Consider the following 70,401-nt stretch of genomic DNA (forward strand, 5'->3'; position numbering starts at 1 on the left):
GGTGAAGCCAGGTCGGAAGCTCGGACCGGGGGCCGCGGCGAGGAGGGATCCCGGTCCGAAGGATCCTGAGCCTCCGCGACCCCCATGAGTGCGCGCGCGCCCCTCCTCTCGCGGCTCCCGGGCCTCGCCCGGCTTCTGCGGCCGCTCGGCCCCGCGCCGCCACTCCGCACCCCGCGCCCGGCCGGCCCGCCGCGCGCCGCTGTCTCCCCCCAGCGGCCGTGGCGTGTCGCCGCGGGAGCCGGGCGGCGGGCGGGCGGCGGGGGCGGCACGGCGCAGGCAAGCCCGCGGCTCCGCCCCGCGCCCCCCCTCCACGGCCGGCAGGGCCGCCCCCTCCGCGCCGCGCTCGGCTCAGACGGAGCAGCCGCCTCTGCAATGTCAGCAGCCGCAGCGGCGGCGACGCGAGCGGCAGCGGCTGGGGCCCCGCGGTAGCCGCCAGAGCGGCACGGCCCGGCGGGCGCGCACGGCGCGAGCCCGCGGCCACCTCGCTGCCTCCGGGGCGCTGCGGGCGGTTCTGCGCGCCCCGGCGCTGCGCTGGGACTCGAGGCCAGCCCGGCTGCGGCCGCGCACAAAGGACCGCGGACACCGGGCTCCGGGGGCTGCGCCCAGGGACCGGCCGGGAGACGACCAGCCGCCCCGCGCCCGCCGCACGCCCGCCTTCGCCCGGCGGCCGGAGCCCGAGCCGGAGCGGGCCCCGTCATATGACAGCGGCGACACAGCGGCCGGCGAGCGCGCGTGCTGCCCACTCGGCTGCGCCACGGCCGCCGGCGCCGGGGGTGGCCCGCGCCGCGCCCCGCTGAGTGCTCGGCCGTCGCCGCCGCCGCCCCGCGTCCCCCGCGCCCCGGCTCTCGGGCACCGGGGGCAGGAGCCGAGGGGAGCACCCCGCCGGCGCCGAGCCTAAAATGGCCACGCTGCTCCGCAAAATCGGGCTCATCCGCCTGCACAACCGGGACACCGAGGACCCCAAGCACCACCACAACCACCGCGGCGGCGGCGGCCAGCAGAGCGCGTCGCTGCGCGGCAAGGGCGGCGCCAAGAGCGGCGGCCACAAGCAGCAGCAGCAGCAGCAGCAGCAGCAGCACCCCCCCGGGGGCGCGGGCGACGCGAGCCCCGGGCCCGGCAAGGGCAAGGGCAAGCGCGCGGCGGAGCCGACCCCGCGCGACAAGCCGCCGCAGCCGGCCGCGGGGGCGGCGGGGGCGGCGGGCGCCGGGGGCCCCCGGGAGCGGGCGGCGGGCGCCAGGGCGGGGCCGGGCCCGGCGGCGGCGGCGGTGGCCGCGGGCGGCAGCCTGGTCCCCGCGGCGCGCCAGCAGCACTGCACGCAGGTGCGCAGCCGGCGGCTCATGAAGGAGCTGCAGGACATCGCGCGCCTCAGCGACCGCTTCATCTCCGTGGAGCTGGTGGACGAGAGCCTCTTCGACTGGAACGTGAAGCTGCACCAGGTGGACAAGGACTCCGTGCTGTGGCAGGACATGAAGGAGACCAACACCGAGTTCATCCTGCTCAACCTCACCTTCCCCGACAACTTCCCCTTCTCGCCGCCCTTCATGCGGGTGCTCAGCCCGCGCCTGGAGAACGGCTACGTGCTGGACGGCGGCGCCATCTGCATGGAGCTGCTCACGCCGCGCGGCTGGTCCAGCGCCTACACCGTGGAGGCCGTCATGCGCCAGTTCGCCGCCAGCCTGGTCAAGGGCCAGGTAAGGCGCGCGGGCGCGCGGGGAGGGCAGGGGGCGCGGGGCGCCGCGCGGCCGCGGCGGGAACCAGGGACCCGCCTCCGACGGGGCGACGCGCCGGGCGCCTCGGGCCCGCGCCCCGCAGCGCCGTCCTCCGGCCGCTACGGTCCCACCCGGTCCCGGGTCTCCGCGGCTTGTCGCCCGCGCTCCCTGCCTCGGCGACCGTGAGCTCACTGTCCGGCTTTTCCCCGGACCCTCCGCTGCCTTCCTCCCCGGTTCCTCGCGCGCCTGAGCCCGCGCCGTCTTCCCTCGCGCCCCATCCCGCCACCCTCTGTGCTTATGGCTTTCTCCACTGCCCACCCACCTCTGGCTCGGCCCCTTTGCCCTCCACCACATCCTCTGATTTCCCGCCCCCTCTCTCCCTTTCTTCCCTCCCCGCCCCCTTCGTCTCCCTCTCCGTTCCCGTCCCGTCCCCATCGTCCGCTTCTCCCCACTTCGGACCCCACCATCGCTTGGGGGTGGCACTTTACATGGACTCAGGATCTGAATGCTCAAGCGAGTTTATCACTCGCCCCCCTCCCCGCGCCTGCACACACACGCGCACACACACACGCACACACACACGCACACACAGGAAGGTCTACTCCCCAACATCTCCGGTGGGTGCTGTGCAGCTGGGGTGCTCTGTGGAGGCCTGGCCAGCTGCTGAATCTGCTCCCTCCTCTCCTGGCTCTTTCTGAGCAGCATCTAGGGCAAAGGTGAAAACTGTGCTCTTGAGAAATTTCGCGGGGAGAAGCTGAGGTGAGGAGGTGTGGTTTGCGTGGTTCCTTAAGTGACAAGGCCAGACTCTCAAGGAAACGCTTGGCACCTTCCAGAACCATCACCTCCGTTCCCTTCTTTCTCAGATCTGTTTCTTCCCTGGGTTTCCTCGTGACTCCAGGAGTTTAATCCTTTATCAGGGCTTAAGATGTTTTTAACTAAGTGGTGAAATCTGGGCTGGGGGGCAGGGAGCTGGATGCCAGAGTCTTCTGTGCCAGATGGCAGCTTTACCAAAAGAAATCCAGGGAACCCCAGCGCAAGGAATGAATGGGTCTTCTGAAATGTGTTCCCCCCTGGCTGCAGACAGGGGCATGACCGTTTTGTCTTTCCACACTTCTGTGTCCTTGATCATGCTTGAGCTGGTTGATATTTTCTCAAAATCAATAGCAAACAGTTAATAAAATCATACTTTCATATGGGCAACTGTAGATTTATGGAGAATCATTGTTTTATTTAGCAGACCCTGAATGACCTCTCGATTAGATCATTCTGCAGCCTGCATATCAGAAGCATGAGTCCCCTGTCACCTGCCTGTGTCCCTTTTACTGCAGGGTCTCTCACACCGATCAAATCATGCTGGTTCTTCCAAGTTCACTGGAGGTGGAACCCCTGGGATCCCACTCAGATAGCATCCTAATGCCAGTGCAGGGTGCCAAGTAACTATCCTGCCAGCCTATCTTTTCTGGGATTTACATTCATTTCTTGAGTTAGGAAAGGGATGGATATGACAGCCCTGGAAAGACATCTTTAACTGAGAGAGAGCTTTTTAATGGTTTATTGTGAGAACGTTCGTTCTGAATTCTTTCCGTTCAGTACTGGATCTGATGTAAGGTGCCTGAAATTAAATATGAGCCACAGGAATGGGGGGGTCGCTTTATTTTTTGAACAGAATTTATACAAATGATGTGGGAAAATATTCTGAAAAAAAAAAATGACTTTGTTACCTGTTTCTTAAATCATTGCTAAACAGAATTCTTTGGAACAGTGTCTTACCTTCATTCATTCTCCACAGTGAGATGACTTTGGGGACCAGGGGAAGAGGAATGTCGTTTTGCCTTATAGAGCCACGGAATCATGACATTTTAGGTTAGGAGGAGATCCTAGAGGTCCCTTGGGTCACAGCCTGCATTTTGAAAGATATAGGAAAGTAAAGATTCCAAATGGGAAATGAGGAAGTTTCTCAAAAAGAGATACATCTTTGTAAATCACACGATTTCCCTGTGTAAATTAGTGCTACGCATGCAGGCCTGTGCACTTCTCTTAAAATAAGCAGGTCCTTGGGTCCGTGGTCCTTTCCTGCATGACTGAAATTGAGTCTTGCACGCCAGTTGCAAGTTAGAGACTTCAGGGTTGAAAATAATTATCAATATTTTTATTTATTATTTTCAAAATATCACTCAGTTGAACTCAGGGCCCTCCACCAAGCATGTTGTATTATCAGCTGGACTGTAAAAGATGTAACTGAAGGCAGGAACGCAGCAACTTATGAAAACATCAGTTCAGTTCCTTTGCATTTTCTGCGCTGACTTCAACACCCAGAAGACACAGGTGTGGGATACACACAACCTCTTCAGAATGCAGTGTGAGAATCAGAGAAGTGAAATCATTACGCTTCAAGACTCTGTGCTCAAAAGGATTCTAAGAGTGTTTCCGGGACCTGAGCAGTTCCTTTTATGAAGTCCCTGCCTACAGACTGTGCAGTGCACATACTGTAGTTACCAAATTATTTCCGTAGTTAAAGGTAATGGGGTTTGGGAAAGGAATCAAAGTACCTGATTAGGTATTCAAAGAGAACCGGGACTGCTACCAAACCAATAATTAGTTTAAGAGAAAGAGTCATTCTCCTGTAGCTCAGTTCCTCCATCTGTTGGCTTTTCTTTTTTAGGATTCATTTCTCTTAAGCAACAAAGTTAAAGGCTTGTTTTCCTCTTGCATAACTGCTCAGCTTAACTCTGAATTGAGGATATACTAAGTTTGTTTTGTTTCTATGCCTTCAGAGAAATCGCCAAATAATTTTAAAGGTTCCATTGGTAATATTGACAAAAGATTTGCTTAGCAGTTTTGTGCAGAAAATAAAAAGTTCGGGGTTATCATGCAATGTGCTAAGTTCAGTCATTTCATGAGACCCTCCCCTGCCTGGTTGGCTGTGCTGCCGTATGGACTGTGGTTGTTTTAAATGAAATTCCATTCGTTGCCTGTATGATGTATTCTATGTGCAGATAGCGACGCATCTGCCCTGCCTGTTACTGTCTATTACTAGTCCTTCTTTTCACTAAACGGAGACATTTTAGGTAATTCTTTTGGTTTTCTGCAACTGAGTGAACAATTCCCATACTTTTAAAATGAATTGGTGAAAATGCTAAAACTTCAGACCATTACTTACATCCTTCATCGTTTACCAAACCAAAAGAAGATCTATAGCTCGAGGGGAGGATTTCCGACATTTGGATCTGTAAAATGTTGGTGTGGAAAGTTAGGTCGGTTGCAGGGTGAGCCCAGGGTTTGCACCTAGTAGGCAGCCCCACGTGTGAACTCCATTTGTGGAGATTTCCGAGAACAGGGTCTAGAAGCCTGGGCTCAGGAGCATCAACGTTGGGAGGGCCCAGCTCCTAGGAAGTGCAGGGGAGTTCACTGGCATATACATCGGGTTCGGAGCCTGGGATCATGGAATGACAGCACAGAGACCCTCTGCTTGCAGTTATTCAAGCAGAAGGGTCCCCAAAAGCCGTTCAAGGGGGCTCTAACTCAGAGCTCCGTTTTCGCATCACTGTACCTCCTGAGTGTCCCCTTTTCAATTAGTTAGACGCTGCCAGGGGCAGGGAACCAGATGGCTCTTGAAAGACTGTTCCTCACTCCTCCTCTGCTTTCTCGGAGCCAAGCACACGACGCAGGCCAGCAGGCAGACGCTCTGCTGCTGGCGGCGCCCTGCTCCAAGTCCAGTCCCCGCCAGCTAAGTGAGCCCCCAGGCTGCTTCGCCTGACTCGGTGCTCGTCTCTCGATGGTCTCTGTACAGGTGAGGGAACTGTAGCTCCACGGTCAGGCGAAATCGATACGTCTCGTTCTAATTCTAGCAGTGAGTGGCAAGGCTCTGGAACCCGAGCCACCGTCAGGAAGCCGGTCAGGCAGGGCAGGGCCAACCCGGGGGGCTACCTCAGCTGCTGGCTGTGCCCGGGCAGTCGTCCGCTCACTGGGACCCGCGCAAGAACCGTGCGTGTCTGCAGAGAGCTGACACCCGGCCGGGCGTCGGCAGAACGGTGAGAGCAGGCGACCTGAAGCATCTCAGATCTTAGCTTTTGAGCTCCAGACTGGTCAGCAGTTCCAGGACCGTCTGTTTGCCTCCTGGATCAGTCTCTGGGATCTCTAAATAAAGGAAGCTGGCAGGGTCAGAATGTGCTAGAAAAGGAACGGGCTCTGCATGCCAGCCATTTGACGATACGCCGCATCTCCTGAGCTCGACCTTAGGACTTAAAACCTCGGCATCATGCGTGCCTCCGAGAACCGTGCTCACGCACACGTGCACACATATACGAGGGCCGCCTTCTTCAGAACTTCTTCCAGAGGTCGAGGCCTAGGAACAGCGTTTTACTTCCGACTGGAACATCTGCAGGTGTCATCAGAAAAGGTGATGAAGGTCACCAGCCCCCTGGGTCCCAAAGTGGGTTGGCTTCCAAGCTGTTACAACTGACCCACGTTTTGTGTGAGACCCCTAGGGCTGCTGGGTGGCTTAAACAGCAGAAATGCGCCGTCTCACGGTTCGGTTCGGGAAGGCAGACGTCGGAAATCAGGTGTCAGCAGGGTGGGGCCCCGGTGAGGCCGCGCAGGGGAATCTGTCCGTGGGTGGCGCTCGGTGGCCGAGAGAAGGCTGTTGTCTTCTGTGTCTTCACGGGCTTGTCCCTCCGTGCGTGTCTGTGTTCTCATTTCATGAGTACACCCGTCGTATTGGATTAGGGCCTACCCTAGCGATGTCAGCTTACCATGATCACCTCTGTAAAGACCCTGCCTCCCAATACAGTCCCACTCCGAGGCGCGGGGAACAAGGACTCCCAATGCAGGGACGGGGCGGTGGGGTCACAGTGCGGCCCGGGGCAAGCCCAAACAGGAAGTCTGTGACTGATTCAACCTCGTGTCTCCAGAGGCTTTTGCTGGTTCGCAAAGTGCGGTGAACACAGGACCACACTGCGGGAGGCCCGGAGGACCAGCCTGGAGCAGAGTTGGCAGCCCCTGGGGAGGGGAGCGGATTGGGGGCAGGTGGGGCGTCAACACCGATAACCCGGCTGGGAGAGGGGAGGGTGAAGCCAGGAGTTCGCCGAGGAGAATGCATTGGCGCGGAGGTCTTATGAGTCACTCTGTCATCTTGTCCTGTGCCAAGTGTAGGTGACAGAGATAATTGCCCACCCAGGATGACTCTGCGGCTTGAACTGTTTGAAGAAAAAATAGCTTGTTCTGATATCAAGTAGGACGGGCAGGAGGACACAGGCAGGACTCTGTATCCTAAAAATAGTCCCATGCCAAGTTGGCGGGCTCCCATAGCTCGCTCCCCGGCGAGGGCTCACAGCCCGCGGCTGACGGCACAGTTAATAATAGTAGCGACTTACTTTACCCTGAGTCGTGGACTTTGAGAATCTGAATTTGCGAGACGAGAATGTCACTGTATTTCTGTTTATTTTTCTGATTTAGATGAAGGGATGTGAGAGGTTTGGTCTCTTATTAAGGGCCAGCATAGTTTTGGGGGCGCTTATGTTAGTGGAAAATGCCAATAAGTAACAATAATTCAAAGTTTGTTTTAAAGCATGAGGCCCAGAGCGGAGAGTTCTGCCCGTTTTCTTCCTTAGGAACAGGTGGGTATGAATCCATGGTTAGAAGTAAGGTAGTGCCATTTGGGGGACAGCTCAGGAACCAGCAAAATAGCTTTCATGTGTGTTTTGTTTTATTTTGTTCTGCTTTTAAAGCAGCTACTAAAAAATAAAATAATAATAATAATTTTTTAAAAAGCAGCTACTAATAGTGGGTTGCTGGAGCCACATTTCAGATCTGGTGGAAGTGAGATCTTTGCTGGGTTGACCAGGCAGCAGGGAGAGACAGGGCGGGGTGCAGAAGGTGTAAGTCCTTCGCCCTCTGGCAGTGGTCCTCAGCCGCCCGGTCAGTCAGACGCCCTGGGAGGGCTGAAATCATTCCCGTGCCTAGCCCGACCCTCAGGGAGTCAAACGTCCCGGGTCTAGGATCAGGCCCAGGTAGAGGCTTGGAAAACTCCTGTGTGAGTCTAACATGTGGGGGTGGAACGAGCCACCACGGACCGACATGTCCCCTTTCCATGTCCCCGTGCCCACCAGCGGCCACAATAGGACCTTCAGGTGGCGAGGACGGGACCGACCTCGCACCTTCCCTCCTGCTGCCTTGGCGGACGCACCGTCCCGGGTGAACCCTGGCAGAGCCCCCCGGAAGCCCTACTTTCGCAGACAGGCCATCCCAAAGCCGCGCCCTTCTTCCCTGACCAGGGGCGAGTGTGGCCTCGGAAGGACGTGTGCCCAGGAGAGCTCAGTGACCCTGAGACACAACGGGGAGGGCTCAGGAGCTCGGCCTACCCGGAGATAACTGGCAGTAACTCACCGGTGCCTGTGGCACAGGTATTGAGTGCCTACTGACTACTCTGTACTAGACATTTACTGGACACACGGTGGCACCTAAGACTCCCATGGAGTGCCACCGCGGAGAAGTAACCAGAGGGGACGACAGGAAACCCATTCATGTTCATCTTCGGCATCCCAGGCCGCTTGCAGTCAGACCCGGCGTGGACACGTGCCCGTTCATTGAGTGTCCGTGGACCTGACCACTGGCAGTGGCTCATGTGTGCCCTGGGGACTTGGGAGACGTGCGGTCCTGGGGTTAGCAGGGTTCAGACCTGCGTAATGTTTGCAGAGGGAGCCTTCAGGGTGGCCTGAGTTTCTGAATGTCACTGCGTCGCCAAGAAATGGGAAGATCGGGCATTCCCAAAACACACAGGGGAGTCGCTGTAATGGCAGAAGCGTTTCCGGTGACCTCCAGGCTCTCCCAGCTGCTGAGTCAGCAGACTACAGTAAGGGTGAGATGTTCGCCCATTCCGCCTCATCACGCGTCACTCGTCCTTTCGTTCCTTCCTCCCTTCCTTCGGCACCCGTGTACCAAGGGTCTGGCATGCCGTGGCTCCGCAGCCGCGCTGCCCGGGGCACTCCCGTGACACCCCTTCACCATCCCGAGTGTCCTCTCTGGCCCTCCTCCTGGCTGGCTTCTTGCCACTTTGGTGAGGCCGGGAGGGGGTGGGGGGGAGTACGTGGTGTAGGAGGACCCAGGACCCCAGATGGAGAACACAGAGGAGGAAGCCAATTTGGGACCCACCAGGTGGCAAAGGATTGGAAGTAGAGGGCAGGGCATGGCTGTGGGAGCCGAGGGAAGTCACCCGACGTGCCCCGTCCCCACCCGGCGGGACTGACATGGCCAGGGAGCAGGATGAACGAAGACTCCTCCTCTCGTGGTTTCCCGCCTGCCTTCTCTTCTCCACCCGCCGTCCTGCCTCATTAGAAGCTCGTCGTCTCCTGCCTGGACCCGGGCAATGCCCCGTGCGGTTTCTCTGTCTCCTTCCGTCCTCTCTGCCGTCGTCCTAACTCCTCCGAGACACAGACCTGGCCCTCTCACATCCTTTATCCTGACCCTTACGGAGTACCCCAGGAGCCCCCGCGCGCTACCCATGCACAGCGGCCCTCCCCCGCCCGCCGTGGCCCCCGTGGAGGTCTGTCCTCCTCCAGCCTCCCCAGCCCTGGCTGGTCCTTCCTGTCCGTGCTCAGCTCACAACCAGCCCCTCCCTAACGTTCACGCGGTGAGGCCCAGCCATCCTTGAAGCCCCATCTCCTCTACGAAAGGCCCTCTTCTGAACAACCTCGCATTTTCCAGAAGACACGCCTGGTCTTATCCTGCTAGACACCATTGACCTATGCCAACTCTATTGCCCCCCCATGGCACCACGCCCCACACACCGTGTGCGCCGAGTGAGTTGTTGGCCATGCAACGTGCAGATCTGAGCAGACACCCCATTCCCTTCCCTTTGTCCCTGCTGGCAGCAGAAGGCTGCCGCTCTGGGGCCGGTACTTAATGCAGACGGGCTGCCATGCAAAATGTTTTCTGTTGGCCATTGGAGTCAGTCCTTGCAATGGCCTGTGAGTCAAGTGCTGTCATTATTGCCAGTTCACGGAGGAGAAAACAGGCTCGCTGAGGTTGAATCTGTGCCCCAGGCCGATGGCTTAGTGAAAAGCAAAGCTCAGTCCTCATCAGGCCATCCAGAGCTCGGGCCACCATGTTTCCATGAGCTTCCATGGGCAAGGCGGAAGCCACCCCGCCAAAGAGCCTGTGCGTTCGGCTGCTCCTCGTAGGTCCCTGTGCACCTTCCAGATGTCTTTGCAGTGATACTTTGCTAGGTTTGGATCCACAAGGAAGGGATAACATACCCATTGAATCTACTGAATTATCTATGGGCCCAAATAAGCTCATGGTACACATTGTGTGACCTAGAAGAACGTTTTACATCTTTCAGAACCGTAGGAGAAAAATAATTATTGTTGTTTTATTTCTTGTCTCCAGGAAAGGGAGAGGCATTTCAAAATTTCTGAAAAACTCAAGAAAGAAATGCTTTTTGAATATAATGGCTACATTGGTGAACCTACTCAGATTGAAGAAATTACTATTGTAAAAATAATTTCTGTAAGATAAATACTAATTCTCTGTCACAATATTTGGCAGGCAGTCTGGAGATTTTTTTTTTTTTAAATTAAAAGTTCTTTGATGAGAGAAATGAGGAAACAGTATTTTAGAAGGGATTGGGTTACACTTTAAGTTGTAATGTACCCAACTCACTTGGGAATCAAAGGAAGAATTTACAGAAAAATAGTAAGGCAGTGCTTTCTGGCTTTTTTATTTTGAAAAGCAGACGTTTCCAAAAATCAGAATATGGAGCTATAGAATTGACTCTATATTGGTTCTGATAAAAAGCAGCCATTCTTATTTTATAAATTTGGACATGTTGTGCACTTAGTTATTAAAACAGTCATTTTTGCCTCACTGACACATAGGAGTTAGCATAAATTTTGAGTGTCAGGCTGGATGCCCATTTTTGCTTCCCAGGAGACACCAGTCAGAAATTGGATGTAATGGTACAAAATAAGTATTAATTGCTGCAAGGATTAATCTGTGTTGAGGTATTTCAGGATAATGACATACCCTACTTCACTCTGCTTCCCAGCCAGGGAAAAGTAGAAATAACATGGAGGAAACTTGGAATTGAATGTATTACAAGTTTAAGTTCATCGTAACTAGTTGAATATTATAAGCCTTTAAAATGTAACTTTCAAAAGTCATCTAAGTACTAGAATCATATTGCTTTCACCTCCCTCTGTGGACGGGGGCTGTTTCTCAGGGAAGCTGGCTCTTCAGCAGCTTGCTCCCACGCAGAGAGCACCCCCCTGGGGTCCGGGAGCCCCCAGAGTCCCACCTGGGGAGGGCAGAGCGACTGCGTTAGGGTCCTGGGGAAGTGCCCTCGCCAGCCCGAAACCAGCACAGAGGAGCCCCCCAGAATGGGCCCAGCGGCCCCACCCCTTCCAGAACCGCTCATTTCTTCTTGGATCACTCGCACAACGTATACTATGAAACTTCATCATCTCAGCTCCCGGGAGACCGTTTCTCTAAAGGTAGGATCCAGCCATGAAGTTGTATGAAGCTTAAAGAAAATCATCGTAAATTAAACGGATCTAATAAAAAGAGAGTTTGAAATCCGCTGGATGGAATTAGGGTGATTTTTTTTCAAGTAATTTTGTTGAAAAGGGGATCCTGGCCTCGGTGTTCTCGTGGTCCGGAGAGATAAAGGTCATTGTTGGTTGTTCCCCCACATGCGTCCGAGAGGAACCGGAGAACTCAGAGCCCCTTCTTGCCACCTGGAGGACCGCATCAGGGGGGGCCCGTGGACCCCTCCTCGGAATAATTTCATTTTAAACGCACAGAATAAAATTCGCAGAATTTCAAAGGAAATCAATTATGTCGAAACACATGTATCACCTTTTTAAAAGTGTTGGACTAAAATAGGAAATTAAGAAGTGCATCTTTATTCACGTATTTAGTGTTGAGATCCGAAGACGGATCTGACAGCTCCTCTAATTGGACGTAGTAAAAGGCCTTTCAAGTTGTCGGCACCAACTAGAATGTGATTTTTTTTTTAAATCTGTTTTTCTGTTGGTGACAAAGTCAAGGCATTGCTCACAAGGCTGTAGTTTGTTACCTTCAGTCATAATTCAGTGAAGTGCTGGCTTGTAGTGAGGAGGTAGTGAAAACAAACTCATGTTTTCCATCCAAATTTACGTGGCCCCAGGTGAAGAACTCCAGAGAGCAAGTGGCTCTCAGTGTCCGCGGTTGTCTTGGGAAAGCTCTGAAAGGTTATACAGCTTCCGGCCAGAACCCTGGGCTTGGGGTTGAAGGTCCAGCGTATATGTCATTTCCACCACCACCCTGCTGGGTGGACTGGGGATAAAGCCATGGACAGCAAGGCCAGCACAGGGCTCCCACACCATCTCTCCTCTCCAGCCTGCTTTGCTGCTGGGCAGCTAGCCACCTCCTCAAGCCTCAGGCACCTCCCCTGAAGATGAGACGTGTAACCCCATTTCCCAGGTGAATCGTGATCCCCAAGGACGTGATGTACAGAAGCACCACACACGGAGGAGGCAATCAGCGGCTGCTCCTTCTTTCTCAGAAAGCAAATACGTAGTGAAATAAACACACAAGAGACGTTTATCCAAGACCCAGACCTGGACTCACATTCGAATCCCATACACACAGGGATCTGCTTTCGTAACTGTTAGCAAACGCGAGCAAACGCGACATCCAGTTGGCTCAAATTGTTTCACACTCGCCCACGATCTTACAAACAATCACAAAAATCTCAGGATAGCCTGCCACCGCCGTCCACTGCGGGCTCTTGTCCTGGCGTCTGTTGGTTTCCATCCTCGAGTCATCGTCTCCGCCAGGAGCTGATTCCTGATCATAACTGTGACCGTGTATTGTCCCACCACAATCCGAGGGCTGCCGTTCACCTCTCTGACTTTGCTCTCTAAGGATTCCATGTGTTAGTAGTGTCTTTAAATTAGCTGAATTTTCTGGGCTGTTGCTAAGTCACAAAGTTACACACGAGAACGTTATTTAATCCTTTTCTTCTACCGTATCTCGTGCACACCATGTGCTTTTGTTAGCCGTTAAAGTATTGAGATGCTACCTTCATTATGGAACATGATAGCCGCTGGACCACTTGGGTTACATTTTGTTTCAAGAGGAAGACCTGGCTCGGAAGTGAAATTTGAAATTGTGTAAAATGCTCTGGACGCCAGCAGTGGCCACAGATCAGCGGGATCGCCTCTGATCGGTGCACAGAGAAGTTCACTGTGGTCAGGCTTCCTTTGCCTTTCTGAAACACCTTCAGGAATGGCCTTTCCGTTAGTGGAATTCGAGGGAAATCTAATTGAAATGTTCAGCCCACAGGATTTGCATTTGCTCAGAAACATCCGGGAGCGGATATGTGACACTGTGACGGTCGGAGGCGAATCAGCCAGGAACACTGGTGTCTGCCTCACATTCTTGCAGCTCAGTTAGGGCCCTGAGTGTTGGCCCCAAAACCAGGGTCATCTTCCTGCCTCAGACAGGAGAGGACCCGGATGTCACCAGCATCCTTGCGACCCCTCGGATTCCGGGGTTTAGGAGCAGCATCGTCACAAGGAGAGGGGAAGGCGCACAGCGTGCCGGTCCCGCAGGATTTATGCACTGTTTCTGTTGTACTCTTGATGGTTTTCCCGTAGTTGAGCCACACTGATATCTGAAACCCAGCCTCTGACGTTGTTAGAGCTGTGAGTGTTCTCCCCCCTGGGTTTCTCAGCCTGCTGCCCACATCGATCTAAGAGGGGGTGTTCTCTTGCACGTGAATCTGTAGTATGGAAATCAGTAGATGGGCTTCGGCGAGTGTGAACCATCTTCAGCATCACAGCTGGCAAACAGAGACAGTTCTACCCACCATGGCTCAGACCGATTTCTCACATTTCTATGTATTTCTTTTTCTCTCCCATCATCACCTCTTTTGGTTGAGATCATGTCAGTGGCCCAACCCTAAGAAAACTAGAAAAGGACCTCAGCCTGCACCTTGGGGCTGACCACACACCCGTGTGTGTCTTGGTGGCTTGCTGGTCTCCTAATCAGAGAAGCCACAGAGCTCTCCCGGCCTCGCTGGAAGGTCGAGCCCAACAGGCTGTGTACCCACGGTTACTCAACATTTGAGGGTTTTGCCCTTGACGGGGCTGTAAGCTGCATGAGGGCAGGAGATATACTTATCCTCTAAGCCCTGTGGAAAAAGGGACAGAGGGCACCACTTCGAAACTGGGTCTCGCTCAGCACCTGGCTAGGAAAGACAGTCACACCTGGGTGTGGGAGGAGGTGTACAAAGGATGCAGACATCTCTAAGAGGCAGGAGTGCAGGGGAAAGGTGCGAGGGTTCTGCCAGCAGGTGCCGGCCAGGGCAGTGTCTGGGGTAGTCCTGCAGGAGCAAGACAGACCGCCATCCCAGAGCATTGTGGGCACTCAGCTCTCCCATATCCAGAGCATCTCCGCGGGCATGGCTTTCTGGAGGTCCAAGACAGGGACAGATTCTGGCATGAGGAAGATGACAGGCGGGCAGCCAGGAGGGGCCAGGCACCTGTGTTCTCGAGCTCTCGCTGGTAACGTGCTTGAGCAGGACCACCGCTTCTCAAGCAGGACCTGGGGACTTAGAATTCCAAGGTGCATCTTCTCCCGTCTCTGCAGTGGAACTTGGTCTCATCCCCGTGGCACCGTCAAGTAGGAGTTGTCAGAGACCCAAGTCCAAGAGACCTCTCATTCGTGAGAAGGCGGTCCTCCGTGAAGGTCTGGGCAGGAGCAGCTGGCGACGGACCCCAGGAAGAAAGCGCTGCTTTCACTCCGCGCGTCAGGACAGAAGGGGCTTCATCCAAAATCCCCGCCGGGCCACCCCCGCAGGTTCAATGCAAGCTTCCGCTCCGTGCTGTGGAATTAAGTTGCCCCCGAGTGTTCGGGGAAGTGGGAAGATCTCCGCAGGAGGGAGAGGCCACTGACATTGCCGGCTCCTAAATCTACCGGGAAAGGCTCTTATTTTACAGTGTGTTTGGCCTCGCGAGGAAGGGGGCTGTGACGCTAACAGGTCTGTGGAGTCAGGCGGGGTTTGAGAGAGAGGCAAGGAGGGAGACCTCCTGCAGTCGTCTTTCCTTTCAGAATATTCTAGAAGGTATCGCTCAGGTTGGATAAATGAAACCTTTAAAATCTATCTTGCAAACCTTACACATGCACATATGTTCAATGTCTCACATGGTAATCTGAGGAAAGCCTGGGGGAAGAATGCGGCTTGGGAATGTCTGCAGAGACAGGAAAGGACCCCGTGGATGAAGAGGAGTGTGGTGTTTGCTGGGCGGGGTGCCTGGGGCAGGACACCCTTCCAGAGTTTGTTGGCTGGTGGTGTGACCACGACCCCTTCGGACTTCGGCCCCCGTCGGGCCACAAGGGACCAGGAGCTGAGCCTTGAGCCAAAGATTTCCCAAAGCCCAAGCTTAAGCTTAACATTTGTGTTGACTTTCAGCTGAAGGTTTTTTCGAGAATATTCTAAGGGGTGTGTGTGTGTATAATTTGTAGAATCACATCATTAAACAGGGCTGGGAAACTAAGTGAAGCGAACACACTCACCTGTAAATGAGGATTTCACTGATGGTGATTGAGCTGTGATAACATTGGCATTTCTTTGCCATTTAAATATAATTCTGCAAGAGATTTAAAATCCTGCACCAGAGAAAATTCCAAAATCCCAAGGTGAGAGCAGTGAGTTGTTATCCCATCAAAGGCAAAGACAGGAGAATAGCCCCCGTCCGTTGCGGTGGAACTTCCAGCACGCGTATGTTCTGTCTGCTTGCCTGCCTGCCTGTCTGTACGGCCGCTGTCGTCAGAAGCAGCTGACGGCAGTAACGCCTGCTTCCTTGCTCAGACTCTGTCCACACAGTCGTACTGGAACCCCAGAGCAAGGTGAAATAGCAGCGAAACCGAGATTATGGCTAAAGAAAAGTGAGTATTTTAAACTCATAACGGAAAACCGGGAAATCGGCAACATGGAACTTACCAAATTGCTGTCCCAGGACCCGGTGTTCTCAGCCTTGACCTCCACCGCCCTGAAAGAGAGATGCTGCGGAGCCTGAGTCGGGGGGCGCGGGGGGGGTCCTGCACTGCCCCTGCCACCAGCACTCTGGGGGCGCCCTGAGGTGCTTCTCCTAGCCCCCCACCACGGCTCCCCCAGGACCCAGGACCCAGCAGCTCCAAGTCCGGGTGAGCAGGGAGGCCACGGCTGGAGAACAGGAGTCAGGCCCCATCCTGCTTGGGGACCAGCGCGGGAACCCAGGACCCGTCTCCCCAGCAGCTCCCTTGTACCGCGTGACGCCCACTCGGACTTTCCAAGTTAACCCCCTCAGGCTTCAGTGAAAATGGAAATTGGACTCATCATTTCCCTACCTTCAGACTCTGATCTTCCTCCTGTGCAGACGAGTGTGGAACCCCACCCCTGCACTGACCACCTTCCCACTCACTACCGCTGTGGCCCTCTGCCGTTCAGCCTTCCCTCGGCCTCCCCCGTGCTCCCTCGGCCTCCCCCCTCCCCCTCAGCCCCCCGCCCTCTCCCCTGCTCCCTCCCCAGCTGCTGGGCCCTCTGAAGAGGGACTGGGAGGAGGGAGACCCAGCTCAGTGCCCCAGCAGCGGGTCTGCCTGTCCCTTCAGCTCCGCACGCCCTCCTCACCCTCTGGAACCAGAGTCCATGTGGCACGCACCGGAGGACTCAGTGAGCTGCCCCGGGGAGGAATTTGGATTCCCCTTTAGCACCCCAAGGCCAAGTCTCCTGTTGGGATCCCAGCCTCCATGCAGGCCCATCTCCGCCTCACACCCTCCCTGCTGCCTCTGCCCCGCGCGTGCCCGGGCCCCCGCTGAGTGCTCCCGTGTCCCTGCACAGACTCCAGAGCCTTCTGCCCCCTGCCTGCTGGCCACATGTGTCCTCCAGCAAGCCCCGCCGTGCCTTCCAGCCTCCAGAACTGCATGCCCCCCCCCAAGGGAGAACCTCCCCCTGTGGGGAGCACTACACAGAGCCCAGGGAGACGGCCCAGCCCTGCCGCTGGTGGTCCCTCCACAGCGACCGTAGAGAGACTGAGGTCATGGCCTTCAGGTACTGCAGGATCGTGACTCATCAAAGGAAGATTACTGGTGGTGAGCGGGCTGTAATTGCAGTGTTGGGAAGGTGGACAGTTTTAGCAACAAAATGATACTCGATCCAAAGACGTTCGCTCGTTGACACCAAGTACCAAAATAACCTTGGCCCCAGCCCCGTGTGCGTCCCACGTGGCCTGAGTTTTCTCTTCTTCTCTCAACACCGAGTTTACTGGTCATGGTGTTTCCAGAAACGAGAATTGGCTTTAGTGTTTTTGGTTTGAATCACGTGCCCTTGAAATGTCGTCCTCCTACTCCCCCGAAAACCCCGGAGGCGGGCGCCTGACGGAGGGCAGGGTGTGGGCTGGGGGAGAGTGAGGGAGCCCGCTCCGCAGCCGGCCCGTCCGTCCTGGGGCGGCGGCGGCTCCTTCCCTCCAGCAGCTTCGGCGAGAACGGTGGGGTGTGAAGAACTTGTCGGCAAACATCTGTGCCTTCCCTTCTTCCTGGCCTCGTCCTGACTGGAGGTTTCCGAGCCTCTGTGCACTTTCATTCCGTCCGGCTCTCTGCCTCCCTCCTGCCCGCCCGCGCCTCTCTCCCTCCCCGCCTCCCCCTCCTCCTCCTCCTGCGCCGCCCCCCCCCCCCCCATCTCTTCCTTCAGCGACGCCCTTTCTGGTTGGAGCCTGTAGGAGCCTGTTTGATTACGGAAGGCCGCTGGCGTCACAGGGTACCAGACAGGTGGCTTAAACAACAGACATTTACTTCCGCACAGATCCGGAGGCTGGAAGTCGAGACGGAGGCGTGGGCAAGGGTGGTTTCCCCGGACGCCTCCCGCGTGACTGCCGGTGCCCTCTTCTCCCCTAGTCTTCACCTGGGCGTCCCTCGTCCCTCGTTGTCTTTGTCCTGATCTCCTCTAGAAGGACACCTGTCAGATCTGCCCAGGACCCCTCCCTACCTTGGCTTCGTTTTACCTTAATCACCTGAGGGAAGATGCTGTCTCCAAATGCAGTTAGATTCCAAAGCCCAGAGGGTTAGGACATCCACATGTAAATGTTGAGGACCCAACTGAACCCAAGGCAGAGGCTTTGCTTCAAAGCACAGGGGAGTGTCCACCAGGGCTGTGAGCTTGGAGTCTCACCTCCCTGTTGCCAGGGGCCTCGGGGTCTCCCATGTGACAGCTGGGCTCCGCGGGGCTCCTGTGACCACACATTCCTCGGCACGAGCTCCAGCTTTTCCAGAGCACTTTAATTTTCTGGGTTTTCCCAGAATGTCTCCCCTTTCTACTTTTTCCTGATCATCGTGATTGCCTTTATTATTTTTTGAACTTAAGCAGGCTCCACGCCCAGCATGGAACCCAACACAGGGCTTGAACTCATGACCCCGAGATCAAGACCTGAGCTGAGATCCAGCGTCGGTCGCTTAACCGACTGCACCACCAGCAGCCCCTTCATTATCTTTCCTTCTCCTTCCCACCTGTGTGGGTTCTTCTCCCTGTGCTTTTATGGGGGGAAGGGAGCCCATCCATCATGTGGGGCACTGCCCCAGCCCCCCATTCCTGCCGGCCCTATTCGTTTGGCCCCATTTCACTGTTCCACAGTCCCCTTAGTCACCCCGCCCCTGCTCCCATGCCACTCCCCCCGTGTCCCCTGTTCTCACCTCTCTCTCCAGACCTCACTGTCTCAACAAGCCTGTCATCGCTGGACTGTCCCCTCTCCTGTGGCTCCTCTCTGGCTTGTGTTTCTGTGTTCCACTTAACCCCAGGGTCTGTGTCTGCCTCGGGGAAGCCTGGTCTGCTCAGTCCTGGGGGCAGGTGGCCCGGAGAGGGGCCTCCCCAGCACACGTGTCCGTCTGGGGCTGCAGGGAAAGAGGATGTTGGGCAAAGAAGAAGATGTGGAGCGTGGCAGGGTGTGCAGATAATTCAGAAGGACCGGAAGGTTGATGGTTATTTCCAACACCAGCGAGAGTCGGCGATCCAGGAATTCCATAGTAGTGGACGGCGGAAGGTCAGACGTAGAGAGAAAAAGCCAATTGGTTTTTCTGCTGAAACCTCCAAGTGGCTGCATTCTTTAATCAGAACTTGCTTTTATCATTTCAGAGGTCCCCATCAAACCCTGACATAGGATGCTTTCTGAAAACCCTCAGTCCCATTTTTACAGTAATTTTACTCATTCGAATTACAGTTGCATCAGAAAATGACTCTTAGTTGTTACTTTCATCGATCGGCTGGTTTCGGTGACCACCATGTCCAACGCAGAGGTTTGGGGCGGGCACTTTGCACATTGCATGCTTTCCTATTTTATTCAAACTAAAATATGCCCAAATCTCTCCACTGGCCTGCCGCCGAGACCCCCGAACAGGCAGGGATCCCCCTCCTGGAGGACGCCCCGGCAGAGCTAACAGAACTGATACGCAGAGACGTGGGCCCCTCCCCCAGCTTCCTTGGACTGCTGTGGACCTACAGCCCACCCTGAACACCCCCCGGGCTTGTCTTCCCAGAGCTTTGGACTCTGGAGCGAGCAGACGGGCTCCATCCCCGCACTGAGGGAGGGCAACAGGAGGTTGGAGCCTTCCCTGCCCCTCCTCAGTCCCAAACACCTGATTTCCGTGTCCAGACTTGCATCTGGCATAAGACACACGGCATCACCCCCACACCCGGCCGAGGGGCCCCGATCCCACGGGTCCCACGAGCAGAGAGTTTTTCCACAAATGTCACAAACATCAGAGAACCCAGCAAAATATCAAAGCACTGGGTCCCTATTCTATATAATCCAAGGCTTTCATTAAATATAAAGGCCTATTAAAGTGTGTAGTTTTCTTATTCCAACAGTATACACTTAGATGATCCCATGTGAATTTCAGGATGACACCCCTGACTTTCACAATATCCTAATTAAAATGGTCTGTAGGGTTTGTTTCTCCCCCACATGCATTTAACCAAACAAAGCAATTAAGTGAAAAAGAAACTGATTTTCTCTGTTTCTGTTGACTTTGATCTGCCTTCTCGGTGATCGTGGTTTCTTAGGGCAGTGGATGGCCCCAGCGCAGTCCAGTTTCCCAGCTTTACTGCCCCGGGTCAGCTGCCCTCCTGCAGTGGACGTGAAAATAAGAGACGTCGCAGGCAGAGAGTCAGGCCAGGCCCTGCATTGGTCAGTGGCCGTCGGGGTTCATGAGCGCCGGTGACAAGCCACCAGCTCTCCCGGGCGGGGGCTGAGTTGCAGGCCGGTTGCTGTGTCCCAGCTTCGAGTCCAGTTACTGGAAGGTCCTTCTGAGAAGGGGGATGGGCCTGAGACAGGATGACACCTGGATGGGCCCCTCGGAACATGGGCCCTTCCCCAAGGGCTTTTTGGAAAGAGGCCTTCTCCATCTCCAGATGCTCCAGTCGACTCAGGGCCCATGAGGAGCGACGTCTGGACATCAGAGCCTCCGTCGTCATCACCACCGTCTTTGCCGTCATCATCTTCACCGTGATTTGGGATTCTCGCCGTTCGTCGCTCCCAGTTTCATGAAGGGGTCAGAAGAAGCACAGACTGAGTAAGAACGCACGACAGTCTCTCACGTCCGTTCTAGCTTCTGGAGCTCTTCGGAGTTTTTCTGATTACAGACATGCCTACTTTACAAAATGCGCGCAGTACCAGCAGTTACAAAGTAAGGGACGGAAAGCTCTGCGATTCGGCTGGCCAGAAATGAGCCTGAGGACGGTCGCCGACCCCTTTCCTCATCTGCTCTCTGGGGAGGACCCCGGCCGCCCTCCGGCTCCTGTTTTCGCAGAGCTGCTGCCGCCCGCCTATTGCCTGGCCTTCCTCGGAACACACGTGCAGACTTTCCAGGGAGCGGGGCCCAGGCGCGACTCGCTGGCATCAGGCCTGTGCGTGCTGACCTTCTTGAGGGATGGCCAGAATCTTCCAGAATGGCTTCCCTGGCCAGTCCACACGCTTCCTCAGAAAGCCTCGGTGTTATCTTCCATCCTGAGTCTTGCCCTTGACAGCGAGCAAGTGGTATCTTATCTCTGTTCTAAAGTTCTCTGATCACCGGTCAGCTCGGACGTTAAACCCTGCTCTTACCAGTTGTTCTCAGTCTTTTCTCTGAATGGCCTGTTCCTATTTTCTCCCCAATTTTCTTTGGGTTTTCTGGTTATCTGGCTTTTTCTTAGAATTCTCTGTTTGCCAGATATAGTTTCTTGTTTGGGTTTTACATGTTGTAAGTATTTTCTTCCAACATATACATTTTCTCTCTGTTGTTCTGTCTCATCTTTTATTGGGAAAAAAAAAAAAAAAAAACCCTCTACTTCTGAGCTTGCTCCTTTCTCCATCTTTCCATGGTAAAAGCTATCTGCGAAGACCATTACGTCACAAGATTTGCCCTTCTATTTTCTTCCACTGGCTTTGTCAACTTGCCTTTGCATTTAAACTTAGCCCATTGTCTTCCCCACACGCTGTTAAGCAGAAGTCCAACTTCCTTCCCCTACGTGAAGTGAGCATGGTTCCTCAGCCTTGTCTTCTGGCCCACCTGGCCCTTTTCCACTGCCTTTTATTTTATTTTCTTTTTTGCCATTTTTATCCTGTGACAAGTCCCCATGTAAATATGACTCCTTTAACTGCATGCTCCTGGACACATACTGTTCTGCCTTTAGGAACAGCCGCCCCGTCTAACATCAAGTAGACAAGACCCCTTCTTTGCTCTTCTTTGCTTTTTGTGAATCACGAAAGTCCCATGTAAGTTTTTTCAATGACGAGTTTTGCATGTAGTGGTGATTTACTTCCTGCCGCAGAGCACCCCCTGAAATCCAGCAGGACCAATGAACACGTACTTCCTGCACACCGTCTGATGTGGCTTGGGGCCCCTTTCCACCTTGTGGCTTCTCCACCTGGAGCACGTGGCCCTGGAGCTCACAGGGACAGGGCACGAGAATGGGCCAGCACCTCCGCTCCTCACGGCCCCCACCCGGAAGGACGTGCATCACCTCCGCCTCAGCCCACTGGCCAGCACTGGCCACAAGCTGGGATCCCACTGGCGGGAGCTGGGAAGCACATGGCGCTTTGTAAAGCATTAACCTGCCCAGCACGTGCAGTTCATCAGAATGCCAATGTCTCAGACTCAGCAAGTTGTGCCCTTTAAATACGTGCAGCTTTCTGTATGTCAGTCATACCTCAGTAAGTGGTTTTAAAAAAATAGCGAAGGCTTTAGGATTTTCGGTGTAGCAGTTGTACCGTAGACCAGTAATGAGATGGCCAAAACCCTCCATCCCGGTGCCACAGAAACCCTCTCAGTGTCGCGACAAGCAGCCAGACAAAACCAGAGCAAAACCATTGTTTTTGCCAGTTCAGATATGAAGGCGTAAGAAGTTTGATTTTTGTGTATTTGGATCTTAACACAAGCCATAAGTATGAGATAACAAAGCGGGAAGATTCGTTCGAGAAACTGGCCTTCGCCATTGAAGACATCACTGCCGGATCTGCCTGGGGCCAGCTGCTGTCTCGGCGAACAGGTGTTTGGGTGGTTTGCTCCCAACTCCCATGGCATCTCGTTAGCCGGCCCCGTGACCAGCCCCCACAGACGTTTTGACGGCAAACATGACCGCATTGAGGGAGATGTTTTCAGTAAACAGGAGAGATTGACTTGGAAATTCCGGCTTGCTGAACATGTTCGCTTATCCATGACACTCACTGCAAAGTTGGGCTAGACGTTGAGTGCGGGCAGAAGTTTCTAGCCTGCTAGCGCCAGGGGACACGGGGTCCTAACGGCCACCGCCCACGGCCACCATCTGTGTGGGCACCTGTCCAGCGTGGAGCACCGGTTCTTAGGCTCTTTGGAATGACGAGGGCAGGCCGGGAGCGGGGTGGTGGGAACGCGGCAGTCTGCGTGCGGCTGAGAGGCCCGGAGAGGCTGGGATATCTGGGCTTTCACAGAGGTGTGGACCATTCTTAGAGCCACAGGGATGCTGGTGTTTCTGGGTGACTGTCTGATCGCAGTTTGCAGAATGCTCCATTTCCCAGAAGTTTGCATCGTGGGGTTCCAGCCTCTTCCAGACCCAGGCTGGGGGTGCGGAGGGACACTGTCATTTACCATTTCTGTGCCACCGAGAAGTCACTTGCCTGTTCTTCTCCACCCGATCGTTTGCACAACCGTGAGAAGCATACCTCGTGGGTGACGCGTAGATGAGCTAACGTGGGTAGAACACCACACAGGACACCCGCGGGGAAGTGTGTGCTGCCCTTGCTTTGGGATTCTAGCCTGGAGGTCAATGTCGATAATTTTTCAAGGTTCATCATCTGGCCCTCAGAAAGCGTGTGTGCGCACCCACGAGTCCAATATAAGTAAATAAAGTGACCTTTGTTTTTCCACAAGGGACTGGCACAATTGGATAGATTTAATGTTGAAATACAATCAGGAAATGCTCAGTTAAAAACTGCACCAATATCATGCAAACCTACTCATGATCTAGGCACATGCCGGGTGTGGGCCGCCGCAGGGGGCATCCCATATTTACATTCCTGTCACCTGCTGTTGCTGTCTCCAGCGCAGCATAGCTGGGAGCATGGACACTGGGGCCTGACTTCTTGAGCTCAAGGTCCAGTTCCACTGCCTACCTACTCTGTGACCTTGGCACTTGAACTCAGCCTCAGTTTCCCCATCATGAGGGAAGTCGTAGCAGTTCGTCCCTAGTGAGGACTGAGTGAGTCCGTACACAGCAAGCTCTCAGGACAGTGACAGCCATGAGCTTTACCTATACTGCATTCTAAAGTGTGCGCTGTTTGAAGATCCCCAGTGATGTATATAAAAATCAGTGGTTGAATTCTTCACTTATTATAATTTCTACTTAATCAGAAAGAAAAGGTCCTGTGGCAACACCATCAGACCAATAAGAGTAGAAATCAGAGCATCCCCAAAGTAATGACCTAAAAGTAATAATAGCCATCCCAGTTGCTTATAGAAAATCACTTTAATTTTTATTAGGTCAGCCAAAATCAGTCCCTCAGTTTTCTAAGCTGTTCAGCCAGAGCCCAGAAATTTGAATTTAGAACCAACTTCCGTTCTTGATTGCAGTCTTAAGACTGTTTTATAACGGAAAACTGCGTCTTCCAGAAAGATCCCTACTCTTGGCTTTCTCAACAGTTAGCTCTTTTGTGCCCTATCTTTGCCCCGTGTTTTCCTGCAAACGGAAGATGTGCGTGTTGGGACTCTCACCTGTGTAACGCCGGCAGGTGTGGGAAGATGGGGTCCTGGTGTGTTCCCTGAAGTGGTTTGACTCCCTTACTTTTATCCCCTACGCATAGCACACTGCCGGTGGATGCTAAGTGCTCAGAGCTCTTGATTTAACGAGAGGCCAGTGTTCAGTGGAGGGTGGGGGTAGGAAGGGCAGGTCAGGGATCGTGGAGGGGTGGGAGCCGGCTGGAGGTGGGAGCCTCCTCTACAATGCGAGGAGGAGTAGAGTCCAGCCTCGGGGCAAAATGCTGAATTCTGGTGGCTTCACGTCCACGGTGCAGAAATGCAGCTTTCCAGAACGTGCCTCCGTCCTGGGTGCTGGATTTTCCCTCTGGCCCCGCAGGAATGTGTGACTCATGACGCTGCTCCTCTGTGTTTAAATCAGTGCGTTCAGCCTGCTGGGCCTGGGGCAAAGTTCCTCACCCAGCAGTGACTGACCGGACTCGGAACACTCGCGGTCCTCCGTCTGGGGACCACAGGGGAGCTGGTGGCCCTCCCCATCTCTTCCCCCAGCAGCATGTGCTCTGCTAATGGCCGGGAAGTGGGGGAGTGGGCCGCCTCCCCCCAGCACCCTGCCCCTCATCAGTGCCTCATTAGCGACCAGCGCAGGAAAGATCAGAACTGTGTTCTCAGGGCTCCACTTACTGACTCTGCCGTGTGTGCACGTCCGAAGTTCTCCAGCTCTTGGAGGCCTGCACCGCCCCGGGGAAAATCCGCGCACAGACTCCATCATCGGCTTTGCTGTGAGGCACCGATGGTCCCCTGCGACGGGGGAGGGACAGCATCCCCCACGGGCACAGAGCCCGCCCCGGGATCACACCAGGACTCCTGAGCGTGTACAGAGAGCGCACGTGCTCTGGGATGTCCTGGGGGCCCCTTTTCTGTCCCTTTCACGACTCGGAGTGACCTTCAGCCGTATCGGGTTAGTGAGGCCCGTCCACTCACTACGTCCTTGGCAGGAAAACGGACTTTGGATTCGTAAAGGCCAATCACAGCTGTCTTCTCGGGATGCTAGCTGCCACCCACGGGGACATGCCGTGCCCATGGCAGGAGTGGCCCCCTCCTGGCCTAGAGACGGGTAGAAACGGCCCTTCCCCCAGAGTCCAGGGATGCTGGGGTCTTGGGGACCCAGAAAGGCCCTCTCCACCCTTCCTCACGAGGTGCTAAGAGAATTAGAGCCCAAATCATAGCATTTTCACATTTACATTTTTCGGGAAAATATTCTCAAGATTCCCAATGATTTCGAAGTCTCAAGAGCTTTTTTTATTTAATGTTGCAGAATTTCCTGTAGGGTTTGGAAGATCCCATGCCAGCCGTGTCACGCGGCCAGGCCTTTCTCTGTCCTCGCAAGTCACAGGGCTCGGGAAGGGCACGAAGCCACGAAGGGCTACTGCACGCCGCGAAGTCACACGTGCCCCCTGAGACCGGACTGCATCTCGAGGGGAAAACCACGTTACCCTGGTTGCCTGTGAAAACCTTGTGTTACTTCTTGATGTAATTTTTCCAGAACAACACGGTTTGGGATTATTTTGTCAGACTCAGGAAGCTCCCGCCGGCAGGCCAGAAAGCAGAACACAGCTGCCCCCATGCTGACGGACGAGCCCCCAGAGGCGGCTCCCCAGCGGCGGCCCCCCAGCGGCGGCCCCCCAGTGTCTCATTTCCAGTGACATTCGTGGTCTCCCTCCTCTCTTTGGAGCTCCCGGCAGCGGCGTGTGGCCGTCACTGTTGTCTAGACGAGAGAATGCTCTTCCACGCGACCCGGAATGACAGGCGTGGGTGGGGGGTGTCGCTGGTGATGGGGGCGCGGGGCTCGTAACATCAAGCAGAGCCTGGCTGGAGGCGGGTCGCCCCTCGCTGTCGTGGGGTGAGGTGGCAGGAGTGAGTGACCCGTGCCAGCCGACCTGGCTTCTGTGGGGCGGAAGGCACAGGGGAGCAGCGTGCGCCTCTCACCTCGCTGGCAGCCGTCAGCACGGCTCATTCCCAGCTGCCCACGGGCCCTGCCCTCCCTGGAGGAGAGGACGATGGAGGCAACTTGGGGCATCAGACCAGGTGGGCGGCCTCAAGTCAGCGTGAGTGGGGTCCTGGCGCCCAGAAAGGAGGGTGCCGTGGGGACTGAGCCACCAGGAACGAACAGGTGGACTGAAACCCCAGCGGGCACCGGGGAAGAACTTGAGCCTCATCCTTTTCAAACTGTGCTCCGGAAGGAAGGGGAAATAGGGTGCGTGAGGAAGGTCCAGGGTGTGGGGTGATGGCTGGCCTGGGCCCCGACCTCGGAGGTCAGGCCGGCAGGGAAGTGCCATGTTTCCTGCCAGTGGTTCACTCAGGGTAGAACGACGCGGGGCAATTGTCCACAGGAGGACAGGGGTCATCGAGGCCGAGACAACTGACGCACACCTGCTCATCCCAGCGGAGCCAGGTCCCCGGGAGAGAGATTTACATGACCGGAGATGCACTGCATTCCCAGGCAGCCCAGGGAGTCCACCATGACAGCAGGGACAGACGCGTGCTCCTGGGACCTCGTTAGAATCCCACACGTAGGCAGCGGGACTCGGCTCATAAGTCGAAGACACTGAAGGAGCGGCTATTTGGGGCTGAACCGATCCTTTGGTCTTGAAAATGGAACACGGCATCCTTGGCTTGGCCCGTCAGTAAGCTCCCTTTGCTTTCTCTGTCTAGCAAAAATGGAAAGGACAGGCGGCCAGCCGTCGTGAGGGACCGGGACCATGTGCGAACACGTGTCTCACTGAGGAAGGCCCACCTGCTCAGAAGACGTAGGATCCAGGCTTGAGGAGGCGACCGAAGTCCACACTGTGGCGGGAAGAATGGGCAGGTCTAGGGCACTGATCTACTCGGGGTTTAAACAAACGGTGGCTACTGTGGGATGGCAGGCCCAGAGCTCCATGTTACAAAGCAGAGGGACATGGGGGTTCAGGGACCTCAGAGCACCCCGTGTCCAGTGGGAGAAGGGCAGGCTGGGCCAATTTTATGGAGTCGATGGCCAGTGTCTTTTTGTCCTCCTGTCGCGTCCACAACCATTATCTTGTTTCCGAGAGCCTGGCCTTGGGCTCCAGCACTGCCCTGAAATCCTGTGAGACTCTGAGCACGCTGCTTGACCCCTCTGTGTCTGTTTATTCAGCTGGAAGTCAGAGGCGATTACAGCGAAGCCGCCCTGGTGGGCTTCCAGGGCAGGTTTAACAGGTGTGTTCAAACCCCGTCCTGAGAATGATGTCGGCTGCACAACCATCACGGCTGCCTTTAATAAGGACGTCTAGCTGTCACTTACTGCGTTCCAGTGCTGCTCATGAAACCCACAGGGGCCCAGATGCTTATGCAGAAGTATAAGTATTAGGGGAATCTCCAAAAAAAAATTTTTTTTGAAACGATTATCTGAAACAATTTAAATTTTTAGTGAAAAGGGTTTTTTCTCTGCTTCCTTCTTCCAGGGCAAAGACCATCTGTCTCAAAAAAAGATTCAGTAATTGCTAGAACTTTCTTTAAAGTGTAGAGGAAAGAAATGCTCATGTTTTGCATGCATCAGAAATACCCACGAACCCTGCCTTTGGTGCTGCCAGTGGCTTGAGGATGACTCACGATCATAGTAAATAAGGCGGCTCCAGTTTAACCCCTACTGAATGTTACCAGAGTTTGTATGAAACTGACGCTGGCTTTGACGTCCCGAGATGCTCACAAATTGAAGAGAAGATTGAGTACATTCATTACCTAGTCATTGGGAAATATTGGAGACTTTGGAAGAAAATCGGTTACATAAGATTTCTCAATGGAAAATTCTAGAGTGCTCTGGTGTAAACAGTCCTTCCTGAGTGAAGTGGCTTTGTATCCTGGGCGATATTCTGGAACGTTGCTCTGGTGAGAGTCAGTGCCATGGGAAAGCTGGTCAGTTGTCTGTCCTACTGGGACAGGGAGCTTGACTCCGGCCGAAAGCGCTCATTCATTCACTCACCCCTGCCTGCGCCCACCAGGCTCCTGGGTGAAGCCCTGTGTGTCGCCCTCACCTCCTCTCACCTGATGCCTCCAACAAGCCACATGAGGTCTGTTGGGGGTTGGTGCTTACTAGAGCTTTGGGAAATATAGGTTACTTTCTTGGGACTTTTTTATAGCCAGGCTGTGCTTGAGAACCAGACTTGTTTGGTATCGATGTGCAGAGATTGCTAAAGTATAAGGCCAAGGAGAGTTTTTAAAGTTTCAATCAAGGAAGCGTCACACACACAGCGTGGGCGGTTTTCCGGCACTCACTGGGCATCCGTGTGCCGACTGCCAGCTGTGGCATTCCCGTTGCCCCCTCGATTGCCCCCGCCCACTCTACCCTCGGCTCCTTGCTTCTCCTCTTGCCTGGCCCCCCAACCACTCCCCTCTCCCTCTCCTGGGCGTGTGTGACTAGTGTGTGGCACGAGCTCCCCCATCACTGTGCCCCACCTGGCGTCTCACCACTGCACACAGGCCCATTCCTGGTTCTCCTTCTCCAAAGGCTCACTGCCGAGGCAGGTGTCACTGTGTGCAGGACTCGGGGTGGAGACAGGTGTAGGGAAAGAAAGTCACTCAAGAGTCAGTGGCCATGTCCCCTCCTTCTTCTCTCCCCCTGGGGACCCTCCCACATCTGTCATTTGGACCTTGTGGTGAGAGAGCCCAACATCCAGCAGCCTCCTCCTGCCCTTGGTGCTGTAATGGTGAGCACTCTGGACTCTGCATTTCTAACACACATCCCAAACCCAGTTCTGAAAGGAACACAAGATCTGATTCTGGAAACCTGTTTCCTCCTGGATCAGAAACCCAGAGTGCCCCAAGCCTCCCTAGCCACAGAACAGATTCTTCTCTAAGTGGCCAACATCTCACACCTGACCAGCCATCCATATCCCAAGTGACGCATCCCTAAAGAAAACCCAACCCTGTGATCTGCCCCCCACGGGAGAGGGCCAGACTGCAGGGTGGTGGCTGAGGAGCTATCACGACCGACTGCCTCTGGAGTGAGAAGCGTTGTGTCCCCCACACATATGCAGAAAGACCGAGCACCCCACCCACCACCTATGGATATGTCGTCCTCACCCAAAGGATCTTAGCAGACGTTAAGTTCAGATGAGGTCATGCTGGGTTAGGCCAGGCCCTAATGCAATGGTCAGTGTCCCAGTAAGAGGAAGGAAGCTTGGAAACAGACCCACAGGGAGAAAGTCACATGAACATGAAGACAGAGATTGGGGTAATGCATCTGCAAGGCAGGGGTTCCTCATGAGGAGAGGCATGGCACAAATTCTCTTCTAAAAGCCCCAGAAATAGGAAACGTGATCCTGGACTTCTGGCCTCCAGAACTTTGAGAAAATAAATTTCTGTTGATTTAAGCCCCCTGGCCTGGCCTTCTGTTCCAGAAGCCCCAGGAACGAATGTATGTCTGGTCCCTGCCACCTCTCTCTCTGTCCTCCCAGGAACACCAGGACACACACTCCCCAACTTGTCCTTTGAGTCCACCCCCAAGCTCCTCCTCCAGGCAGTCTTCCCTGCTTGTCTAGCCCCCAGACCATGGAAAGTGCACCCATGTGCACTCGCCCAGCACACTCCCTGCTCAGCCCAGAGCAGGAGCTACCAGAGGACACTTGGCCATTGTGGACACATCGTGGTGATCACGGCTGGCCTGGAGCTGCTCTGGCATCTGCTGGGCTGGGCCCAGGGACACTGCTGAGCAACCGACAGCACGTGGTTCAGCCCCCACAGCCAAGAACGGTCCAGCCCCAGATGTCAGTAGGATCACATCATTCTGCCCCTCCCCCTTCTGCCCTCCCAGTCCCTCGGCACTCCCCCTCCCTGCCTTGGCTAGTGCTGGACAGACTCCCTGGCAGGCAGAGGTGGGGGTCTCCCACTGTAAACTGACCATCCTGCACATGGGCTCACGAGGCCCAGGGCTTCCCTGACTCAGCCGGAGTGCGGGGCTTCCCTCAGGGTTGCTGTTGGCTTCCGTCAGCGGCCATTTCACCACAGGGACACTCATAGCCCTGCTTGCCGCTCAGATATCACCAGCACAGCCACGCACACGCACACACAAGCACAGAGGAGTCACTGCACACCAATGATTAACTGTGTGCACACTTGTGCACATACAAACACATGGTACTCATGCAAAAGTCTGTCCTTGGTATGGACAAGGTATGTCCTTGGGCATGCACACACATGTGTGCACACACACTCAGATGCCCACGTGTGCACACACCCATGCAAGGCCTGGATGCATGCCAGCATGCAGATGTGCACACGCACACTCAGGTACCCACATGTGCTCACACGCGTGCCCAGGTCCGTGGTAAGTGCTGCAGGATCCTATCAGCGTGTTCCACACTCAGCTTCTGTTTGATCCTGGGACAGGATCCAGCTCAAGTCCTTCCCTCACTGGCCAGCAGCTCCGTGTAACTATCTGGATTTGGAAACACTTCTTTGAAGCTGCCTCATCTGTTACAGAGACAACAGAATTATTGTCTCTAGAATTGTGTGATTGATCGGCTTTGCACATCAGGCCTTAACGAGAGGCAAAATCATGGCTGCCTTTCCAGGCAGTGCTCCTTTCACAGATCCCGAGAGGGCGCCTTCCCCACGCCCAGCACCTTCTTTGCTCCAAGTTTCTCCCACACACAGCCGTGGTACGGAGCGAAGCTGACCCAACACAGCACACATTAGAAACCCGTGTTAGAGGGGTTAGGGATTATGAGAGCTCTTAGACTAACAATTACATGTTCAAAGTCTTTGAAAACGAGTAGCCACTCTGTAATTCAGCCCTGGAAATGAGAGAAAGAACCCCAAAACTTCTCATGAGGAGTCTGGAAAGAACAGAAGCCTATAATTCACAGGCAAGTGAAATATAGAAATGCCACGAAAGTAGGTTTGCAAGGAAAAATAAAATAGTAAAAGAAAAAGAAAAATCTAAAAATATCTAAAAGTAGAAGTAAAAGAAAACCTAGAAGTAAAAGAAAAATCTGATCAAGGAAGAAACATAGAATGAGAGTATTTATCTCCTCCTGTTATAATAGACATGATTGAAAAAGCAGGAGAATGAACCCCATAAATGCCAGATATGGGACTTGCCTGAGGACACTCTGTGACAGGACAAACCAAGTCATACTGGCCATGCAAAGGACAGAAACTGTGTGTGTGTGTGTTTTCAAGAGGCCAGAATGAAGCCAGCTTTGTCAAAGGGTAAGATGGTCTGTGATAGTCCCAAAAACAAAAAGCTCCGTTTATTGTGTCCGCCCTGTGCCTGGCACTGTGCCAAGCATCTTACGTGTATTAACATGTTGAGTCCCTATAAAAATCCAGGGTCATATCACACTATTCTTAGGTTTATTTTACAGATGAGGACATTGAGATTCAGAGAGGTTAAGTTACTCACCCAAGGTCACACAGCCAGGAAGTGTCGGAGCAGGGATCTGAAGCCAGGTCCACTGAATTCTGCACTCTCATCCCAACACACACACACACACACACACACACACACACACGGCCTCCAAGCCCCAAATTCGCCAAGTGTCTCTTCCATTACTCTGAATATAGCCAACTGTTTCAGCTTCTGCTTGTCACCATGGCCTGGTAAGCACCTGCCACCCGTATGTGAAGGCTCAGCTCAAGTATCATGAAACACAGACGTCTTCCTCGATGCACAGACAACCAGGGCTGCCCCCCCAACCCCCCAACCCCACGGTGGAACCCATCCTCCCCTCTGAGCCGGGTGAGGGCCAGAATCGTTTCCACCATAGAAAGCCCTGCTGCCAGCCATTCTCAAAAGGGCTGATTTTACCTCTGCGGGGACATTTGGCCTGTCCGGAGACAATGCAGTTGTCGTAACTCCGGGAGGACCAGCGCCTCTAGTGGTGAAGGCCAGCAATGCGGCTTAACGTCCTACCGTTCACAGGACCATCCCCAGCAGGAAGGAACCGGCCCATGACGCCGACTGGACTGAGGCTGGGAAGCCCTGATGTCTGCCTTCTGTCTCAGCGACCCATGCCGTGATGGGCTCCAAGTCCCCACAGGCAGGGGCCACTGTCACTTTGTCTTTCAAACCTTGCACCCGACTGACCGACTGAATGAAACTCGGTGTGTGCGCTGGGCTCGTGGAAACCACAGAAGACCAGGGGACTGAATGGAGGCCCTGGGTTTGGAGTTGCTTCTAGTCGTGTAGAAAAGTGTAGAAATGTGTGGCTGTATGAATTTTTCATGTTGGATTATGGTGATTAGCCCCAAAAAGCTTTGGGGGGAAAAAAAAAGACAAGCCGAAGTACCAGCTAACGGTTTTGTTCAACAAACACAGCCCTAGAGAACTGTATTCTCGTCAGCCCTGTTCCGCATCAGTGTTATAGAGATGTTTTTCAGGTCTTTAGGGAAACGTCCTCGGGTTGTTCATGACCACACATTTACTGTTGGGGGCTCAGGAGAGGGAGGCTGTTTACTCATCTAAAGTCTTGGTGACCCCACAAAGCTCTCACGGTGGGTTGAGCAAATTGTCACATCCAGGTTGTTTCGCATTAAATGCAAGTAGAGGTATTTTAGGAGAAACAGGAGTTATTCCAGGAAACCCTCCAGAAGAGACTTTTTGGTTATTAGTTATATGGAAACAGACAAGGAAGAAATATGAATGTCATGACAATGAGAAAAACAGTTCTCAATTAACTGTAACAATTTACAGTTTTCAAAGTGCTTCTAACTTCAGTATCTTATGGTGTTCGTAATGATGCTAGGCAGCGAACATGGTCCCCGCTTTATAGAGGAAAATACAGAGGGTCAGAGCCCCTGGGCCAAAGGTTACCCCACAGTCCATGTTACAGGAGACTGCCTGTAGGGGCAGAACAGGAGCCAGCTCAACGTCGGAATGGCCTTGAACATCAGGGCCCCTGGGAAGATGGAGCATCCCCTTCTTGGTGCACTGGGCATCTCTGAGCACCACAGCAAAGGCAGCTTGGCCACCCTGGAGGGGCTGACCCATGTGAGTGCTGCTCCCCAAGCTTAGGGTTTCCCTGGGTGATAACTTAAGCGGCCAATCAGAAGAGGACAGAAGAGATCTGTTAACGAGAAACTGACATGCCAGAGACTACAGAGGAGGGAAAGGTCTTTGCGGGCAGCTGAGGGCCTCGAAGGCCCAGAGATCTCCAGCGGGCTCTGCCTCCTGGTCACTGAATGGACCGAGTGCTGGGGCTTTATGAAGTTCATAATATCTCCTGCAAAGAAAGGGACACAAAGAGTGCTCTTTTCATTCGGGGTTTTCTGTTGTGCTTTGGAATAGTTGGGACTTTCATAAAAAACAGGCAAAGTGTGTGTTCACGCCAAAAACGACGGAATATTCCAAGATTATCGTAAGCTTGTATTTGTCTGGCTGTTTTCAGTTCAGAATTATCAAGCCGTACCACGAACCTCCGGTATTCTAGACCAGGATGGCAGAGATGGCTGGAATGTGCATTTTATACAGAAGAACGTGGCCTGACATTGCTTCCACTTGGTGCAGAGATTGCTGCTGGCATCCTTGCAAAGATGCATGTGCTTGTATTTAACGAAACGACTCCAGACTTCAGTCTCACCCCATCAGGATGATAATTGTAAATGTATTAGTTATTCATGGCCCCTTTTCATCAAGTGTTACTATACCATTTAAGCAAAGTAGGAAGCTCTAAAATTAAAACTAGGAGTCAGATCCTGGAGAGGCATGGGGAAGTTTCTGGAAGGCAGTCAATGTTGTTCTCCTGCCTTCTTCTCTTCCGTCTTCCTTTGTCCCTTTAGAAGCGCATTTGACGTGAACCGAGCAGCAGGTTAGACGAGGTGGCATTAATGGGCCTTCATGGACAGATGGACGAGTTCAGCCAGAAAGATGTCCAGAGGAGGCAGGACACAGCTGTAACTCTGGACTTCGGGCTCCTTCCCTGGGCATGGGTCTCCGTTTCCAGTGTTGAAAAGACAGATGTTGAACCATATGCCCTGAATTTAAGAGCATAACACAGTCCTCCATTCCTAGTTTTAGTGCTGTTTTCCCCGTGAGTGGCAAGGCCGGTATGGCTGTTTTCCCACCAGCACTGTCCATGGGCTTCCAGAGACGGCTGTGAGCGGAAGGACCTTGCCTGCCTGTCCTCACACAGACCCAGGCGGCCGCCGCCCTGGAAGCCTGTCCAAGGGAGCACCAGCCCGGCTGCTGGTGCTGAGGCCTGGTTCCGGCTCAGGCCCACAGGTGTGCCGTAACCGAAACGGCACTGCAGACACACATGTCCCATCTTTCGGGCAAGAAACACCTGCTCCCGGTGAAGGGGACAGGCCTAGCCCCCCGTCCCGGGATTGTATAAGGAGCAGCGGACCGTCACCTTTACTCCCTCTGGGGACTCTCGGACAGCCTCGCTCCTCCCCGGAAACGGCTCCCCCACCCGCCTTCTCATGAAGCGGCCCCCACGTGACACGAATTACAAGAAATTCACCCGTTGTTCCTGGGCTTGAATTTTAAGAGATTGGAAGTGTGCGTGTGAACCTAGAAATGTGCACATCTAACTGAATTCCTGTCTCAGTGTCCTGTGAGGGGAGGGAAGGCCTTGGGAGCCCCGCTGTGCCCCAGGGACACCCCGCTGTCTCTGCGGGTGGCGGATGCTCCGTGGGGCAGCTGGCCCTCTGTCCTAAGCCGCAGGGACCCGGGGTGGGGGTGTGGGGGGTGTCGTGTGGAGCAGGTGCTTCCCAGGCCAGGAATGAGGTGTCGGAGGAAGCCGGGCTGCGCCCCTCCCTCACGCCAGCCCGGCGGCCCTGCGCTGCTCGGTGCCATCAAGCGGGCTTCTAACCGGGCTTTTCTCTCCCTCTCCTGCAGGGGCGGATCTGTAGAAAGGCCGGCAAATCAAAAAAGTCCTTCAGCCGCAAGGAAGCCGAAGCTACCTTCAAGAGTTTGGTGAAGACGCATGAGAAGTACGGCTGGGTGACCCCGCCCGTGTCCGACGGCTGACGCGCCGGACGTGCGGGAGACGCTCCAGCCACCTGTCCACTCACACGAGTTCCCAACATCTCCTCCTCAACACCGAGCATCCTCACCCTTTTCTACTCCAGCCGGAACTGAATCCCGAATGCCAAGGAGACGTTTAAGTTATTGATGAACAGATGTGTTTACAGGGAGAGCGAGGGAGCCAGCACCGTTCGGGATTAGGTTCGACTGTCAACGAGCAGCCATCTCGACGTCACTTTAGAACCGATGCTGAGGTGGTGACATTCCCCAGCCCGCCTGCCCCCCCCCACCCCGCCCACCCCTCACACGGCCCTTGGCTTCTTCCCAGACAGCAGCTCCGAGGAGCAGGCAGGAGCCCCAGGGCCCCGCTGCTCGACCCACTTACCATACACGGCACGTTCCCACGTACCAGGAACGCCCCGCCTCGCTGTGCTCTGTGTCTCTGTTGCTCTCCCTGGCAGGTCGACCTAACCTGGAGACGTGTCTCCCTGTGGCCCCATGTGACATGTAGACCTCATTCGTGCTATGACCTTTGGCTCCTGAAAACACAAATTTCATATCGCCAGGTTCTCGTGATTTAAAACAGCGACTGCCGCGTTGGTGAACATGGGGTCCCCGTGCGACACGCTGGGCCCGGTATGGAAGGCAGGGCTGCTGCGGCCGCCGTGGGCTCCCTGGGGCTCCGCAGAGGGACAGCCCCCTTGGTACTCCGAAACGCTCCTACGACTCCACATTTGTGTTTCTGTCTCTTCCCGGTGGGTCAACCCACCACCACAAGCGAGAGACACTTCCCCGTTCCCTGAATCATCGGACTCATGTTACTCTCTGTGCTAGTGACAGGGAATGCCAGAACTGCCAAAGGACACCACGTGATGGTCCGAGGGCTTGCATGACCGGGTCTGTCCCTCACCCTCCCGTCACTTGTGTCCCCGGGGGCTGGGCTGTGTGATGCGTGAACACCCTCGCTGTCATAGCAACTCGCCGTTATTCCTTCACCCACATGTTCATTTTTCTCTTCTGTTAAGTTACTTAGAACTTTCTAAGAAACTCCATGAAGTGAGGAAGCACGGTTTATAACAATACGTGGGAAGAGGTAAAAATGTTCATCCCAGGTGGAAAACCTTATTGGACACATTTTAAATAAAATCATGCATATCTGACACCTGCCTCCGGAATCCAGTCACTGGGGGCTAGCCTTCCCTTTAAAGCATTTCATCAGTCTTTAAAACTCAATATTCCAAATACCACGACGACATTCTCCAGCGAGGTACAAAAAGTGAGCCTTAGGAACCCACAGTCTCCGCAAAAAACTCAGTGCGTTAACATGGTCCCCGGAAGCAACCAGGGAGGCCACCCGAAGCTAACAGGAAGCGTGGGGGGTTGATTTGGCCAAACTCGGGTCCTGCCGATGCCATTTCCCCACTGGGAGGGAGAAGAAATCTTTGCTGGTCACATACAATTCTTCAGGGAGCTTCGGTAACTTGGGGACCTGTCTGCTCGCCCAGGGCTGTCAGAGGTCCGTGAGACCTGGCCTCAGAGGACAGGGGTCAGCTCCCGGCACAACCGGTCATTCGCCAAATCTACTCTCTCCTGCTGCTTTCGTTGATATTTTTAACCCTTTCTCATACACCCCTGCCTCCCACGCCGCTCTGGCCAGACGAGACGGCCGTGCGTGCGGGACGCCTGCCTGGTCTCAGCCCCCCCCCCCCCCCCCCGCGTAGTAATAGTCACGAAACCCCATGCCCGAGAACTGAAACCATTCCTTCCTCTGATCTCCCAAGCGGAATTCTCCATCCTGGAACTCTGACCTTTAGGGCCTGGTCTTGGGCCCTCGGGCTACTCCTTGTCATGGGATTCTGGTCTGGATCCCAAACAGATAGGACAGAAGCTGCTTGCTGGGGAAAGCACCTGAGCTTACCTCTTCCCAATGTTTCCCTCTCCTGATGCAAAACGTAAAGCAACTTTCTGTTAAGAACCATTTGGATGCATCTGGGTACACAGACAGTACATGGTGCGTACACACACATGACGTGCAGAACACGTATGTGACCCCACGCAGCCCGGGCGCTTCCGGGCTGGCTGCTGGCCGACTGAAGACCGAAGCATGCCCGAGGCTGAACGTGCCCTTCCTCCAGCCCACATGAACTTGCGCACCCCTGTCCAGTTGTCCCCCTGCTGTCTGTCTGTCGGAGGAGCGGCTGTTTCTGGGTGTGCCCCCACCCCCCGCTGTGAGGGGCAGCCAGGACGCTTGCGACACCCTGCGGCTGGGCTCAGTCGCTGCCAACAACGACGGGGAGACACGCAGCCCAACCTCTCTGCACACCCTGAATTTGATTTCTTGTGCATGTGACTTCCAGTCGGTTTGCCAGGCACTGGAAGTTGTCGAGGAAATGTTCTTTAGTGGAAGACATTCCCTTTTTCACTTAAATGAGTAAGACTCATTTTCAAAGCAGTGGAGAACAGTTGAAAATGCGATTACTGCTTTGACTCTGAGTTGGAGGAACTTTTTCAGCGGCTGAAGGCATCACTGTAAGCAAACAGGGCCACGCTGGCCAGACGGGGGAGCCTGGCCGTGGCCGTGTCCCACTGTCCCACCGTGTCCCACAGGAGGGACCTGCCTGCCTCGGCACCCAGGGTGGGCGGGAGGCCGGCTGCAGACCCAGCAAGCGGCTGCCAGGGCTCTCCTTTCCACACAGGCCAAGAACGCCGCTCCTCCTCTGACAGACAGTAGGGGGACAACTGGACAGGGGTGCGCACGTTCACGTGGGCCGAGCTTAGAGAGCTGGAGGAAGGGCACGTTCAGCCTCGGGCATGCTTCTCCTGCCCGCCCAGAGGCTTTCCTGGGCCCCTGCCGCGGTCCTGGGGTCTGCGGTCCTCCCCGACCTGTTCAAGTTCCACGTGAGCTGCAAGAAGATGGGCCCGGTCCCACACACACAGACACACACGCACACATCTGCAACACACACGTAACACACACGCACACGCAGACACACACGTATGCCCTAGAAGACTCCCAGACTCTAAAATCCATTACTCAGGGGGAAAAAACAGAGTTTAGGTCCCCATGTTTTAGCTCTCAAGCTCACTCTATCAAAATTCAACCTTATTTTTTGAGAGGGAAATCTGCGACTATGACAAAGACCTGTTAGAAGGACAGGCGCCGCTGTGTCCATGGGACTTGGCAGGAATGCCACCTGTTTGAGCCTCAGTTTCTTGGGCTGTTAACTCCCATGAGACTCATCTGAGAACTGACCTAAACCCTGAGGGAAAGTGCTTGGGAAATGCAGAATTTGTCACGTGACCTTTGGGTATGGCTTTTCCAGTGTGGGGAGCTCTGTGTTAAACAACCAGCTTTCATCAGAACACATAGAAAAAAAGGTTCCAGTTGAATAATTACAATGTTTCAAGTAGAAATAACCTGTGATGATACTGTGTTCTGTCCCCAGTCCCCTACTGTAAGTCAGTCAACCAGACTTACTGGCCATCTCTCCACTAACTCTGACATAGGGAAGGACAAGTTCTAGACATGCCTCCTTCCCTAGAGGAACTTAAAAGGCAAGAATAACACACAAGAGGGACGCCTGGGTGGCTCAGTTGGTGAAGCGTCTGTCTTCAGCTCAGATCATGATCCCAGGGTCCTGGGATCGAGTTCTGCATCGGGCTCCCTGCTCAGCAGAGAGTCTGCTTCTCCCTTCCCTCTGCTGCTGCTCCTCCAGCTCGTGCTCTCTCTCACCCTCTAATAAATAAATAAAATCTTAAAAAACAAACAAGTGACACACGTGTGGGGACCAGAGGCAACTAACCGCTACACAACCCCACTGACCTGGTAGTCTTGGTCCGTACACAGAGGTCTCCAGACTCCACAGAGGAGTCAGGGCTGAGTGATGTCCTCTGAGCAAGAGGGAAGAAAGGCAGGTGTAGAAGCGGGAGAGGGCGGGGACACCCCTGTGGAAGACATAATGTGCGTCCACACTGGCCCTGGAGAGGAGGCCTGGGCACTTCTGACCACTCTCACCTGTGGAGCCCATCTCTATAGACCGGATTTCAGGAGGCAAGACGAGTCAAACCTGAAGCCTAACCTGGCGTGGAGGGCTGGCCCCTTCTCTAGGATTATATTTCAGTGTTTCATCTGAACCTTCTAATAGTATGAAAAATTTTAATGGAATGTGATTTCTAGGGGACAGAACTTGCTTTCCAACCACATGAAGGTTGAACCACAGAATCTCAGAGGTCCCTTAGTCTACCTTCAGACACTCTGCAGGGGAGGAAACCAGCCCAGGACCATGAGGCAATATCCCCTTGGCTCGCGCTCACTCTGAGCTCACCGTTGGCTTTTCCTTGAGCCACAGCCTTCCCAGCTGGTTGGGAACCACTCAGAGTGATCCATTACGCAGCAAGAGCAAGTTGGTGAGAAGTGGTCTGGGGAGCTACAGCTTGGAGCTCAGCCCGTGTGATGGTCATCAATGCCCTTTCTCTCCAAAGACTTTAATACAATGTGCAGCTTTCCTGGCTTTAGGTTCGGCTCTACCTTATCTTTCTGACTTTTGCAACCTCCAGTGTATATCGCACCAAGTATGCTGGCAAAGAGACATAGTCAAGGCAGCGTACTTGAACAGAGTGCAGATACAAAGGGAAGCGAGGTATAATTGCAAGGTCGTAACAAGGCTAGACAAATAGCAGAGTGCCTGGGGCAGGGGTCAGTCTCCAAGGTCATCCTCTTGGGTCTGTGAGGCAGTGTGTGTTGAGCAAATAAGCATTGGCACTGCTTCCCACGGCAGACTGACCCTGTTTCTCCGACAGACGGTGCTTCCTCCTTTCCTCTATAGGAGGTGAATCAAGCGGCTGTCCGCTAGGTAGTCATGCAATCACTTTATATGGCTGGATCTCGGCGATGTCAATGACTGAGCAACAACAGAACAACTGGAGCTGGCGGTGCGTGGCTTTACCCGATCTGCCAACACGACCTTGTTCCATGCACCTCGTCTCCATTGTGACCTTGGTAGGATGCCGATCTACACATTTTGGGGTCCTATAAGCTTTCAGACTGTCCTCCCAACTCGCACCGAAGCTTTGGTGTAGACTCTTGCTAAAGTCATCCAGGTCTGTGCTCCTCAAAAGGACGGGGGAGGAAGTAGAAAGAAATGCTGACTTTCAGCAGAGGGTGGACGCGGGAATCAGAGAAAATGGAGGCACTGTCCTTAGGGGAAAAAACAACAATTCAGAAAAGCAAGACTTCAAAACCAATAAATGTCTTCCCATGGAATGTTTGTTGAAGTCCTTGCATGGTCTACGTTCAGTATTTGCTGGAATGTGTCTGGGTCTCCACATGCGTTTATCCAACACCGTCCGCCGTGAGTGGTTTCCTGTCATGTGCTGTCCTCTGATCTTTCGTGCTTTGATTTATTTGTGGTTTGCTAACTCGGAACTTTGAAGCACGTCACAAGTATTCTCTATAGAAATCAATGAAATGGAACGGAACCACACCTAATTAGGCAACACTGTGATTTAGATCTCTTCTTCCGCTGCCGTTTGCGTTGTAAAGAGAGTTCCATTCAAGTTGAAACCGTATGGTTAGCACAATACTGTAACCTACGCAAATGCGGGATTATAGAGAGACTCCTTCGAAAAACTGTTACAGAGCAGCGATTCTCGAACCTGACACTCGTCACGCAGACTAAGTTCAATCTGTTTAAAAGGTTATTACAGCTAATTTTTCACACTGGTATATAAATTGGCTTCTAGTTTTTATTTTAATCTGTGTATCAGAGAAACTTCCCAGCCTTTGTGTCAATATTTGAAATCATTTTCCAGTCAAGAGCACATTCTTCTTTGAAAATCTGAAAATGTGACTGTGTTAGTATTGAGCAGTGACGGCTCAGGGATCAAACAGTCTTGAATCCACCTTCTGCCTCCCCTCCCACGTGGACAAGGAACGTAGCCGCTTAGACTCTCAGTCACCACTTTCTTACCTACAATAGGATGTGAGCCTCCGCGGTGGAGGGTGGCAATGACAAGACGGGTGGTATGTGGGAAGCATGAAGCCCTGCCTGGCCTGGAACAGAAACCCAGTATGTTCTTTTAGAGATACAGTGAGAGTGGCCCGGCAGGATCAAGTCCACAGCTCGAGCTGTGTGTTGGAATCCACTTGAAGTTGCTCTTTCCATCCCTGTGGGTAAAGGCGTGGTGGAAGCCCCCTCGAGAGGGCTTCGGCTGGGAATTTCTCTTGGGCAGTGGAGGTGGGAAGGTGGCTCACCGCACACTCTCCCGGGAACGTACTCCCTCCAACTGGGTGGGGGAGTCGACGGCACTGGCTTGGGCAGTCTCTGCCCAGGGACGCAGTTTTCTCAAGGCAAAATTTAAGACCCAATAGTACTGTACCTGCACCCTGACATCAAAAATTTAAGGTGTGGTTTCTGAGTCAGTAGGTAGGGGCTGATCAAAATGCACAAAATGGGGGCTCCTGGGTGGCTCAGTCCGTTCAGCGTCCAACTCTTGATTTCAGCTCAGGTCATGATCTCAGGGTCCTGGATCGAGCCCCACACTGGGCTCTCTGTTGCGTGCTCTGCAGCTAGTCTGCGTCTCTCCCTCTCCCTGCCTTCCACCCAGCTGTACCCACTGTCTCTCTCTCAAATAAAGGAATAAAACCTAAAAAAAAAATTTTTTTTAAAGCTGCACATAGTGCCTGGGCTTGACCTCTGCTTTGTTTGTCCCTTAAGTGTCTGTCTTAGAGTTCGCTCCCACTAGAATGAACCCAGCATGATAATGGAAACACGGGATTTTATCCGACGGATGGTGCCGCCGAGTGCCCAGCCTACAGCGGGGAGGGATCGCACACAGCCTTGTAGGGACCGGCCGGCCTACTAGGCGGCAGTGTCAGGATTTGAAAGGACAACTTTTTTTTTTTTTTTTTGGTTTAAATTCATCCCAGAACATTTTTACTCATTTTTTTTAAAGATCTTTTTGTTTATTTATTTATTTGAGAGAGACAGCACGAGCAGAGGCAGGCAGAGGGAGAGTGAGAAGCAGACTCCCCGCTGAGCAGGGAACCCGAGGTGGGGCTCTATCCCAGGACCCCAAGATCATGACCTGAGCTAAAGGTAGAGGCTTAACCCACTGAGCCCCACAGGCTCCCTCCCAGAGCGTTTTTAAAAGATTTTTGGGAGGGCCATGAAAGGTTTTCTAATAAATCATTTTGAAGGTTAAACCAACAAAATAATTCTAGACAACAAGAATAAACTTTCCCATAGCAAACTATTCCTATTTTTTTTTCCTGTTCCTACATTCGCAAAGCTTTCAATTTCTCCAAGACCTTTTAGAACTACCTTCTCATGTCCTCTCCGTAGGCCACGTGCTGAGGTAGGTTTGAGGCAGCCCTCGCCAAGCTTAGAGCCAGGAAACAGGCACAAAAAGTCTGAATTGAGTATTCTGATCTGATTTTACTTAAACACGGTCAGTGGGTTTCCCGTGTCACTAAAACATGACATTAAGTCTGTCGTGAGACAGCTTTTACGTCTCTACCTTCCGGGGGCATTTGTAGCTACGACTTTCCGGAGTTTGCCCCTTTGAAGCAGTGCAGATAACCCTCCGTGCGACGGGACTCCTGCCTTCTTCCCTCTACCGAATGCACGCACGTGCGCACGCACACACACACACTTACACGCACATGTGCACCGGATTCATGAAATCTAACGCTCTTTGTTTCAGGGCTTTCTTTTCGACTGACCCTGCTTTCCACATCCGCCGGTGTCGCTTCGCCACAAAACGTCTTCCGTATTGCCTTCCCAACCCGGACACAGCCCCATGCAATCCCGTGCTGCCTCCGCTGTTCTCCGGCCATGAGCGCCTCCCCAAGGGTCCCCATTGTCACCTGCTGTGTCCTCTGTCCTGTCCCCAGAGCCCTGGGCTTCCAGGCATCCAGGGTCAGACTTTCCCACCACATTCAATTTGGGGAGCGGGGGAGGGTAAAAGTTGAATTTAGTCAATGATGGCTTGGAGCTTGCCGCATTCACTCGAGAAGGTGCCGGCAATAAAAGCTACGTCTCCCACTCCTAACCTCCGTGCGATGATTTGTTTAACGAATGAACTGGAAAGATCTCGGAGATCACTGGAAAGAACTCTGTCATTTACTCTGGCTCCGTTGGCCCGCGGCTGAGTCCCTGCTCAGACTCTGATCAAACACTTCCTTCCCCGCACACAGAGGTTCTGAAGTGAGAATATCCTAGTGACTCCTAATAGTGAAAAGATTCTTTATAACCCAGACAGCTCATTTTTCAGAAGATTTTTTTAAGGCGCAGGACATTGCATTCGGAGTCCAGGGTCTCCGAATGGGACCATTTCTGGGACCAGAAATGGGGACCTTGTTGCTTCTAGTGCTGCTGCCCCGTGTAAAATACACCTATATACGCACACGTGTGGGAGGCATCTGAGAACCAGAGGCTATCTTAGAGCATGAAGGAAAAAATACATATAAATATATAGTAGTGGATTGAATTGTGGTCCCCCAAAAGATATGTCCAAGCCCTAAGCCCCAGAACCTCTGGAGTCAACTTTATTTGAAAAAAAAAAGTCTTTGCAGATGCAATTAAGGTGACGATCCCAAGATGAGATCATCCTGGATTCCAGCGGGGCCCCAAATCCAAAGACAGGTGTCCTTATAGGAGACAGACTCGGGGAGATTTGAGACACAGACACACAGAGAAGGTGATACGAACAGGGCAGCAGACTGAAAGGATGGGCCAATGCCATGGACAGACGGAAAGGCCAGAAGCCAGGAGGAAGGCATCCCATGGACTCCCCCCTCCAAGCCCCCAGAAGGAACCATGCCTGGGACGAGCGGCCCTCCTTCATGGATCGGCGGCTTCCCTCATGCTCTCTCACCAAAAGCTATCCCTTTGAGCTTCTCTCTTTAAAGCCCCCAAAATGTGTAGGTACCAAGACTTTAGTGACACTGGCACTTTCTTAAGTACAGAGCAGAGGTCACCGTGGTGCGACGGTGGGTTCACAGTGCTGGGAGGAAGAGACCTGGAAGAAGTTGAAGGCTTACGGAGAGCCGACCAGCAACAAAGATGCCCTCGCTGAGTCAGCCACACCCGAAGGGCCACAGTCCTGTATGATCCCCTTCCCACGATGGGGACAGACTCATAGAAGATGCGTGACAATGGGACGTCACCTCTGATTATGTCCTGCTGTATGGCCAGAGGGAAGACGGAGTCCAGCCTGCGTGAAACCAGAGATTCTCCTGCCGACTGTGAAGAAGTAAGGCGCCACGTCGTGACAAGGGGCCGAGCGGAGCTGACTCGAGGGGGTTGGGGAGCTGAGAGAGGCCCCAGCTGACACCCACAAGAAGCAGGGGACTCAGTCCATGGGTGCCAGGGACGACACTCGGCCGAGAACTGCCTGAGCTTGGGAGGAGACCCCAGGCTCCAGAAAGGAGTGCAGCCCAGGAGACACCTGGATCGCAGACGCGTGAGACCCCGAGGCAGGGGCCCGGCTGAGCCAGGCCTGGGCTCCCTGAGCCACGGGGATTTCGAGGAAATACATGTGTGTTTCCTTAACTGCTGAAAGTCACGAAGTAATAAAAAAAAAAAACATACCAGGCAAACCTCACATTTTTCCCTGTTCTACCCCTACCGGAGACGTGGAACTCGGTGGTAAAGAGAAGGTTCTGGTAGAGGAGGGTGGGCCTTGCCCAGATGTCTAGTTGTGGTTTCTTTGGGGGCCTTGGCCACTGTGTTTGTTTCCTGGGGCCACCACCACTGACCGCCCCAAACTGGGAGGGTTAAAACCACATGCTCTAGAGGCCAGAAGTCCAAGGTCATGACACGGGCAGGCCCTCCCTCCTCAGTGAGCTCCAAATCTCCTCCTCCAGAGAGGCTGATGGTGCCTGTGTACCCCTCCCCCGCCAGACATCACAGCTCCACAGTGGAAACCCAAGCTCAGGTCCGTCTTCGCGGCATCCAGGTGCTGCTGGGAGTTGGGGTGTAGTCCCGGCCGTGCGCTGTCCCATCCCCCATGTGTGCTCACCCAAGGCCCGGCCACAGGAGGGACACGTGGGCCCAGAGCTTCGGTGAGGGAGACTGTGGGGAAGAGGCAGGAGGAGAGGCCGACGTGGCTCTGCTGTCTGAGTAAGCCTGAGTCTGAGTAAGCCCCGACGGCAGCTCCAGGTTGGCTCAACTTCCCCAGGAAACCCCCCCATCAACTCCTTCAAGGGGTCAATCACCAACAGCCCAAGTGCACCTTCCCTTTAACTGGATTTCCCTCCACCAAATCAGATCGCTCTGAGTCAGGCAGGCCTGCCGGGAGGAGTTCGTGAGTCACCAGCTGAGGGCCATGGTCCCACCGTGTGGTCCCACAGATAACATCCCGTGTTCCTGGCTCGGAGCCTCGGCGGCCGGCCACCCACCTGGCTCTGGACAGGCAGCACCTCGGGGACACGACATCAGGGGAAAGAGAAACAAGACATTAATTTTGCTATAAAAAGTCAATCTCCTCCTGGAAGAAAAAGTGCCAGCCCTATAAATTCATCCCCAACAACTGCTAGGAAACATTGCTGCCCCCCCGAGAAACAAACCTTCCGGGACGCCCCCTCAAGCCCCCTGCAGCCCCTCCACCACACTGCCTGGGCCTAAGTGCTCCGGGACCCCAAACGGCAGTACTGCCCGCAGCCAAGAGAGAAAGCCTCCCCTAGCCTTTCCCCTCCTGTGCGGCTGGTCACCCTCACTGCTCACTCCCCTCTCTCCACCAGCAGAAAGTCTGCACCTCCCCCAGGATGAGTCCACACGGCGTGTGCCCCCCACACGGCAGAGCCCCACGTCCGATGCTCTCACAGCCATCACTGATTTTCACCTGCTGCAGGGGCCCAGCCCCGTGCACAGACCTGGGAACCTGGTGGTGCCATCCCGGCTGGGAGGCCCGGGGAAGGGTTGACTAGGAAGAGAGAACCACTCCAATTAGAGGGAGGTCAGGAATCGGGACCAGGGAAGGAGAGCCCGGCATTTTTCCTTCTGCGGCTGGAGCTTCGGAGGGCGTGTGGGAATGCAGGGGTGGGTCTAGGGGACGTTCATCTCTTGTCTTCCCCAGGCTGACCCGGGGGCTCTAAATGAAGCCCTGAGTACGCGTGAAATCATCGAACTATGGTCAGATCAGATTCTGTCCCTGAGATCGGGAGGGAGCAGCAGGCTTCCCGAGTTGAATCTGGTTGTGACGGGTTCCCCTGGAGCCCACAGTCCCAGCGACCACGGCCACGCAAGCCTGGGGGGAGGGGTACTCTTGGCATGACGGCCACATGGCCCCCCGGGTCTGCTTCGATTCCAAGCCTGACACACAAGATTGCCGTTTCTCAACCACACGCAGGACACAAACCAGCCACGTAAGCAGGACCTGTCCGGAAATACCCGCCCGCGCTCACCCTGTAATTACCGACCGCCTCTTACATGGAGAACTGCATTTTCTTTCTTTCAATGGCTTCTTTTTCTTCCCCAGGATTCTGAACGCTGGACAGAGTAAGAGAAGCACCAACAGAAGCTTCCTGTCCCGCTGGGGGAGGCTGGCTGGGACCTACAGTTCATGCGGGCACGGGGGGGGGGGGGGGGGGGGTGGAGGGACCGCGAGCCCCGGTGGGGTGCCCGGACGCCTGGGCCCGCGGGCTACAGAACTCAGACGGGAGGGGGGGGAGCCGCGGGCGCTTCCTCCAGTTCTCCATGTGGGCTCTCTTTTCTTTTTTCCTTTTTCCATTTCAGCAAGGGGGAAAAGCCATATATTTCCTGTAGTTTTTTTTTACTAAAAGGAAAAAAAAAAAGAAAAAGAATAGACGCTGCCAGAGCAACGCGAGAAGGAGGCGGCGGGACAGGACACGGCACACAGGACTCCGGAGGGCGTCTGCGTGGGCCAGGAGGGTCGGGAAGAAATTCAGCGTCTTTACAGTGCCGTTGTCGAATCACGCAAACAGGGGGAGCGAGGCTGAGAGACCCCCGATGTACCCCAGGCCGGTAGGGGGTCGAGGGACGCGGGAACAAAAGAAAGAGTCCAGCAGGAGAGTGATTCCTCGTCCGGCCCCAGCGGCCCTGCCTGAGCCCCACACGGGGGTGGGGGTCGGTGAGCCCTCCTGCCCCCGCTCCTCCGGCACCCTGCCCATCACTGCACCTGACAGGTGACAGCATCCACCCTGGCAGGGACTGGGGGCTCCGACGTTCCAACACAGCAGGTGCTCCGTACGTGCCTGTGAGCAGAGTGGAGAGGGTAAGGAAGTGAACTCCCCGTGGGTTCGGACGCGGCGGCCGAGCTGGCCCTGTAGAAGCCACGAAGAGACGAGGATTCCTGCGTTATGGAGCCACGTCCCCGCCTATCGGGACGCACTTCCCACCCCAGGAGGGTTGCCAGATCAACAGAAAATAACAACACCCCCACCACCACAGGAGGCTCAATTAAAAGTTCAACTTCAGACAACGATGGAGAACTTTCCAGGGTAAGTATTGCGTGGGAAATACTGATACTAAACAATTTTATTAATCTGAAATTTGAATTTAACTGGGTGTCCCATATTTTCTCTGACAGTTTATTTCACTGCCCCCAGTGCACCCCGGGTGATGGGCAGAAGGAAGACTCTTGGGAGGCGGCCGAGCACAGGCCCTGCAGGGACCGGACAGCCGGCTCTCCCTCCGTGCCCTGCTCCCGCCTCACTGCCTTTGTGACCCCAGAGCCCTGACTCCCTAGCACAGCATGAGGGGGGCTCCCCTCCCTGTGAGAAGTCCCCAGGGCTCGGTCCAAGGGCACCTACACCACGGGCTGGAGGCAGCATCTCCCTGTGCCCACTCCTGGCCCTGGACCCAGGCTGCCCCTCTGCACCCTGCTCCCTGTGCCTTGAGCCTGGCAGCAAGTCCCCAACCTACCTTTAAATACTGTGCGGCCAACAAACGTGCCCACAGGAGGTGGTTGGGAGAACTCAGGGGCAGCAGGTGACCCATGAAACTCGGAGCAGAATGCCCGGCAGAGCGAGCCAAAGTCAGCACAAGCCCTGCTTTCTGGTCACCTTGGTGCTCCCCACGGTACAGGACCCTGAGGCCCAGCCCCGGAAGTGGGAGAAGGCAGGACCCCAAATCCTCTGCCGCGTTCAGGAGTAGAGCCGTGCTGAGTTAGGAGCCTGGAGCTGAGTTTCTTCTTGCTCAGGAATAACGTGATGACCCCCCAGTGCCTGAGCTCAGGCAGCCTGACCCTGGCCGTCCACACTCCATGACCAACCTGCCCCCCCGCCCCGCCGGGCCTCCACATCCCATGACCAGTGTGTACTCCCTCAGGCCTCCATACCCCGTGACCAGCATGTCTCCTGCCTTTGCCCAGGGCCTCCAAACACCATGATCAGCGCGCCTCCCCTTCACCGTGCCTCCACACCCCATGACCAATGTGTGCCCCTTCCCCCAGGTCTCCATACACCATGACCAGTGTGTCTCCCCTCCCCCCAGGGCCTCCACACCCCATGACCAGCATGTCCCTCTGTCCTGTAGATGTCTCAATGGGACCCGTTTCGCAGGGAGGGTAACAGAGTGAAGCTTTCCTGAAGACTCTACGTGTCAGCTCAGAGTCATCGCTAGGAACTTTCCAGAATCGAGAGCATTGGGTGAGGCCATCAGGGAACATCACAAGTGAGCAAATACAGACTCACTTTCCACATGGCACCAGCGTCCTGTAACTCCAGAGCCCAGTTCTGGAATCTTGGCCAGCCTGTGACCGTTTCTGATGATTTCCCAAAGGCCCCCATGGTTCTTCCACAAGTCAGCGCAGCACAACCTCCTTCCCTTGTTGAGCGGCGTGCCTAGAGGTAGAGTGAGGCTGACACGGTGCCCTGGGCTCGGGGGCATCTTTCCCGAGCCCCTCCCCGGCTCCTGAGGTCCCGGCGTCCGGGTTCAGGCAGGCGGAGCCGGCAGCAGCATCCGGGGCATCTGAGCAGGGGACAACCGCCGGGCGTGCTGAGGACCCGGCTGATGTCAACCCAGAGTGTCCCCAAGGGTGCCCCACAGCGCCCTATCCAGTCAAGATGTTTCTCCCCACAGACGCCTCCAGAGGAGATGGGGTCCAAGCCTCTCACCGGGGAGCGTGCCGGCCGGGGCTGCAGGGAGCCGGGCGCCCGGTGCGGTGCCAGGGAGAGCTGGTTCCACGCGGGGCAGAGCCACGGCCTGGAGACAACCTCGGGGCCGAGGGCCGCAGGGCAAGGGGGCTGGGCAGAGCCGGCTGCAGCGTGAAGGCCTGGATTTGGGGACACAGAGAGCTCCGTAATGCCCGGGGGGAAGGAGATGGCATCCAACAGAGAGACACACTCGCGGCTCCCCGGCCAGTGCCGCCAGCTGTGGTGTAGACCAGTCTGTGTGGATCTGGGGGGAGCAGCCAGCACGCTGCTGTGACCACGTGAGGCCACACGAAGGGAGTTGATTCCAAGTCCAGACCGCATGCTTCTCTGCTCGCACTGTGTGGGGCAGGTGGCGTTCTGAAACCTGTCCCGCACCCGCACACCTCATGAGTCTGGGTCGTGCGTGTTTTCCCGATGTGCGGTTGCACTTACAGGACAGGAAGGAAAATTTCAGAAGAAACCAATAAAGCTAGACTCCAAATCCAGAGACGTCAGGAGGCCCCGGGCCAGAACCCTGGGCAATTCCTGTCCCCAGGGGTGTCTGTCTGGATCCGTGGGGACAGGACGCAAGACCTGGATGAACCCCTCCCCCACAGCCCGGGCCCCCGAAGGACTCCCCTCTACTAAAGGTGCGGGAGAGCAAGTTGTGTGATGCACACACTGAGAGGCACGTGGGAGCAGCTGTTGCAGGGAGGAGAGAGTGCAGGCTCCTGTGGGAGGGGACAGAGCCACCGGAGGTCACTTGGCAATGGCGGCTGAGATCACCAGTGGTGGAGGCGGTGCCACCGCCACGAGGAATCCCAGGACCTGCTACACTGGGGTCGTAGGCCCAAAGGCTTCGTCACCAACAGGCAGGAAACAGATCGTGGGAGGAGGTGGGGGTCACCAGCCCTCAGAGCATAGGGATGGAGAAGGGCAGGGTGGTGTCCAAGCTCTGAGGGTCTCACATGCTAGAACCTTTGCATCTTATTTCAAGAGAATGTGGACTCCACACGGGACCGGGGGCTCAGGCAGGGAGCCCAGGTTATACCACAGACGCACCAGGAGACCCTGGCATGTGTTCCGAGAGGGAGCCAAGTCCTAGGGGCAGGGCTGAGAGAGGAGATGGGAGCAGGGCTGGGGTGCATGGGGTCCCGGCACAGGCAGCAGTGACACCGGCCCGGTCCCAGCTGAGAAGTTAACACGACGTGATTGACTGGAACCCACGCGGGTGTCTGAGGGCTTCACCCCAGCCCAGCCCGGGACGGGGAGCGAGCTTCCAGCTGAAGACACCAGAGGGCGGCTGTCTCAGGAAGACATCTCGGGCCAACACAACAGATCACCCCAGACCAGGCGGCGTAAACAACACACTTTCAGGTTCTCGTCATCTGGAGGCTGGACGCCTGAGACCAAGCTCCAACTTGGTTTCTGCCAAAGCCACTCTCCGCAGCCCACAGGGGATGGTCCTCTCCTGCTTCTCGCACGGACTGTCCTCTGCACCGGTGCCCATGGTTGATTCCTCTTCCGGGGATGACGCCCATCCCCCAGGATTAGGGGCCCAGCCTCTGAGCCCACGTTATCCCGAACGACCCCCACGGGGCCCCATCTCCCCTGACTCACCCTGGGAGTTAGGGCTTCAACAATTCGGTCCATACACAGACTGAGGCCAAGGATTTGGGGTTGGGGGGGCTCTTGAGAACATCTGGTGCAGAGGGAAATGATAAAGCCCAGAAGAGCACGGCCCTCCAGCATCCCATCGGGTCACGGCCCCATGAAGAAGCCCTGAGTGGGGCTGACAGGGCAGCTCCCAGGGCAACGCATGCCCCCCAGCCTGTCCTGGGCCAGATGTCCTGCCCCTCATTCGGGCCGCAGAATGGGCACACGTTCTGGAGCCCTGGAGCCCCTGGAGCCCTGGAGCCCCTGCTTCCCAGCTGTCCTGCCCATATGGCTGGGGCAATGGGCCCTCACCCCCTGCCACAGGACCCAGGAGAGCATTTCCTCCCTGCTTTGGAAGTGACCTTCTGGCGGGGTTTCCTTTTCTGTTTTATTCTTTAACTTCTGATTTTTTCCCTTTTATTTAATTTTAATTTGATTGGAGCAAAATACATTGACCGTAAGTTTACGTGTTAGCCATTTTCAGGGCCCAGTTCAGCGGCATAAAGCAACCCCCCCTCCACCACCCGTCTCCAGAACTGCTCCCTCTCTCTGCACCTCGAGCCTGTCCCCACGGAGCCCCAGTTTCCCGTTCTCCCTCCTCAGCCCCTGGTGCACCCCGTCTGCCTTCCACCGCTGATGCTGACCCATCTGGGGACCTCACGGGGTCGGAATCACACAGGACCTGTCCTCCTGTGACTGGCCGGCTTCACTCAGCGTCGTGCCCACGCGTCCCTCCACGTGGTGGCGGGTGTCCGAACCCGAAGGCTGAGAAAACGCCACTGTACCGACAAGCACGCCGTGTCCACCTGCTCGTCCAGCATGGACACGTGGGTGGCTTTTCCCCTGAGGAGCCCGTGCAGACCCTCCCACACAGGCTGGTTCCATGCCCTTGTCTCCGGGACAGCCACGCGCGGTGGATCTCTGCGCTCTGCCACGTGCTGTGCTGGACAGAGGAGGCTCATCCAGGTTCTCCGGGTATTGGAGTAATAGCAGGTCCTCACCGGGCCCGTACCTCGGCCCTGGGGCCTCCTGCCCCTCGCGCCATGGCAGCAGAACGGTGGGCCAGAGACCTCCTCCTTGTAGGAGCCAAATGTCTTCAGTAGAAGAGAGAGGAATGGCCCCCAGAAAGACAGCCGGCCCTCCGTGCCTGCGTCTCATCCGAGAGCCATCACGACCCCCACGTGTGAGCAAGGACTTGCAACAGAGGGAGCAGCTGCCCGGGAAGCAGCCACCCTCAGGAGGCGGGAAGCTCCTCATCTCGGGGAGTAGAGATGGCAAGACAACCAGGAGGGAGGGAGGCACGCTGAAGAGGTCTCGGAACGAGAAGGTGGGGCGGGTGAGGCAGTCCCCACGTCTCTTCCACCTCCGGGACCCAGGCCCAGCCCGCCCGTCGGCCGCCACACCACAACAGGGGGAAGACAGCACGTACAGCCTCACCTTCAGCAGAAGAGGGACCCGAGGCTGTGGGGAGAGAGACGGAGCATGCCAAGGGAGTGTGGGACTCAGAGACAGACACCCCGAACGAGAACCAGAGTTCTCCCCGCCGTGCAGGCCGTCGGTGTGGCCTTGGAAGGAAGGTGAGCAGGCCACCTGCCTTCCCGTGTTCACCAGCTTCCCCCCACGGGTGGCAGCCCTGTTCCTGTTGGGCTTGTCTGGCAGGACTGAGCCGGGGCAGGGCCTCAGCCAGGGACCCTGAGGTAACAGGGTGGGCAGGACTCTCCCGCCTCCATGTGGGGGCTTGGCTGGCATGAGTCTCGATGACTCAGGGCTCCCCCGGGAAGCCACAGACAAGGCCACGGGGTCAGACCCGTTTCTTCTCTCTGCCCCTCAGCCTTCTCTTCAGGGACCCCAAATCCGTCTCTGAGGCCTACTCCTCTGAGCACCCTCAGCCTCGGTGTTCCCCAAATCCAGGGCGGGAGGATCCTCGCAGACAGCTTCTGCTGTTGGCCATGTTGGGTGACTCGCGCCACCCAGCAGCAGCCACGGGCGAGTAGAGTCCTGCCTCACCTCACCAGCCTTGTTCAACCCCCGGGGAGGGAGTGGTTGTTACCCCATCCGGCGATGGGAAAGGGAGGTGCGGCTGTGCAAAGAAACTCGCCCAAGGCTTCCAGCAGAGGACAGGAAATCAGAAACCTTCCCTACCAGGCCGTGGTCCAGAGACGCAGGCTGTCCACTGCGCTGGCTAGCTTCATGTGTCCGCTTGCCCACAGCGCCCAGCTGTTCGGCCAAACACCAAGCTAGGTGTTGCTCTGAAGGTATTTCTAGCTGTGATAACAGTTTCAGTCGGCTGACTGAGTAAAGCAGACGGCCCTCCATAAGGTGGGTGGGCCTCATCCAACCAGTTGAAGGCGTCAAGAGCAAACACTGAGGTTTCCCAAAGGAGAAGCAATTTGGCCTCAAGACTGCACCAGGGAAAACCTGCAAGACTCTGGCTAGTCGCCCTGTGGGATGCACACGCGGGACCGCACCATCCAGTCCACGTCTGTATCCTGCTGGCTCTGTTTCCTGGGACACGCTGACCAGACACCCCACAACCTTGACCAGAGACCACAGATGGTAACGAGTCTCGGACCCCATCAGGCTCCTGGCATTGGGTCACCACGTGGAACCCTCCCCTGTCCCGTGTCCTGGCTTTCATGGGCACACAGGGAGCATCGCCAGCTCGGGACTCGACCACACATGCTCCCCCAGTCCAGCTCAGCAGAGGACACAGATGGCCCTCGCGTGGGTGTATGTTGGTTCCAGTCTTGTTTGTCTTTCTTTTGAAATATTGAAAAGGCTTTTTTCCCCCACTAGAATGTGTGTCTCCTGACAGGTTTTGATCTGTCTTCATTGTTCTGTAATTGCCACTGAGACATGGTATTAAGTGGTGAATGAAAATCCCTGCGTTGCATCATTGTAATGGAGGGTTTTAAGAAAAGAAACATTCTGGAACAATGCTGCCTGGTTCTGTCGCCAGCCTGGCATCTCTGTTCAGGGAGGGCACAAGCGCCAAGCTGGGGACAGCCAGCAGGAGGGGGTGAGAGTGGCCGCGGCTGTGGGCTGGGTCGCTCCAGTAGATGGGGGGCAGGGGAGGTCCACTGGACCATTCACTTGGACTGCAACAGACAAAGAGAGAATTGGGTATCTAATTTTCAAACATCACCATCTGCCCAGTTCATGGCATACAGTCACATCCTAAAATAGAAAACTGGAAAAAGGGAAAGATATGATTGTATGTCATTAAAACAAACAAACAAAACACATCTGGAGTGTGAGATTTCCTTCTCCCAGAAGTCCTGTTCCAACGATTCGTCATCCATTCTTGAGATTTCAAAACGCCTGAGGTCCCAGAGAGCTCCCAGAGGAGGACGGGTTTCCTTTAACAACCAGAAACTGTTCTTTTGCATCTTGTGCTCCCAAGTCCTAAGTCTCCTTCTCGTAAAGGTGGCGAGAGGCGTCTGCGGGCACCGGCAGTGACGCAGGGACAGCTGCCGGTGAGACGGTGGCTGGTCAGGCTGCCGGGCCCGAAGACTGCCCCACGCAGGACCTCTCCAGGGAGGGGTCCCTCCAAGGCGGGCTCTGAGGAGGGAACCTCCGGGGTCTGCCTCAGTCCACCACTGACCCCCTTAACACCTGGAAGCTTGGTCTAGGCTGCACTGTCCAGTGTGGTAGCCGTTAGTCACACGTGGCCCGTCCCAGTCGAGACATGGCTGAAAAGTCTATGACACACACTAGATGTTGAAGAGTGAGTCTGGAAAGAAGAGAGGAATGAGAAATATTTCTGTAATAATTTTATTGATCAACAGTTGAAATTATATTTTAGATGCATTTGATTAAATAAAATACGTTATTAAAGTTATTTTTACCAGCTTATTCTTAGTATTTCAATGTGGTTACAAAAAGAATTAAAATTACCCCTAGGCAGGCCGCAGCAGATTTCCATTGAATGGCGTTGCTCTAAGCCCTAGCGCAGTGGCCTCTAGGACGGCTCGAGGACACGTGCTTCCGGGCGTCCATGGCCAAGTGTCATCCCCTTCCCTGGAGGGACGGCCTCAAGCCAGGGGAACAAGGCCACGAGGGCAGTCAGCTTCTGTGACTGGATTACAAAAGCTTGCGACTCTGTCTTGCTGGACCTCTCTCTAACTCTGATACAGCGAACTCCATGAGCACAGACTCTCGTGGCAGCCCGCACAGAACGGGATCCCCCAACAACCCCCGCGAGGGCTGGAGGCCAATCTTTCTGCGAAGCTCAATGTGATGAAGGCTTGTCCACACCTGGATGGCAACAAGGACCCAGCAAAGCAAGGCCGGGTTCCGGGCCCCGGAGACAGTCAGGGAATAAGCAGGTGTTGCTTGAAGCCACGAAGATTCAGGATCATTTATTTGTACCCCCAACCGACAGGGGTTCACGAGACCCTCTGGTCTCTGGTCTTGGGTTACGCTGTCTGGTTTCAATTCTCCAGGCAAACAGTGGAGACACAACCCTGAGTGGGAAGGAGCTGGTTCTCAGAGCGATAAGCTGGCCGGACGGGTGCTGCCGTGGGGCGGAGCGTGAGAAACGCTGTGGCTTTGAGACAGAAAAGCAGCCCCGCCTCCACTCCTGGCCCTGAGCATCTCTGCGCTGTCTGGTGTTAGAGTTCTAAGAAGGTGATTAAACTCAATTATGTGCCAGACCCTTTCTGCCTGGTCAAAGCGCCCAGCCGGGCTCCTGACCGAGAGCCTCTTGTCTGCAGGCTGCGTAGCGTCACCACTTTGGGGTTCTCTCCTTGACCATGGGGAGCTCCGGCATCACCGTGGGGCAGGTTCAGCTTCACAGATGAAGGTGTGAGCAGAGTCCAAGTCCCCCCTGGTCAGCACCAAGATGGCTTCTCAAGGCGATGAGGAGCCGGACAGGGGCGGGGAGCCCAAGCGCCTGCAGTCTGGGTCCACAACCGGCACCAGTGAAGACTTCCAGCCCAGGCTTCCCAGATAGCCCAGCGGCTCCCCAAGATCCCTCACCTGGAGTCACACAGGCTCCGCCCTCAAGGGCCGGATCCGTTTACCTGCAGGGTCCCCAGAGAATGGATGTGCGTGCGCACACACACACGCTCAGGGCCCCAGGTTCCTCCCCATCCCTGAGTGACATTTAATGACACTCAAACCCAAGAGCATCCCCACACTTTTGGGATCAAGAGTCTGGTCTCACACTGCCAGTGAGAACGTAAAATGGTGCAACCAACTGGGAAAACAGCCTAGAAGTTCCTCAAAAAGTGAAAATAAAGTTACCCCGTGACCCAGCATTTCCACTACTGGGGATGCATCTGAGGAGAATGAAGACATGCGTCCATGCAGAAGCTTCCCAGCACCATCCATAACAGCTAGCCGGTGGAAGCGACCCACACATCCACCAAGTGACGAATGCACAAGAAATGTGGTCTGCCCGTTCCATGCAATATTACTCATCAATAAGAGGCGATGAGGTACTGATGCCCACTAGAACCTGGGTGCACCTTGAACATGGGCTCAGTGAAGGAAGCCAGTCACAAGTCCCCAGATCAGGCAATTCCACTCATATCAGGGGTCCGGAATAGCAAATCTATAGAGACCGCAAGTAGATCAGTGGTCGCCAGTGGTCACCAGGGTCTAGGGAAGGGAGGGAATCTGGAGAGATGGATAATTAAAAGTGTGGCACTTCATTCGGGGTCAAGAAAATGTTCCAAGGTAGGTGATGGCTGCACAGCTTGGTTAACATACCAGAAACCACTGGTATGAGTCCGGGCTCTCTAGAGACACAGAACCAATAGGATATGTACAGAGAGAGAAAGAGATTCATTTTAAGAAATCTGCTTTGCTCAATGAATGTAGGTGTTAATCTCATCCCTAAATTACCCTCACAGACTCACTCAGCATCATCTTTGAGCCCCTCTCTGGACACGGTGGCCCAGCCAGACTGACACGGAACACAGTGCATCACAGCGCGAGGTCGTACGCTGAGTGAGAGGCGCGCGGCCCGGGAGCAGCAGGTCAGCACTGCTCTCGTGAATGAGGAGCTTGGCTGCCGGGTCCTACGCGGGTCTGGGCCGCAGCGGTGCGCGTGCAGAGGGCTCAGCAGTCCTGCAGGAAAAGATGCAGGCCCCGCACAGATTCAGCAACTGGGGGGACCTGGGCTGGTCTGGCACCGGCATGCGGTGCCCGTGGGAGCACAGGCCCTGCCGGAAAGCCCATCTGTCTGCAGGACCGGCCAGGGAGGTGCCGAGGCCACGCTGAGACCCAGACAGAAGGTCTACATCAGCCGGGCGGGTGAAGACAACACTGGGGCTCCAGGCAAGGGAAGAGCTGAGAAACCGAGGCAGGAGACCAAAGGGAACAGTAGCCCAGTTTGGGACACAGAAGAGAGAACAGAATATGCACTTTTATTTGTCACTCTTTATTCTGCAGTGGTTTCTGGAAAAGCCTATGGAGCCAGCATCTTCCAAACTGCAAGTCATCAAGCGGGGGCGGGGGGGGCCGGGGTGCAACCCCTTCCAATCACACAGCGTTGGGGGGGCTCTGATGAGCTGCGGGGCAGGGCGGGCGGGCTCTGGTCCCAGCCACACCCTAACCGGAGCTGTGCCCCTTGTCTCTCCTGTGATGTCCCCATGCTCCTAAGTAAGGTCTGTGAAAGTGAGCGTGCACCGGCTTTTCGGTGTGTGATCCGCCACTGCTGGCACACGGGTTTGGGCGCCGGGGCCCGGAGGAGGCCTGGGCTTCAGGGTCACAGACGGGAGCCCCGCGAAGGAGCACGCCCAGCTTCTAGTCCCAGGAAAGGTGCCCCATCCCTGCAAATGCCCCTGCTCTGCAAGGTCCTTTCTTTTCTCTCCACACAGACACCCTGCTGCCCCCTGAGGAAGATGTCCCCAGAGACCTCACGCCTCGGGGTTGGGTACAGCCCTGAGCTCCTGTATCCTCACCGCATCCACTCAGCTCGGGAACTCTGACCCCAGACCCACCCCAAACACCTCCACCCATCCTCCCTCCCTCTTTCCTTCCCAGACCTGCTCCCCATCCCCATGGCATCCTCTGCTCAAACTTGGCCCCTTCCAGGCACCCTCTCCCTGGGCCCCTTCGGACTACACCGCCGTCCCTGCTCAGCGGCACCCAGGACCTTCTATTCCACTCCTGAAGGCACCTCGGAGCCTTTCCCGCTACCCACCTCTTCTCTCTACAGCTCCCTCAGGCTCTGGGGTTTTGCCAGAAAAAATAAATAACCATTGGTTTCCTGACGACCAGCCGCATGCCAGGTGGCCGCCTGGTGGCTGGTTCTCGTCCCTCCCCCGCAGCATCCCAGCTCCCCACCCCGCCCCCCTTCCTGCCTAACTCTCTGCTGCTGCCTCCTCTCCCCGCTCCTGGCTGCTGGCTGCGATGCTGCCTGCTGATGGTCTGCACCCTCTGGGTCACCTCACTAGTCATGGCTCCCCTACCCGTGGGTGCGATCTCTACCCAGGCCTGTCCCTCAATATCGAAGCCCCAGTTCTGGCAGCCGAGGGACCTCTGCCCAGGGTCAGCTGGGCTTCCCTAACATGCTCCTCCTGCCAGCTTCACGGCTATCAAGCCCAAAACGTGGGCACCATATCTCAGCCTCTCTTCTCCTCACACCTTCCGTACCAACTAATCATCAAGACCTGTGTCATGTGCTACCAGGATGTATCACCATTAACCCTAACCTCCCTTCCGCAAGGGTGCTGGTATTTGGTCCAGCTACATACAACAGAGAACCTCCCAACAACGAGACTAAACATGAGTGTTCCTTCTCTCACATAAAATCAACTTAGAGATTTCGCCTCTGGCAGAAATTCTCACTTAGTCTCTGGCATTAAAAGCCTGGGGTTCCCACCAGAGGCTTATTCGGGTGACTGGCATCATGACCCCGTGGAGTTAGGGCCCAGGCTCCATCCCCATCCTGAGTGCCTCATAGTCCAAAATAGCTGCTTCAGCTCCAGGCATCACATTCACATCCCAGATAACAGGAAAGAAGTGCATGTTCTCCGTCTTTTCAAAAATAGTTCCTAGACACTGGACACACCACCTCTGTTGTCCAGAACCTGACTGCGACGGAAGTTTAAAAATGCGTCTCTCTCACTGATGCCCTAAACCAAACCAGGGTTTGTTACTGTAGAAGGGGAAACTAGATGGAGGGGAGCAACCAGCCATTGTGACCACACCAAAGTACTTTTCTCCAGCTGAGCCCCAAAATGAAGCAGTCGGCTCACACTTGAGGATCCTGCTGTATTTAAAAGGAGAGAGAGAGAAAGAAAATGAGATTAGAGCTGCAGGAGGCGGGCGTGTGTCTCCACCGAGCAGAAGGCACACGCTACACGGGGCAGCTCACGGGAGACACAGGGTGCCCACCCGGGCAGAGCGGAAAAGAGCGGGCAGAACGGTCTCTCCCCCCACCCGCCTCTCTCTCCACCATGTCCCACTGGATGGGACAGCACTGAGCCTTCGCCCAACTGCACTGCCTCTGCTCCCCCTGCCTGTGCCCTGCACAGGTTCTCACACGAGCTCTTCCTCCCGTCACTCCCTGCAGCCTCTCCCGACCCCACACCAAGCCCCTTGCCTGGATCCTCCCTCGCCCTCTCTAGCCCTGGTCCATGGAAGCACCTGCCCTGCTTTATGAGTCCATCCCCTGACTGTCCTCCTCCCCGAGGCTACTCTTCTCGCACGCGCACGCGCACACGCACACGCACGCACACGCACGCGCACACACACGCGCACACGCACGCACACGCACGCGCACACACACGCGCACACGCACACACACGCACGCGCGCACACACGCGCACACGCACACGCACGCACACACGCACGCGCACGCGCACACGCACGCACACGCACGCACACACGCACACACACGCACGCGCGCACACACGCGCACGCACGCACACACGCGCACGCACGCACACACGCGCACGCACACGCACGCACACGCACGCACACACGCACACTGTGAGTGCTGCACAGCCTTCTCTTTGTAGACTCCTATAAAACATGCTGAACATTTAGGGTGCCTGCCTTCTTGCGTGATTTATGTGAGTGAGGTTGGCTGTAGGTCGCAGGATGTTTCTTGCTGTTTCCATCCAGCCCGATGTTTTTAAGACCTGTTGCCTTGTATACAAACATCCTGGGGCCTCCAGCTGCCCCTGGAGCCTGACGGAGCTTGCGTGGCTCCGTCACGCAATTTCACGCAATTTCCCTGGGATTGCACCAGAGAAACAGAATGGCGGGATGGGGGCGTACAGATCTATGAAGAGGGTTATTGCAGGGAAGTGGCCCACCAGTCCTGGGGGCTGGGCTGGGCTGGGCAAGGCTGAAGTCCGCAGAGCAGGCTCCAGGAAGCACAGGCTGGACCTCGCGGGCCAGCTGAGGCTACTGTCCACGAGCAGAATTTCTTCAGCTGATGGACTCGGGGCCACTCGGATCCTCCAGGATAATCTTCCGTAAGATTATGTATGATTATAGACCTAAATCGCAGCTGCAGAATTCTCTGAGATCTGTCGCCTACTGACCTTCCCGGGGTCTGCCCCACGTCCTGTCACTCCCTCCCCTGGAGAGGACCCCCAGAGGCCGCCACCTTCCTTCCCACTGCCTAAAGAAGTCCGTGATGAACATCTTCACACAACTTGCCCCAGGAATCCTGGTGGGAGTTTGTCTTGGATCCATCCGTGGGAGAACTGGTGGCCACCGGCGTGCATACACTTACGTTTTCTGGATTCTGATGAGTCATGCTAAAGAAAGACCACACCAGTCTGCGCTCCCCCAGCCCAGGGAACAAGGGCTCTAGCTGCGGGCACGAAGGGCATCGTCCAGCTTTCAAATGTTTGCAAGCCTGCTGCCCGTCAAGTGATCATTTTAATGGGTGCAAAGTGAGAGCCTTTTTCTCAATTTGCAATTCTTTAATTATGAGTGAGCTTAAACAACTCTGTTTTTATAAGTCTTTGAAGTTTGTTCTTCTGTAAATTACCTCTTTGTACACTTAGCTAATTTTTCTACTGGGATTCTTGATTTATTCTGTTAATTTCAATGTTTCCTTGTGTAACTTATTTTAGACATTATATAGACCTTCTCCCAATGAGCACTGAACAGAACTTCATCGTGGTACCATTAAATTCATCAGCTGATTATTGTCTTATAGTATCTAGGGATGTTATCCAACAAGTCCTTCTCCACCTCTGTGCTACAAAGTATCCATTCACATTCTCTTCTATTATCTCTAGGAGGTAATAGTTGGCTGTATATTATATCTCTACGTGTATGGGGTCCCTTTCTGGGCTTTTTTGACTCCATTGGCTCTGTTTTCCTTCAAATATACCATATTTTTTTCCCATTACTTCATGTTTCCAGAATGCCCTGATACCTAGTGGGACAAGTCCTCCTCTTTCTCTTCTTCTTCAAAGTCCTCAGAGATCACTGACAAAATTTATGGTAAGTTTATCAAGTCCCTTAAAATAATCAGCTCCAGGCCTTCTCCCTGCTCGCCCAACGCCGCCAACATGGTGTTCAGGCGTTTCGTGGAGGTTGGCCGGGTGGCCTACGTCTCCTTTGGGCCTCATGCCGGGAAGCTGGTCGCAATTGTAGATGTTATTGACCAGAACAGGGCTTTGGTTGACGGACCTTGCGCTCAGGTGAGGAGACAGGCTATGCCTTTCAAGTGCATGCAGCTCACTGACTTCATCCTCAAATTCCCTCACAGTGCCCGCCAGAAGTATGTCCGACAAGCCTGGGAGAAGGCAGATATCAATACAAAATGGGCAGCCACGAGATGGGCCAAGAAGATTGAAGCCAGAGAAAGGAAAGCTAAGATGACTGATTTTGATCGTTATAAAGTCATGAAGGCAAAGAAAATGAGGAACAGAATAATCAAGCTTGAAGTTCGGAAGCTACAGAAAGCAGCTCTCCTGAAAGCTTCTCCTAAAAAAGCACTGGCTACTAAGGGTGCAGCTGCAGCAGCTGCTGCGAAGGTTCCAGCCAAAAAGATGGCTGCTGCGGGCAAGAAGGCTCCAGCCCAGAAGGTTCCTGCCCCAAAAGCTGCAGGCCAGAAGGCAGCACCTCCAAAGGCTCAGAAAGGTCAGAAAGCTCCAGCCCAGAAAGCGCCTGCTCCAAAGGCATCTGGCAAGAAAGCATAGAAACCATAAGAGCCTTTAAAAGACAAGTAATAAAGGTTGTTTTTGACATGCAAAATAAATAAATAAATAAATAAAAATCAGCTCCAGACGTGAGTGGATTTATGGCTTAATTTAGGAGGAGACATCGTCTTGTACCACTGGTGTGCCATCCCAGAGCATGGATTGTTTCCCATTTATTCCCATCAATTTCTAGATCCCTGGCTGGAGTTTTAAGTAATTATCATTGAAATTTCATATAGTTTCAGATGGTTCCTACACACCTTCAAGTTTTTGTTATTATGGAAGATAGTATCTTTATTTTATTCCCTGGTTGATTATTTCTAGAGTGGAGAAACACTGTTCATTTTTTAACTTAATCAGGTAACCACCAACATTGCTAAGGCTTATCATAGTCTTTTGCTGATTCAGCTGTTTTGTTTGGTTTTTGTAAGGTGATCACATAATTCGCAAACACCAATCTTACGAAGATAATCATGCGTTTGACTCCTTGGAGATGGCAGAGTCATGCATGATCCATGCTTTATCACCACAGCACCAAAACAAAGTGCAAAGATGTTTGACTTACAGTTACTGGATGTATAAATGAATAAGTCATCAAAAGAATGTGCTGAAGATACTGCAGCCATTCAGAAGTGAAAAATTCAAGCAAGTTGGGTTGAAGAAAACATACATGTCTAATCGATTGTCATGGGTATCTGATTGAATCTAATTCGCAGCTCACATCTTTGGGGACTTATTATCAAAGACAAACCGTAGCCGAATCCACAGGCGTAAAGACAGTATGGGCAGATGAGTAAAAGACAAAGGAGAAGCAATTAAGCAGCAAGAATGCAACTTTTGCAGAATCGCAGTGAGCAGTGGGAGTCAGTGGCCATAGTCAGTCTGAGCAGGCACCGTCCATTCACATGCTTCTACTCAACATCTGCTTGGGTTTCTCGTTCCTCTCTCCTCCCCAGAAACACAAGCTTGGCCTCTGAATCTGTAGACTTTGTAGTAAAGTACATTGTCCTCCCCAGTATGGATGGGCTCATCCAACTCATTGAGGGCCTGAATAAAACACAAAAACTTGAAGAAGGGACGGTCTATGGACTTTCGGTTTGACTGCCTAAGCTCCGTCCCACCAAGATGGTAGAGGTCCTCAGTCCAGAGCAACTGGAAGGTCCCGATCTCAAGAAGATGAAAAGCCCACCCCACTCCCTGCAGATTTTTGGTAACTCTTCTGGAATGACATTTTTCTTTATGCTAAACTGTCAGTGTTTGGTGGGGGAGGAGCAGAAGGGTGTTCAGGTAACCCGAGACTCCTGACAGAGTGGGGACACCCATGTGCCCGCTCAGAAATGGCCTTGTTACTCGGTGTGATTTCCTACTTTGTGGCAGGGACATGGGTCCTTGGCAAGGTGACGATGGGGACCAGGACTCTTCTGCCAAGGCTATGGAGGCTGCGGAGGCCAGGTAAACTGACACCCTGATGTGCTCTGCAGTGCACCTGGCCCTCGGGAAGTCCTGGATAAACAGATCTGTCACTCCCGCCTTCCCACCGCCAGCACCCAGCCCATGGCTCTGCACACAGGAGACAGCTGGCAAACATTTGTTGAATAAATAAGGTTATTGATGTTTCTCCCTTGCCAGACAAGACCTGCTATTTGGGGAACCTGTTTGTTTTTCCAGATAAAACAGTGTCTAGTTGGGAAGCTGGAGAAGCTCCTCTGGGCTGTGGTTCCCGACCCTGGCTGCACGGGGGAGCCTTTGAAACCCTGAATCCCAGACATCATCCAGGCCCATGAAGTCAGGAGCAGGTACGTTTTAAAGGCTCCTGAGTGGCTCTGAGGTGTGGTCTGAACGCTGCCACTGTGCAGATGGAGGAAACCGGGCTCAGGCAGGGCAAGGGCTGGGTCCCACCTGGGGTGGGACCTCCTGGCCTGACTCCTGGTGGAGCGCTCTTCTGCACAGTTTGCACAGGCTACCCTTGCAGAGACGAGGGGAGTTCACCGAAGTCACCCCAGCTGACAGTGGCTCACAGTCTTCCTTCCTGGTTACCTTCCCTGGCCTCTGCTCACCGGACGTGACCGGACCCTAAGAGTTAGGCACCCAGGCAACTGAAAACTTGTCCCCACGGCCCATGGAGCCCTGTAGAAAGCCCCCTACACAGAGGGGCAACAAATGAGTTAAAACAAATGAGTTAAAACATTGCAGGTCTCCGTGGCACAGAGCATCAGATAGACAGCAGCCCTGGGCAGCCCTGTGCACGTGTCTGGACTTCTAGAAAAGCAGTTTGTTTCCCATCTCATGTCCCACTCCTGGGGCTGTATTCACTTTCTGTCACCACGACAGGGCACCAGAGAGGGCAGGAGCATCGCCCTCCCAGCACGGCTGGGCAAGAACATCGCACAAGAGCCGTGTCTGCCAGCCTCGGCTTCTTTGTCCCCTGACAGCAGAATGCGGATTTCCAACCACGATTCCATGAAAATGCATCGTGGACACGGAGCTGGAGACTGACCCAGGGCCCTTAAGTGCAACTGTGCGATGTCGACTGGGACCAAAATGAGGGCTGTGGGTGTCTCAGGAGTCCTTTTTGTTTTCTGTGCTTCAGCGGAGTTTGCAGAGAAGGAAGCCGGTGGCAGAGGTGAGGCAGGGAGAGGGACGTGCTGACGCGGCGCTGTCTGCTGTGTGACCTGCTCGCGTCCACACTTCTCTGTACCTCGGGGTCCCCAGGGTCAGGACTGCCCGAGGCTGCTGACGTGTTAAATACGTTCATAGGTAAAGTGATTAAGCAGAGCGCTGCGCACCGGGTGTGTCCCTGTTGAACACGAGCTGCGGCCATGGGGAGGCCCGGGTCGCTTCTCTGCCCTTCCCGCCTCACTTCCTCTTCCGCTAGGAAGTCAGACCCGAGCGGTAGCTGGTGCGGCATGGCGACTCGCGTTCTTCACAGAATCGTGTATTTGTCCCACGAGGGCGGATTGGACCCTGCCATGCCCTGCATGTGCTGGAGGCGCTGAGGGTGTAGGGGTGAAGCAGGATGCATGGAGGGAGGGGGCCGGATCCCAGGGAGCGGCTTCGTGCCATGTCCCCAGTGTCTGCAGGGGGGAGGCAGTGAGCTGGGAGTCCTCGCCATGGGAACGGGGCTGAGCCTGCGGCCCCATCTGAAACACCGGAGGGCTGCGCTCAGATCCAAGCCCTTCCCACACCAGCATGCAGTGAGTCCCGTGCTAGGCGGCCTCCCACATCGGTCACCAGCCATTGTACTAGCTTCCAGCGGGCCCCATCCGGGGCTCTCACACAGGACGGTTAGTTCATTTCCGTGTGATCTGGTGAAATTAAACCACTAAATATCCATTGCAGATTTACTATTTTCACTTTCTGCCACTACCAGAGGAGAAAAGTTTCCATATGATGCAGTCCTGGGGCATCTTGGTGGCTCTGTCGGTTAGCATCTGCCTTTGGTTCAGGTCATGACCTCGGGGTCCTGGGATGGAGCCCCACATCGGGCTTCCTGCTCCGCGGGAGTCTGCTTCTCCCTCTCCCTCTGTGCGCGCGCTCTCTCTCTCTCTCTCCCTCTGTGCGCGCGCTCTCTCTCTCTCTCTCCCTCTCTCGCTTTCTCTCTCTCAGATGAATTAAATAAAAAAAAAAAAAAAAGATGCAGTCTGTACCTGCAAGGGCTTCCCAGAGCACCCAGGAGACCAGGAAGGATCCGAGCACCACAGAATTGTGTGCACTATCAGAAGGCAGGTCAGCAAGAGCGCGCTGGCCCGGTATAAACAACAGTAGGTGCTTAGAGGGAGAGCAGGCTCACCCGTGCGGTGTGTGAAGCCTCACGTATGAGGCGTGACGTGAGCTGGAACGGAGAGGGAACTGGCCTTGGACAGGCAGAGATGTGGGTGGACATACCCATCAGTTCATGTTCGTGGCCAAGGACCGAGAGCAGCAGATGAAACACCGGAAAGGTGTTACCTCACTATTCCTGTACATTCCCCTCCGATCCCCCGATGTCGGGAGCCGAAGGACCAGGCAGTGAGCACTCCCTCGGGGACGCCCCCTCTGGAAGCCCTGCAGGACACAGAGCAGACGTCCCCCGCATCCATCTTGTTTTCTCGGGGATCTGGGAAGAGGAACCAGCTAGTGTAGGGCATGCAGATGGCGTCTACTCGAGGCCTTGCCTGCTGGCCAGCGCCCCCTCTACTCCCGACGCCGCAGAGGAAAACAAAGACAGCGGGACACAAGAAAGGGTGGGAGCCCGGACAGGGAGGAAGGACCCTTCACGCACTGTCGGGGGCAGGAAAACAGGTGCATCCACCTGGAGAAGAGCGGGGGCTCCTCAGAGTATGACAGAGAAATGCCACCCGATCCACGTATGGGAGGGATCCACATACGAGGCGGTGAGAAAGGAACAATCCTGCCCTCTGTGCCACCTTGGTTGGGCCCTGAGGGCGTGATGCTGGTGAGAGAGGTGGGCGGAGAGACATGGCCGTCTGACCACACTTAGATGCACAATCAAAAACAACAACACAGGGAACGCACTAGTGGTGGCTGGAGGCGGGCGGGGGGGGGGGAGGATGAAGAGGGTCAGAGAGCACAAACCTGCGATGACTAGTTAACAGTTCGTAAGTTGGGGAAAACCCTTCTGCCTGGAGGGCACCTCCCTCTCCTCCAGGACCCCTGCCCTCCCCAGACCACCTGGGCCTCTCCTCTGCTGGGTCCCACCGTCACTGACCTTGGGACGTCCCTGTTGCTCTGTACGACCTCTCGCCCATCCAGCCCCACCTTGCTCGTACTGCTAACCCTCGCGGACATGGCCCCCGTGTTCCCTCACCCACTTCCTCTCCCCGCCCAGGGACCCCCACCATCACTGGCCTGGCCCTCCACTCCTCACCCTCACACCCCATGGTCCCCACCCTGAGGCTCAGATCCCGATGCAGCCTATGTCTGCGTGGGGACATAACTGAACTGGGGCTGTCCTCAATCCCACTCTTACTGTCCCCACCGGACAGACAAGTATAAATGCCTCCACGGCTGCACCATAGAAACTCGTGGCTCTGGGGGTCCTCCCCGCCCGCCCCCAGACAAGCTCCGACTCCCGGGGACAGTGATCAGCCTACTCATTTTACACCCCACCAAATGGTGCACCTAGCAAGCCTCCTGGTACTTGAGAGAGGCTCAAAGTGATTTCTTAGGAAAAAATGACAGTTGTCCAAGAAAAGCTATAGATCATTCCTTTTAGACAATCCTAAAAACTCTAGGGCAGCACTACATGCTTAATATTAACATTTTTTAAAAGATTATTTATATATTTATCTGACAGTGAGAGAGAGAGAGAGAGGAGAAACGAGTAGGGGGAGCACCAGGCAGAGGGAGAGGGAGAAGCAGATGCCCCAGTGAGCAGGCAAGTCCAATGTGGGGGCTCAATCCCAGGACCCTGAGATCAGGACCTGAGCCGAGGGTAGACACTTAACCCACTGAGCCACCCAGGAGTCCCTAATATTAACATTTTAATGTTTACTTCAATAAAACGGTCAGTGCTTTGCATCTGGGGTACTTCCAAATTGTCCAAGAAAATGAATTTTGGGGTGAGCCTCTCATGTAGCACAGAGGCCCCCATCGGATTCTGTATTCCGTGTTGGGAGGGAAATGATCAAGACGGACTCTCCTGGCAGCTCTAGAGTTTTCCAGGCTGGTGGCCAGGGACTGGCGGTGGCTTGTCCTGGGATGCAGACAGGATGCTGTCTGGGGCCTGAGGGACCACCTCGTGCCTCCCTGAGCTGAGACAGGCCACCCCTAGCACAAGGACAAGCCCTCAGAGCCCCGGCTGGCCCGTCCCAGCTGTGACTTGGCTCTCTCCGAACTCACTGATTGCCTGCCCAGGGTAACAATAGTCCTGACCAGCTAAACAGGCTGAAAAACCAGCCTGCGAACGGCCTTATCAGGTAGCTCTGTGTCTTGCCTTCTTGAGACACCGTAGCACAGCCCCAGAGTGGGGATGGGGTCTTCTGGAAACAGCCCCTTCCTTCCCCCACTTCTCAGCAGGCCCCAGGACCTGCCCACACCTTCACACTGGGGCCCTCTGAGAGGGGAGAGGCCTGTCCCCATGGGGGCCCAGTGCCTGCGTCACTGAGTGCAGCAGGGGACAGCCAGAGGCACCGGGGAAGACACAAGTCCCCACTCTAGCCTCCCGAGCTGTCTGAATCTCCTGAAGCCGCAGGATCACCGCTTCCCACTTTCATCCCCTCTCTGGGGAGCCCGCCTCCCCTCCCAGGGGCTCTGGAACACCAGCTCAGGCTGAACACAAAGCCTGCTGCCAAGTCCAAGGCCCTTCTGCTCCCACAGGGAGGCTCTCCTCTCCAGTCTGAACTCTCTGGGCAGAGCGTGCCTGGTCCCTGGAGGGGACGCAGCCCACCAGGGTGCCTTTCCCCGCTGAGAGTGGCTGGGTGAGTCAGCACGCAGAGCCGAGCCGCAACGGGCTCCCAGCCACTGGCCACCTCCTTCCTTGCGTCTGCTGCAGGCTCTGGGTCCCGGCGAGGTGGCCGTCCAGCCATCAACGGCTCTGGCCAAGACAAGCTGTTTTTCTAAGCGCTTGTGGCATTCTGGGCCCAGAAGAGAGAGAATGCCACCGGCCGCCCCCAACCCACAGCACCGCCCACGACACTCTGCAGAGCAACGGGCGAGGCGGCCCCTCCAGCAAAGCCTCTGGAAGCCCAGTTTCCCAGGGAATCGCACCTTGGCTCAGACAGGCCCCCATGGAGACAAACTGAAGAGGTAAAACCCAACCTGTCACCCGACAGCTCTGGGGACCCCACCGCCCCCCCCCCCCAACCCTGACCAGGTAGGGAGCAGGTGCATTGGTTTCCTGGAGGGACTTGAAGTCTGGGACTGACACCCCCAAGCAGATGTGCTGACCCGGCGCAGAATTCCCAGGTGCTGCTGCTCCCCAGGGCCTGTTCTCCACTCCCACTCACCACTCTCCCCCCTCCCGTCTCCCCCTGCCTCCCCAAGAGTCCGAGTCTGCACAGAGGCAAGAGCCACTGGTCTGGGGCTCCTTGGTAGCTGGTGGTCACCTGAGACCCCCTCCAACAAAGGGAGCCATGGGAGTGGGGAGCTCCTCTGGCCTCGCACGATGACAGCGAGGGAAGCAAGCCTCGATTGTCACCTCTGGTTTGGCTCCTGGACCTAATCGACCATCCTGCTGCCTGATTTGTTTTAATGATAATTTGGGGGCCCCCAAACTTCCCCTGTGGGGTGACGATGCTGGGAAGAAGTTCACTAGGAGCCAGCTCGGGAGGGAGCACTGGGGCCCCAGCTGACGGCCCCCAGGTTGAGCCACAGTGAAGGCCCCCGGGGACAGAGTCTCCCGGGCAAGGTCACCCCCGCTGCCAGCTCCAGGCCTCCCTGCGCCCCACCCCCCGTGCTGCATAGCTCATGTGCGAAGCATGAGGATGGCGCATCTTCCCTCGCACACTGGACCGGCCCCTGCATGGGCTCTGCTCCCGCTCCGCGGTGCTTCCGGCCTGGCCCCGCCGCAGGCAGGGCTCATGGGGGGAGGGAGAGAATGAAGGAGGCTCTGACCTCCCTGAAGAGAGAAACCCAGATCCGTTTCCCGCATGGCTCACGCTGTCCAACCCCAACGCCCGCGATCAAGTGACTCCGCCAACGGGAGTGCATCCCCCCTTCTGTCAACCCTTCCGTCAACTCTCAAGCTGCCGCGGAAACGTGCCCATGGCTGTGTGCTCACCCCCTGCCGCCGGAGCCACGGCGCGACCCGTCTGGGCAAGCCCGGGCCCCGCGGAAGAGAAGCTTCTCCTCTCTGGGGACTTAGCTGTCCTCAGCTGCCATGCTGGGAGCAAGCCCAGGCCTCACAGAGGGGCCACATGACGTGTCCCGGCCGACGGCCCCACCTGAGGTCCGAGCTGACAGCTGGCGTCGGCCACTGCCAGCGCGGACACCTGCCCTGGTCACCGTCCAAGCGCTGTCAGGCAAGAGGCCCCAAGAGCCAGCCGGCGGAGCCCACCCACCACCTCAAGGGCCAGGAGGAGGGGCAAGCCTGTGAACCAGCAGCATCCCTGCTTCCCTGAGAGCCACCAGGTCCGAGGACGACTGATTGATTGCCGTTCGCAGGAAACTGAGCCGGAGTCGGCGGGGAAGGGTCTCGGGGCTGCGGGGGCACAGGTGAGTCGCACTCCCCGGCACGGCGCAGGACTCTTTCTCATCCCCGTGAATCTTCTGCTGCGAGATCCTGCCAGGCGTCGCCAACAGTCCGCGCCAGAGCAGAAGCAAGCTAGAGCATTTAAGGGCTCTTTGAATCCTAAAAAACCCATTGGCCATGCTCGCCCTAAAGGCGGCGCAGCCCCAATACCTCCCTGAGCCTGTTGCATTTGTTCATCAGTGGGCGTTTCCCGGCAGGGTCCTTCTCGGAGCAACATAAAACTGTTTGCTCAGGGACCCAGTGTTTGAGCATGAACAGTTTGCTTTAATAATTGATAATTGAGTAACTTCACAGAGAATATAAATCAGAGCAAAGCACAAGAGAAATGCCCGAATGCAGATGAGGGAGGTTGGCCGCACGGCGATGGGGGAGATGCCCTCTCGTCTGGCGGGCCAGAGGACGGTCCCCTCACACTCTGTACAGAG

At 55.1% G+C, this 70,401-nt stretch overlaps 2 protein-coding genes across 2 annotated transcripts; both read left to right on the forward strand.

Annotated features, from left to right (window-relative positions):
* Nucleotides 1-771: 771 nt before the first annotated feature.
* Nucleotides 772-36,068, forward strand: UBE2QL1 (ubiquitin conjugating enzyme E2 Q family like 1). The gene is made up of 2 exons (XM_059173600.1): nucleotides 772-1,691; nucleotides 34,780-36,068. The coding sequence occupies exons 1-2, from the start codon at nucleotides 900-902 to the stop codon at nucleotides 34,909-34,911; spliced, it is 924 nt and encodes a 307-aa protein (XP_059029583.1). The 5' UTR covers nucleotides 772-899; the 3' UTR covers nucleotides 34,912-36,068.
* Nucleotides 36,069-61,123: 25,055 nt separating this feature from the next.
* LOC131831563 (large ribosomal subunit protein eL14-like) lies at nucleotides 61,124-61,831 on the forward strand. Its single transcript, XM_059173602.1, has one exon. The coding sequence runs from the start codon at nucleotides 61,153-61,155 to the stop codon at nucleotides 61,783-61,785; it is 633 nt and encodes a 210-aa protein (XP_059029585.1). The 5' UTR covers nucleotides 61,124-61,152; the 3' UTR covers nucleotides 61,786-61,831.
* Nucleotides 61,832-70,401: the final 8,570 nt, after the last annotated feature.

Source organism: Mustela lutreola, chromosome 5 (assembly GCF_030435805.1).
Source record: "Mustela lutreola isolate mMusLut2 chromosome 5, mMusLut2.pri, whole genome shotgun sequence".
Taxonomy (NCBI): Eukaryota; Metazoa; Chordata; class Mammalia; order Carnivora; family Mustelidae; genus Mustela; species Mustela lutreola.

What these genes read in the sequence shown, in the direction of transcription:
- UBE2QL1 (XM_059173600.1), top strand. Translation starts at nt 900, where the DNA reads ATGGCCACGCTGCTCCGCAAAATCGGGCTCATCCGCCTGCACAACCGG. An exon ending in CCAGCCTGGTCAAGGGCCAG is followed by an intron (nt 1,692 to 34,779) that starts GTAAGGCGCGCG and finishes CCTCTCCTGCAG; the next exon opens with GGGCGGATCTGTAGAAAGGC.
- LOC131831563 (XM_059173602.1), top strand. Translation starts at nt 61,153, where the DNA reads ATGGTGTTCAGGCGTTTCGTGGAGGTTGGCCGGGTGGCCTACGTCTCC.